General features: G+C 38.0%; 11 protein-coding genes across 11 annotated transcripts; 9 read left to right on the plus strand and 2 right to left on the minus strand.

Annotated features, from left to right (window-relative positions):
* Window positions 1–8,844: 8,844 nt before the first annotated feature.
* Window positions 8,845–9,676, plus strand: EV154DRAFT_571260 (uncharacterized protein; the record flags this gene model as incomplete). The annotated part of the gene is made up of 4 exons (XM_051606246.1): window positions 8,845–9,014; window positions 9,064–9,174; window positions 9,231–9,459; window positions 9,527–9,676. 4 exons carry the CDS (start codon window positions 8,845–8,847, stop codon window positions 9,674–9,676), a joined length of 660 nt encoding a protein of 219 aa, XP_051450857.1.
* Window positions 9,677–13,204: 3,528 nt separating this feature from the next.
* Window positions 13,205–14,314, plus strand: EV154DRAFT_607768 (uncharacterized protein; the record flags this gene model as incomplete). Its single annotated transcript, XM_051607633.1, has 3 exons — window positions 13,205–13,211; window positions 13,320–14,067; window positions 14,150–14,314. The coding sequence occupies 2 exons, from the start codon at window positions 13,205–13,207 to the stop codon at window positions 13,937–13,939; spliced, it is 627 nt and encodes a 208-aa protein (XP_051450858.1). The 3' UTR covers window positions 13,940–14,067; window positions 14,150–14,314.
* Window positions 14,315–14,626: 312 nt separating this feature from the next.
* EV154DRAFT_571264 (uncharacterized protein) lies at window positions 14,627–16,355 on the plus strand (the record flags this gene model as incomplete). Its single annotated transcript, XM_051606247.1, has 7 exons — window positions 14,627–15,011; window positions 15,076–15,284; window positions 15,339–15,470; window positions 15,529–15,705; window positions 15,768–15,913; window positions 15,976–16,090; window positions 16,146–16,355. The coding sequence occupies 7 exons, from the start codon at window positions 14,627–14,629 to the stop codon at window positions 16,353–16,355; spliced, it is 1,374 nt and encodes a 457-aa protein (XP_051450859.1).
* Window positions 16,356–16,755: 400 nt separating this feature from the next.
* On the plus strand, window positions 16,756–17,927 carry EV154DRAFT_582087 (uncharacterized protein; the record flags this gene model as incomplete). The annotated part of the gene is made up of 4 exons (XM_051606663.1): window positions 16,756–17,107; window positions 17,170–17,259; window positions 17,312–17,436; window positions 17,502–17,927. The coding sequence occupies 4 exons, from the start codon at window positions 16,756–16,758 to the stop codon at window positions 17,925–17,927; spliced, it is 993 nt and encodes a 330-aa protein (XP_051450860.1).
* A 2,390-nt stretch (window positions 17,928–20,317) lies between these two features.
* Window positions 20,318–20,944, plus strand: EV154DRAFT_571267 (uncharacterized protein; the record flags this gene model as incomplete). The annotated part of the gene is made up of 1 exon (XM_051606248.1): window positions 20,318–20,944. One exon carries the CDS (start codon window positions 20,318–20,320, stop codon window positions 20,942–20,944), a length of 627 nt encoding a protein of 208 aa, XP_051450861.1.
* A 232-nt stretch (window positions 20,945–21,176) lies between these two features.
* EV154DRAFT_531055 (uncharacterized protein) lies at window positions 21,177–22,402 on the minus strand. The gene is made up of 5 exons (XM_051603795.1): window positions 22,117–22,402; window positions 21,784–22,050; window positions 21,628–21,720; window positions 21,500–21,568; window positions 21,177–21,447 (listed from the first exon to the last, which is right to left on the minus strand). The coding sequence occupies exons 1-5, from the start codon at window positions 22,370–22,372 to the stop codon at window positions 21,215–21,217; spliced, it is 918 nt and encodes a 305-aa protein (XP_051450862.1). The 5' UTR covers window positions 22,373–22,402; the 3' UTR covers window positions 21,177–21,214.
* A 626-nt stretch (window positions 22,403–23,028) lies between these two features.
* Window positions 23,029–25,078, plus strand: EV154DRAFT_571269 (uncharacterized protein; the record flags this gene model as incomplete). The annotated part of the gene is made up of 3 exons (XM_051606249.1): window positions 23,029–23,452; window positions 23,552–24,317; window positions 24,565–25,078. The coding sequence occupies 3 exons, from the start codon at window positions 23,029–23,031 to the stop codon at window positions 25,076–25,078; spliced, it is 1,704 nt and encodes a 567-aa protein (XP_051450863.1).
* Window positions 25,079–25,105: 27 nt separating this feature from the next.
* On the plus strand, window positions 25,106–25,714 carry EV154DRAFT_571270 (uncharacterized protein; the record flags this gene model as incomplete). The annotated part of the gene is made up of 1 exon (XM_051606250.1): window positions 25,106–25,714. The coding sequence occupies one exon, from the start codon at window positions 25,106–25,108 to the stop codon at window positions 25,712–25,714; it is 609 nt and encodes a 202-aa protein (XP_051450864.1).
* A 26,622-nt stretch (window positions 25,715–52,336) lies between these two features.
* On the plus strand, window positions 52,337–53,313 carry EV154DRAFT_571280 (uncharacterized protein; the record flags this gene model as incomplete). Its single annotated transcript, XM_051606251.1, has 5 exons — window positions 52,337–52,387; window positions 52,453–52,647; window positions 52,745–52,950; window positions 53,016–53,094; window positions 53,158–53,313. The coding sequence occupies 5 exons, from the start codon at window positions 52,337–52,339 to the stop codon at window positions 53,311–53,313; spliced, it is 687 nt and encodes a 228-aa protein (XP_051450865.1).
* A 4,872-nt stretch (window positions 53,314–58,185) lies between these two features.
* EV154DRAFT_488059 (uncharacterized protein) lies at window positions 58,186–60,457 on the minus strand (the record flags this gene model as incomplete). Its single annotated transcript, XM_051599055.1, has 5 exons — window positions 58,186–58,235; window positions 58,274–58,438; window positions 58,499–59,363; window positions 59,843–60,155; window positions 60,183–60,457. 5 exons carry the CDS (start codon window positions 60,455–60,457, stop codon window positions 58,186–58,188), a joined length of 1,668 nt encoding a protein of 555 aa, XP_051450866.1.
* A 2,986-nt stretch (window positions 60,458–63,443) lies between these two features.
* On the plus strand, window positions 63,444–65,266 carry EV154DRAFT_571283 (uncharacterized protein; the record flags this gene model as incomplete). The annotated part of the gene is made up of 9 exons (XM_051606252.1): window positions 63,444–63,519; window positions 63,601–63,656; window positions 63,699–63,812; window positions 63,954–64,256; window positions 64,334–64,481; window positions 64,558–64,811; window positions 64,866–64,954; window positions 64,985–65,088; window positions 65,148–65,266. 9 exons carry the CDS (start codon window positions 63,444–63,446, stop codon window positions 65,264–65,266), a joined length of 1,263 nt encoding a protein of 420 aa, XP_051450867.1.
* Between the last annotated feature and the right edge of the window lie 887 nt (window positions 65,267–66,153).

A 66,153-nucleotide genomic window follows, 5' to 3' on the forward strand; every position in this document is an offset into this window, starting at 1 on the left:
CCCACTGTGTACACTCTATTGCTGGAGAGACGATCGATAATCGTGGTTAAAGTTGCTGTGCTAGACGAGTAAGTTCCGTCAAAAACGATGGTGCTGAGAAGGGTGGGGTTCGTGGGGCAGCCAATTAAAGTAGAGCGGTCAACCAAACGATCGAGTATTTGGTCACCTCTATGAATGAGATAGAGGCACGTCGTTTGGAGCATGGAGAGCCGGAGCGTAGAAAGTTCCACTAAATATGTTGCTCGTTCGACACCGTTTTTCGGTCAGATGTTGGAGTCCATGGAGAAACTGGACCAGGTGCAGTCTCGCATTGCTGAGTAGATGCAGGCCAGTCTGAATATCCAGCGCTAGATGCTAATGGTAGTGAAAGAGGATTTCGGCTCAAGCAACAACAACGCCACCAGCTACAATCCGTTTGAAAAAGGTGACTACAATTACACCAACAACACCAGCCCCTACTTCCGCCCAGATGTCAATGGTATTCCTGACGCGAATGACAATCAGTTCAACAGTACTTCTGCTAGCAGCACCAGCGGGTACAACAACACCGACGCGAACAACACCAACACCAGCAACATCGTCGTCAGCAGCACCCTTCCCAACAGCATCCTCCCATACAAAACTGCCTCCACCCCCTTCTGCCAATGACATGTCAATCGATGGGAATGTCACGACGGTTTCTCCTGTTTAGTCAGACTTGCTTGATATCACTTATCCTTCGTCCGATGAATATAAACCTCATAACATCGACTAAAATATAATGGGGTTTTTTCTTCAATAATAAATTTGTTTTATTTTTCAAAAAAATTTGGTACTTAACACATTTAGGGAAAAGCTGCATTAAAAATCCGCAAGCGGGCTCGGTTACCTATAACACATATATCACCCTGCTTTCCAGCTACAAGATCCGCAGGCTCAGGAAACACATCATCGAAACCTAGCTCCCCTCTTGCCGTTCATGGATTGTGTAGAATAGCACACGACCCGATGATATCATTGATATCCAAAGTATTATACACGTAAATATGGAATTCTGTGAATCTCCACTGATGAACGAACTTACCAAAAGTTCTTTCAATGGCCATTCGTCTGGCTGAATGCGAATAGTTGACTAACCTCTTGCGCAGATCCCGGAGACATTCACCTTCAGGGAGTGGTGTAACCAAAATGGCAATGGTCGGATAGGCGGAATCACCGAGAAAATAAAATCCTTTAGGGAAGTAATGCCCAGGATTGTTCATGATCTTCCAGCTGAGATCACTGAAATTATAGGCTGAGGTATCGTGACTTCTGCGTAGTGTATTCAAAGTAAATTAGTTTCAACTCTCATTTTTATATTGGTCATTATTACCAGAGTCTCCTACGCGAATGTAAGTAAACATACATGTATGGTCACAAACAGCGGTAAGTGTAATGGTGTAGTTGTTTTTTCTGTCAAAGAACCCTGCTCCATAAGCGGCTGGGGTTAGCTTATGAATGGTAACGTTTTTGCCATCAATAGCACTAATTGCATCAAGAATACTCACACCGGGGCTTGGTTGAATCCAGCAGATATAGCACTCACCATGGCTGAATTGGTAGGCCAATCCATCAAATAGCTAAGCACATCTCTGATGGTCTTCACCGTACGCCTCGTGAAATTGGTATAGCTGCCATACAAAACACCATACAGGACATACATGAATCTGTATCCAAAAGGACAATTGGCCAGTCTTAAAAGACAGGTAGCTATCTGGATGTAGATAGGATCGTAGTTTGGTGTCTTGAAATCAAATGCGGCATGAGTAGACAGCCAGTTGACAAGCCAATTAAAAGAGTCCGTTCCCATTTGATATGGGGCACGGAAGCAATCTACTAGTTTTTCGTCGTCGTCTTTAAGGTTGGGATGTTGTACCTCCCAAAAAGTGTATCTTTCAGACTCTCTTGTGGCACCCACACCGACATTTCACGTTCTGTTGATAATTTCTCCAGTATTAACAAAGGCATGGAAGTAATAGCCACTCCAAATTCACTCGAGAAATCGGCTTCAATAAAGTCGTACTGCAATTGCTGTTCTCTACGCAAATGCACATTACTGACGGTAAGGTGCAACAAATCTACAATTTCTTGTTTCTTGGCAGCAATGTTTTCACTAAATGCATAAAGAACAGTTTGTTGTTGTCTTAACATTTTGAAGATGAGAAAAATTTGTTCGTGAGTTTGAGAATTCATTGAGAAATTAAATTGAAACAGAGAAAAGGAAACGAGAAAAGGTAAAACAGGAACTAAATAAAAAAAAATCTTGCCGATAGTTTAGTAAAATCGAATTACACTAGTTTCAGGATAATAATTATTTTTATTGTTTATATTTTTTTAAAAAGCAGGTTTTGGAAAAAGATTGACCTTCAATAAAATATTTAAAAAAAACGGCGCTTGTCTATATTAGTACATCTATTTAAGATCTCAATTTATTTTATGCGATGTCAGCAGCCTAAACTTGTCTCTTATAGGAATCGAACCCAGTCGGGAAAAGGAGGTGTGTGTAGATGCTAGTATTTAAACGTACTTTTGACATTGGTTACCAATGTCTAGACCTCAAGACTGGTACCATTCGATAGCTCTCGTTTGTTTACATCTAAATCAAAAAAAATGGTATATGCATCCAAATCAAATTGCTTGTCGCTAATTTGCTTCTATTGTCTCAGTCCCTTTCTTTCTCTCTCTGCTTTCTTCATCTTCTTCTTCTTCTTCTTCTTCCGATAGCATTCTTGCTTTTAACGTTCCCTATTTCGTCCGGTGTTGCTCTGACGCTGCTTCTATGGCTTCCTCTTCTGCTGTTTCTCTTGCGGCTTCTCCTGCTCCTCTGCCAGCAGCACCTCCTGCGGCTTCCTTTGTGGCTGCTTCCCCTGTGGCTTCTCCTGCGGCTACCCTTGCGGCTTCTCCTGCGGCTACCCTTGCGGCTTCTCCTGTGGCTTCTGGTACGGCTCCTCCTGCGGCTACTCCCGCGCCCGTGTCTGCGTCTCCTGCTGCGGCGCCCTTTGTAGCGACTTCCCCTGCGGCTCCCTTTGTCGCAGCCCCTCCCCCTGACTTGTTCGCCCGTCCGTATGAACGCAAGTTTGCCACCATCGTAATGGTTACTCGATAAAGGTAACCTGCATCTAATGTTGTATCTCTCTCTAGTTCGTGACCGTTTTCGACGTTTTCCTGGTTTTATTGTACACGCAATCACCACCACCACCAATGCCATACGATTGCCCTTTGCTCGTGTTGCTAGAGGGCAGTTGGAGTTGAATACGGTCGTAAGGGAGTATATTTTCTTACAAGGAAACATGGCCGCATCACAGGTTCGAAACTTTCTTCTGGCTTTGATCCTTTTTTTAATAAATGATGGGGTGCTCACCGTGCGCCAACATGCTTGTAAGTTGTTCGATAATGTTTTCAAAATCTCCTTAACTTATTTATCTTTATCAAACAAAAATGTAGTGCTTCACTCACCCAACCCAACACGTTCTGAGTTAGAATCAATCAGACTCACGTTGAAACTTGGAGCCTTTATTGCTCCAATTGTAGAGGATGCAGGTGTTACCGCTTTGTTGTTGGAGGACTTGTTCCCTCCATCCAAATTACAAGGGGCAAGAGCAGCAGTCCTTGCGGACTATAAATGTTTTTTGCAGGTTTAAACCTGCGCGAGTTATTCCAAAATCAACGGGTGCCTTCAGTTCTAGCTTTCGGTGTTGAACACTGTGGGATTCTACAATCAGTTTTTTTAAAACAAAAATAAAACATTTTTTTTTGTTGACGACATTCATAGTACAGAGAGTGAGAGATTGAGTGACAATGAGAAAGATCTTGAGCTAGGTACCAGATTCTCTAACCTGAAAACCGATTGTTTTGAACACAGTGTTGTGTTTATAGGTAAGTAAAATTATAAGGCAGTATATAAGTAATATGAGACTGTTTATAAGATTGTCTTTATTATGAAATAAAATAAACAAGTATTTATATAAAAATGACTATCTGCTGTGCCACTATCTTTAGTGTATCTTTGAAGTTGTTATCATTTTCCCAGTGTGTATCCTGTTACCTTTAACTGTATATTTTGTAGATATGTTACACTTGGAATTACTGTCATCTTAGACACATTGTCCTTCCATAACTTTAGTAAGACTTAGTCACTGTGTTCTTGTAACCTTATGATATGATAGTACTAACTATCTATATTGGGTAATTGATTCCTTCATCATTCTTAATGTACTGATGTCATAGATATGGATTTATTTAATGTAGCAACAATATAGCAGATCACGACACACAGAATCTCTGACCTGATAAGGGAATTGTTATTTCCACCCCTTCTTTTCTTATTTTCACCCCCTCAATTTGTTTTGGTCTTTTTTGACCTATGGAACTGCGTATTTGATTTCACTTATATTTTGACATTTCGGCGGGACTGCTCTGTCAAAGCATTAATAAATTGTACCTTTTTACTTTCATCCTACTCCCGTTAGGTTTGTCTTAACTTTTATTGTTTCAATGTTTTTATCAAACGAAAACACCTCTTACCTTTCTGACCATGATTTGCAGGATCCCCTTCCCTTTCGAACCGGAAGAAATTTTGAAAGCGTCTACGAAGTAGATAATCTTAACGATGATCACGACAATGATCTCGACGAAGAACTCGAGGGCGAAACCTTCGTCGTTTTGTCTACTTCTGCCCCTTCTCAACTTGAGTTTAGCTCTTGCGAAACTCTCGAAAAGTATGTGATCGATCCTGCAAGGACAACGGCTACCTTGTTTCTTTGGGCCGTTCTCGTTACTACCCCGATCGTCGCCTTTAGTCTTTGGATTTCAAGTGCGATCGCAATGAAAAAAACCGCAGTAAGTCCACCGGTAAACTACTTTCGAAAACAGGACGCACCAATTGCCCTTTCAAGTGGGTGGTCGGTTCCGGTGGGAGAAAAGATCAGGGTGTTTATAATGCAAAATTCACCCTGCACTTAAACCATACTGGACATATTCATGAGTCTGCTAATTTTTTCGCTGGTCATTTACGGCATGCTCGATTGGAAAGAATCACATGAAGGTAATCAAGGATATGAAGATTGCTAATAGCTCACCTCAAGATATTTTGATTTCCGTTCGCTAAAACTTACCCGGTGATTACTTCCGACCTATTACGCTTTACAATGCCAGACAGAAGATTTGTGAACAGTATTTAGATTGTCGCTCTCCTTTGAAAGCTCTCTTAAATCAGTTCTCTGAAGCCGACTCTGGATTTATTTACGCGTACAACTGGAATGAGGAGGTACCATCAAAAACCTTTTTCTTGCGCACTCTCATTCCTTGGAAATGGTTGAACGTTTTCCTCAAGTGCTTTTCATGAATTGCACTTATAAAACCAACAAATTTGGTATGCCATTCTTGCACGTTGTTGGCATGGATTGCTTCAATAAGACATTTTTTGTCTGCGGTGTTTTTTTAAAACACGAAACCCAAGCCAATTATGAGTGGGCGGTTTCCACATTACGTATGAAGTTGTTTTGGTGCTATTTAGAGGAGTTCGATCCTAGCATTATTGCTATTGACCGTGATTTCGCACTAAAAGGTGCTTTAGAGACAATTTTTGAATTCAGCACGATTCTTATCTGCCGTTGGCATATCAACAAGAACGTGTTGGCCAAATAAAAAAAATATTTTTTAACAGATGATGACTGGAATAAGTTTATGGTCATATGGAATCGCTGTATGAACAGTTTCAATGAAGAAGAACGTGACCGAAACGTGAGTGTCCTGAGAGATAATTACGGGTTGAACGAAAGATACCTCCCACTGTATGCGTATCGTGAGTCAACATGGGTGCCGTTGAAAGAACATTTTGCAAACTCTTGGATCTATAAGCACCCTCACCTTGGCACTATCAACACATCCAGAGTTGACGGTGCTCATAACAAGTTGAAGCGACGACTGATGGTGTCTACCAGTCATTTACACAAGGTTGCTAATTTGGTGAAGAGCACTATTACAAATCAATTACTTCTGATTCGATGAAAGAAATATAAAGTATATAAAAAAAAACAATGGTACTATAGGTACGATTATAAGTCCTTGTTACTTTATTTGACTGAAGTTTTAACTATGAAATAATGTGGTCTATTTATACTATTTTAAAAGCTGACTGTTATTAGAATTGCTAGTCCGTAAATTTATCTTGACTGATTGAATTCTACATGAATTAAAGGGTACGTGGTCGCCGACGGATTGCTTCAATGATTTCTAATAATATTTTCTATCGGCCCTTCCATTGTATTTAATGTGTCAGAATTCCAAATTTGGATAATATATATAAATTTTGATTACCGATGGTTTCATTTTATGTGCGTTTAGCACAGTCGTAATTTCCATGGCTTGCGAACTGTGGGTGTTTTTAATAATGTCACCGCTGGTTTTCATTATTTGTTCACTCTTTTTATATCTTGCTCAAAATTGCCCAAGTAAGTACCACGACCACTCCGGGTATTTTTGCGTCAATTGCATTGGTCCAAATAAGTGTTTTTACTGTGGTAATTGAGAAATAAAAAGGGAAAAGTAATTGGGAAAATAAAGCAAGTAAAGAAATGAGACTCTATAATCCTTTATTATAAGTTGGAGAGTTTGTCATGATAAAAATAGAGGTCCTTTTTATATTCAATTATTACTTCAAGATTTTTCCTTCGCAGATCGAATTGACTATTTACCCGCAAACTGGGAAATGGTAGAATTAGATTTAGAAATCGGTTACATATGAAACATAGCTTATTGTTATATACAAGGAGCTAGTTGACCCATATCCGGTACTTCTAGAGCAATATAGTTTATCCATTCAATGACAGGGTCCTTGATTGGATTTCTAAAATAAATTTATGAGAAACTAGAAGATTCGGCTGCTACTCGACCAATCCAGGAACGATTATGAAATCTGATCTCAGTTTGACATATGAGGGAGCTGGTACTGTGTCGTACCAATAGGAATGTATTCGCAATATGGTACTTATAATACGTAGGTTAAATGTATTATAATTGAGTGACAAGATAAGAGTAATTATATTCGTGGAATTAGGCGTCAAATACGACATTTACGTTCTTTGAAATTGCCGTTTAGCAATTTAAGACTATTATCTCAGCAATGACCCTAAGGTGTTGATATCATATTTCGAAATAATCGAGTTACCGCTAAAACTTTTACAAATACTACTTCTTCAAACGTACACAACCAGTTGAAAATCTCAGCTTTTTTTTTCTCAAATCTTCCGAAAAAGGAGCGAGCAGAAATATACCGTTTTCGTTTTAGCAATTTTTGTGCGACCCACAACAATCACACGAATAAACAAATAAACACTGCTCCAAAATTTTAAAAATGTAAAAATAGAATATTGTTGAGAGCATAAAAATGCCAAAAAAGAAATAGTTTATTAAAATGATGACGAGGGCATAAAACGTTTGTGCTGGCAAAATTTGATGAACGTATTGCGGCGAACGCCAGCAAAGACAAAACAGACTTGCGTTTAAAGGCATTTGATAATCAAGCGCAAACTATACAAAAGACATGTCAGTTTTTTGCCTAATATTTTAGCTGAATGATGCGCTTACCTTTTTAAACGGTCTTAAACAGTTTTATACATTTTATAACTAAATAATGATGATGATGGCAAGTAAAACAGTTTAAAGAAAGCAGCGACAATTCTTACCTTACTAAAGTTAAAAGAGATTATGGGTGTTCTCAAGCAAATTATTTAAAATTTTAAAATTTTGATTTTAATTAAAAATATTTGACCCCACCACTATGGAGGGGTCAAATTTTAAAAAATGTTTTCTGACATTAAAATATCATTTTAACTCGAAAAAGTACTAAAATCACATCACTCATTTTGTGTGGGAATTCTTTTCTTTCATTACGATTCCATTCTGGCTGCTCTCAGGCTGACCATCAATAGGGTAAGAAGCATTATTTTGGTTGTTCATTTTTAAAATAGGTAGAGGCAAATGTAAAGTATGTTTATTTTGATAAGAATACAAGAAAGAAATAAAATAACATTGGCCTCTGTGCCATGTACAAATGACAGTTTAGCTTTTTCCCAAATTGGAGTTGTGTTTTTTGTGACTTTTGATTTTAATTAAAGGATTTATTTTAAAATTTTAAATAATTTGCTTGAGAACACCCTATATCTATTAAAAATACGAAAATCATGTTAATAATCTGCAAATAAGAAGAGGTTGATGGAACTTACATTTCCAAAACATGAAAAAAGGGACTAAAAATAAAATAAATCGCGTGTTAGCATGGAATCATTATTACAAACAAGAATGAAAACGTACCCTTGTATCTGTTTGACATCTCCGATGGAAGTCTAAAGTAAACATCTGTGAGTAAACTGAGTTCTTGTCAATATATCATGATTACCTTTTAGTGTCAAAACACGCGAGTACATCAATGATTGTAACTAAAATAAAAAGACAAGGTCATCAATATGATTTTGTATTTCTATTTCCTATCAGATACCAACCCTTCCAAAGAAAACTACAATAAATCACGCGTTAGAATCAAACAAAGCGTCATGGTCAAAGACAAAAGAAAAAAAAGAGTGGGAAAAGGAAAAGAACGATAGCATGAAAAAATATGCGAGAGTTGCGTGACAAATAGCCGCCAGAGTCGGCTGTACACCAATCAAATTACATGGATGTCTCATTCGGGCTAAGCTCCAAAGCTGTAACAGCTGTCATCATTTATTAGCGCCAAATGCAAACAGCTGTCATATTCAATGGCCAAACTTGAATATAAAGGCATCAATAACGTATTTCTCTACCACTATAACTTTTTTTTATACAATTATGTCAAACCATACAAAAAGATTTCATAACCTTGTGGAACTAAATGCCGAAATTCGAGATCAAGCCTTGAGCTGTAATGTTTGTGAATACAGTACTGATAGACGGAGCAATCATACAAGACATCTCAGCTCTGAATCACACCGGTTAAACGTAGCGAATGCAATCCTCTCGTAAGTAATATATAAGAGGGTTATTGGAAAATTTACTCACAAACATTAGAAATGCAAACAACCCTAACGAGGTTCAAAATGAAGCAATTAATACTGATCCATCTCCTGAGGTTCAAGAGGAGGCAGATAACTCCATGAATATTGATTCACCTTCTGGAAGGTAATTTTTTTATTGAAAACTTAACCAATGTATATACTTACCTTTCAAACTATTAGTCCAATGATGACAGACATTGATGTTGAACCTGAGCCTGAACCAGACATAACTCTCGAGGAAGCTTTCGGAAGCTCCCATGGTTTTGAGGAGGATGACAGTGAAATCGGACGTGACTTTGACCCCTTTGAAAACATTTTAAATGATGAAGTACAGTTGGATGGTGGTCCTGGTGTTAGTGAATCTATCAACCCCAATACCACTGATGATGAACCTCAAGTACCTGATGATGTTAATCGCAACCCTTACTTTCCTTTTCAAAAATGAATATTACATGCATGCTCTTCTCTTTTTCAAGTCTTCAAGTATGAAGTATTCAGAGGAAGAAATTAAAGTGACCCTTGAATTCGGTAGATACTTGATTGAAATAGCAATTCGGCAATACAAAGATCAACTTGCTCTGGATCCCACTAGGGGGTGCCAAACATTAAAAAAATCATTTCCTTAATTTTTAAAAAACATTCCCGGGAATTTTTCCCCAGCCAAATTCCCTAAACTTTGCGAGAACGATTTTTTGTGCCCGAGATTTTGCGGGCAAGAAAAAGTATTCCCGAGAAATCTCGGGAAAGAATACTCATTTTCTATTGGTTGTTGAGAAGGAAATATGACGTGAAAATGTAACATTTTATTTATTTTATGATAATCTAAAAGCATCAAATCGCATCTGCGTTTGCTTTATAAAGTTTTTCTAAGTTTTTAACTTACCTTTTTTCTCCTTAAATTTCTCTAAAACGTACAATCTAAAATGTCTGATCAAATAAACAGAAACACTGGTGGCGGTCCTTCCAACAACGATTCCGCAGATAAAAGCCTTGATAGAACCAAAACTACACCTGGTCAAATTAAGGCTATGATTGGTTTCTTTGAGAGTAATCAAGACCTTTTTAAGATACATCTTGGTGGACAAAAGTCTTCCGCTCTTCAGCTGGTAGTGAGATAAAAAAATGAGAGATCATTGAGAGATTGTTTCAGCAACTTCTGGCAGATAAAGTAATTCCGTCTTCCTGGAATTTCAAATCGGTTGGAAAACGTTTTGAACGCCAACTCGCAAAGTATCGCGATGTAGAAAGAGATATGAACTCTACCGGTTTTGGCTTGACTACAGATGACATTAAACGTGGACTGACCTCCATCGAGATCAAGTGTGAACATTTGTGTGTTGGATTTTCTCGTTTGGCTTCTCTGCATGGTGTTAGACCAAACATAACTCCTTATTGTGTGGCTTTCCATGGTGCCGCTAGTTGTACCGAGTACACATACTCCAACAGAGTAAGGCCATTATTAGCTGCAATTGAGGCACAAACTTTTGCAGTTTTTGGTGGTCAACAAGAGGCGATTGAAGAGGTCAGTCGATTGTTGGTTGGAAGTGATGCAGCTGAATCTTCAACAAGATCATCTGCTTCTCTTTCCTCTGATGCTCCTTTGGCTGCTGGTGCTCCTTTGGCTGCTGGTGCTCCTTTGGCTGCTGGTGCTTCTCTTTGGCTGCTGGTGCTCCTTTGGCTGCTGGTGCTTCTCTTTCCTCTGGTGCTCCTTTGGCTGCTAGGTCTTTGTCTGTTGCACCTGTGTCTACTGAGGGTTCTTCTTCTTTCCGTTTTTCTTCTGTTGGGCCATTCACGAACCTCTCTCTTTCCCTCGTCCTGCTTTTGGTGAAGCTTTGTCTGGCCAGCCGTCATCTGTAGAAGTACCAGCTACCAATGTTGCTTCTTCTCCTCTGTTGGTTCCATCTAATACCCAGCCATCAAGTCGCACACCATTATTTGAATCATCATCAGAGAATAATTTGTTCGATTCCTTTTCTTTTGATGATGGTGGAGATTTTGATGATGCTGGGTCGTATCATGCTGTGGACCATGACAACGATGTCAACAGTGGTAGTGCTGCTCGTGCTGGTGGTGGTGTTGGTGCTGGTGGTGCTCGTGGTGCTCGTGCTGGTGCTGGTGGTGGTCGTGCTGGTGCTGGTGGTGGTCGTGCTGGTGCTGGTGGTGGTGCTGGTGGTGGTGCTGGTGGTGCTCGTGTTGCTGGTGTTCGTGGCGGTGCTGGTGCGGGTGCTGGTGTTGGTGTTAGTGGTCGTGGTCGTGGTCGTGCTCGTGCTCGTGCTCGTGGTCGTGGTCGTGGAGGTGTTAGTCGCGCTGGTACCGTTCAGCCTGAAATGCCAACGGCTGATCGCATCCGTGTTGATCCCGATCACGCCATGAGAAACAAGAGGATCAAAAGAGACTTTTCTTCTGAGTATCGCGAGGCTCAGTTGAGAAGGGACGAAGTATTGAGGGAAAATAGTCAGAGGAAGTTCGATTTGGGTATGTCCCAATTGCTTGTTACTTGTCTGACAACGAACGCCTTCAATACATCGTCATTTATGGAAATTACCAGACATCTGGCTGATTTTCGTAGATCTCTGAGGGATCCTGTCGATGATGATGATGTATATGATGATACAGAGTATCTTTACAATCTTGATAATGATGAAGATGAGCACGACGACGGTAATCCTTCAACAGATGTAGATTAATATTTTTTCTTTTTAAATAAAGTTTTTTTTTCCTCTTACAAATATATTTACATTCATTGTTCAGAAACCTTCACAGCAAGGACGCAATCCAATCCTTTCAACACAAATGCACATTATATCAACTCAGTTGGTTTATTCATTATCATATCCGAAATGTACTGCATAATCTGCTAAAACTACTTCAGCAACGGAATTCCTCCAAGTATTCAATATACGGCTGAAAACACTGTTGACGTTGTCAAATGACTCCAGCAACACCACGTCTAATCTCGACTGCCCGACGTCAACATCCTCATAAAAATCACCGTCAAAATTGTCATTTTCCAAGATCAAATAGTTGTGCAAAAGACCGCATACATGTACCAATGCATGTATTCTCATGATATCCTCCTCACAATTGATCTGAATCGGAATGTTCTTCAAGATTCTCCATTTTCCCTTTAATACACCAATGGTATTTTTAACAGCAACTCGGGCGGAAGAGTGAACCCTGTTGAAGTCTTCGCACTTCACCGAACTTACAACCTGGGGTCTTCTGTAAGGAGTAAGCACAAATGGATGAAGAGCATATCCAGAATCACCGAGAAGGTACTCATGGCTTGCAGCATCGCCACATGTGAAATACTTGGCTTCTCTATTAATCATGAAGCTAGCATGCTCTACACATGTGGCATCACACATCGATCCTGCTTGTCCTGATTGGAAACCCAAAATGATCTTTCGTTCAACACAAACAACCTGACAGTTCACAGAATAGAACCCCTTTCTATTGTAATAGGATTCGGGGCAGTCAGGTAGGCTTTTGAGAAAGGCGAAAATGGGTGCCATCGATGTATCCAATACAATTACGAAAAAAGTGCTGCTTTTTGATGGCCTCAGCTGCTCTTTCTCTTTGTTCCTTGTTAGGCCAGCTCATCAAGTGTTTAAGGTTGTCGGTGATTGCCTTAAAACAGCGGTTGGTGTAGTCAGTGACAGAGCCTTTGCTGATTCCAAACAAAGTTGCAATCTGCTCAATGCTGTTACCAGTTCCATCGTGACTTAATCGTCTCAAGGTTACTGCAAGTTGAACGTGAACATCCCTTTGAGGAATGAAACTCTGGTTGTTGAAGACTGCGTGACCTTCAATCAAGCGAAGGAGCTTTAAGAACGAGTCCTTATTCATTCTACAAATCTTAACAAACTCTTCGTCATTCCACTCGAGGAAATACTCGCGATACTGGTCCAGTTTAGGAATGCCAGGTCCACTGTTGAGAACACGTTTCGTTTCTAATCCACTCAAGAGTTCGTGCATCTCTTCCGCTTCTTCTTCATTTTCAATGATAACATTGTGCTTAAGCAAAGACTTCATCTCGTTCAAAGTTTGTTGTCTAATAGATTGTTTGGGCATTTTAAAAGTTGAAAATAAAAGATAATATTTATGAAAAATGGTTTAAAGTGAAAAGGGGAAGCTAGAGCTGTATTTGGCTTATGACGAGTTTTCCCAGCCTAAAAAGATTCCCGGAACTTTGAAATAAAATTCCCGCGATTTTTGAAAAAATTTAATGTTTGGCACCGCCTACTGACACTGACTATGATTTCAAAGGCTACCCTACTCCCCATGGTATTTCTAGGTTTTACAAATCTACCAAAAGCACTGTTCCAATTCTTCCCCATGCTGAATATTATGTGAAAAGTCGTGAAGGTATTTCTTATACCACACCTATTGATCTTTCTAGTCGTGACGCTGCTGGTAAGCCGTACAAGCCTGATCTGATTATCAACCATGTTTCTGAACACCTGCGACTTCTCATTGCCAATCCAATCATGTCCCCCTATTTATCTGATCTTCCTGATTATACGAGTAACCAACGTATAAAGCTTAGTCAAGGTAAAAAGTGGATTGAGGATAAATTGTTTCAGCCTCCCATGATAATTGTTGGTAATGACAACAACCCTCGGCAATTGTGGGTGTCGGATAGAATCTCTCGTCTGTCTGATATCAATGTTCCTGTTCAACAGCATCCCTACTTCAAGGTATTCAAGTTCTTCCAAGAATCCGACATTGTCAAGGCGTTCCTTTTCCCGCTAATAACCAAGATTAATGATTCCATGTACTATCTCTCCGAAAAGGTTGTCTCATGTGATCACCTCAAGTATCTGAACTGCAATAAAAAATTAATCAAAAGGACTGCTTTTCAGCGTGTAAATTATAAAACCCAATAGAACAACTTACTGCCAGTCCTGAAAAGTCGGTCGAAGTCGACTTATCTTTCACTGAGATTTAAAATTGTCTGCTTAAGCCTGACCACACACACTCTGCGTTTAATAGCTCCAAGGTGCATCAACAATAGGTAAGACATTGCTATACTAATGGTAGTTTATTTCAGAGATATGAAAGCTACAAGAAGTACTAAATTAGTTCCGTATTTCAAGTTTTTTTCATCCTTAAATGACGACTTTGAACATGCGTAATCAACATTTAACAGCTGTAAAGCTGCCTTAACAGGTTGCTTCATTAACAGATAAGACTTTACAAAACGATCTGTTTATTTTGTATGATTTGGATATAAGGTACATTATACAATCGACATATCTCAGTTTTTTTTTTTTTTTTTTTTTTTTTTTTTTTTTTTTTTTTTTTTTTTTTTTTTTTTTTTTTTTTTTAAGGGACGCCATTGATATTTTAAATTGTCCAAATAAAAAAAAGCCACTTCCTTTTCACCTTATTACAAAAACTTTACAATGGGAAAATCGAAAATCGCCTTATGGCGCGAAATGGAACAATTTAAGCGACAAATGCTTTTGAATCCCGGTTACGAACTTACAGAGAGTGAAATCGCTTCATTTCAACCCTCTCCTCCCCCAAGACGCCAACCACGTCAAAAAGCTCAGGCACCGAGTTAGGACCCCATGTCTGAATACCCAGCAGACGATGACAACAATACGACCGTCGTCTTGCATAATTGCACCATGGACCCTACACCGGCTCCAGCACCTCGCAAGCGTCGACGAATCCGTATCCGTTCGTCTGTACCTATCGTTAAGGCTGTACCTGCGAAAGTCAGTCCTGCTGAAGCCAAGAAGGAAAGGGCCATCAGGTACCAGAGAAAACTGGAGGTTTTAGCCAACAAGTGGGGCAAAGTGCTTAACAACATGTGCGTTAACTACCTTGTTTTTGTTGGTCAGCAAGGTGGCTTGCCATCCACCGAGATTGTTTCTCCAGTTGCAATCGATTGCCAATGTGGTAGTGAAAAAGTACTTCTGACAAAGACCGTCAGAATGTACTTTTTCCATGGTAAAGAGCAAAATATTCGACAAAATACTAGTATACTCTAACCCTGAATATAATTTTGACATAGCCATCAAGGATGTATCAGTTAGTTACTGCAGCTGTAAGCCCTTGGCAGAAGCATTAATTTTGATGGGTATGTTTCCTGCTTCGCCCACAGACCCCAAAAATGCCATTCATTTGGGTTTGTTGGGCTATTTTAATGAAGTTCGAAACACCTTGAAGTCTTCTTCTGAGGGTATTACAAAGTTGTATAACAACTTACAAGGAAATCCACTGGTAATTAATATCTTAAAATTAATATTCATATATCTAACCAATATTTTTGGGTAGACATCTTTGTCAGTGAACAATTTCCGTACTGTATTTAATATGTACAACAAGGTCATTTTGTTGACAGACGAAATGGTCAACGAGCGATCTTTGTTGAAAGATCAGGCGATGTGCTGTCCTGCTTGTCCTAGTGTATGTTTCCGTATTAAATTATAGATAAAATGAAACCATAACCATCTTTTATTTTTAGAGGGACTCCATTCACCCTATGGATCGCATTTTCATTACTATGGATGGGTGCTTTAGTATGAAATGTAAGTCGAAAGCAAGTCCTCTTGATCAACTTAATTTGGTCAACACCGTGGAGAACGCTTGGGTGAAGCCTGAATGTGTTGAGCTTTATAAGAAGGAAAAAGCTCCCAAAGACGTAAGGATTGTATATTCGGGCGAATTTATAACTAGAGTTACTGATGGTTTTTTTATTAATAGGCTCTCATGAATGAGAACACATTTAGAGCTGCAGGTAATGGCGCCTCATACAAGTCAAAGTTGTATCCCGTAAAAGGAATTTTTACGGCTTCATGCGCGCGCCATGACCTCACCCTAAAGATGGTGGATATGGATAGTGGTGAAGGGTATGTGATAAACATGCCAAAAACATTATGTACTAATCCTAATTTTTTTTTTTTTTTTGAAGATTCAAATATCCACTATCAGTTCTCCACGAGCTGTTTCAGGAGGACAAGGACAGCCTTGTTACGCCCGTTAATTTGATGTACGACATCATTTGTGTCTTGGAGAAGTCGTTGACGGTAACATCTTATTCAATATTGTTGATGCATAAATGCTAATGTATTCTTATGATAGACTCACTTCCCGTACTTGACTGCTAACGGCACTCTTGCACTCCCCGTTTTTCATGCTTATGCGCATGTTATTAGCTGTCAGTCCAGCTTTAATCCTAAAACATTGAATCGTACGGCAGGACTGACGGCGAGGCATCGGAACGTTTATGGTCTTCACTCAGACCATTCGTCACCATTACACGTCCGATGTCTCAGGCCAACAGAAGGCTGACTCTTACGTTGGCCATCCGCCATCGTAACATGGAAAAAAATGGGGAATCGGTAAGATGTTGTTTTTGTAATGGAAATGGTGCATATCACTAACGACGTTATTTTGGTTTATAGCAAGTGTCTTGTACGGGAAGTACAAAAGTACGAAGAAGATCCTGGCGGCAGGATTAGTGAAGTTGAAGGATGTCAACCAGGAGGAGATTTCGTTGGCTTGGGAGAGGCATCTGGCGTTGACTCGAAGCGGCAAGTCGTGCAGCAAAATCTGGAGTGATTTGCCACCATCATTGGGATCTGTAACAAGATTTTATCTTTTGGAGTCGATCTTGTTCAGATTTAGGTAATAATGAAACGATCACTAAAAATATCTAAATTTAACATGTCTTTTTTATCACAAAGTTAAAATGTATGAAAACTCTACCGGTACCAGTAATGCAGCCATTGACAGATTAGATGGTGTATTAACGGTATCGGCCAGTGATGGTAGTATCAAGGTAGCTGGGGAGACCTTCTTCATGCAACAAATCAAAGACATCGAGAAGAAGCAGGAGAAGGTCCTTGATGAAATTAGGCAAACAATACCTAATTTCGTACCCCACGCCTATGCCGACTTGTCCGCTGAAACAGCCCAGCTCTCCGTTGGATCTTGGGAAGATTTCGTCCAACGAAAAAAGTTGCTTTTCAAGGATGCTATGCGCGCCAACCTGCAAGCTTACAAGTTTACCACCAACTTGATGTTCAAATCTGGACATATTGGTAAGTCCTAATTTTTTGTTTGTTGTTATACTTAAATTCTAAATATTGTAATACGTTATAAGGTACAAAGCTTGCAGGTCAACATGGCAAGGCCCTTGGAAAGCAACGAAAACTCCTGGATGACCTCCTGGACATCTACAACCAGGAATTCCGTAAGTACAAAATTGTTATTCGAAGTTTAGACTACTGAAAAGTTTATCATAGAGGAAGGTGTAACTGCCGCAACTTTCCTGGATGGTAACAGCCAGTTTTGGGGGATCGATCTCCACCCTTTAACGGAAACATGGTTGTGTGTGAGGAACGCTGAAGAAGAAATCAAACTTCTTAAGGTAAGTAAAGCATTATTGTCAGATACATTTGAAATTTAACTTAAGAAAATATCATACCAAAACAGCGTGAAGCACACAACCTGAACTCCAATATTGAGGTGGAGATCAAGAGGCTTACCGAGGCATTGGCTCTCAATGGTGCCGAATTGGAGAGGGCAAATGATGCGGAGGAGAAACGGTTCTTGGAGGGTGTAAAAACCTTTTTGGTAAGACAGCTGGACCAGAGCAATAATTGGAAAACGCACTCGAAGCGACACCTGGTGTTGCTGAGAGTTGCAATTCCTACCATTATTGACTCTGGATTACAGTCTGACACTGCCAGACTCCTTAATCCGACCGCTGATGCCGATGAGGATGAGGAATCCCTGGATATCGCAGCGGAAGGCAATGAGGATGAAGAAGAAGAAGACGATGAAGAAGAAGACGATGAAGAAGAAGAAGAAGAAGAAGAAGAAGAAGAGACTGCAGCTGTTGATAATGAAGAACAATAAAAAAATAAAAAAAATATAATAAATAAAAAAAATGCTCAAGCTTAATATCAATGTCTTAATTCCTTCATGGATCATTAAAAGCGCAGACTTTAGGCTCGTGTACGATCATGATAACGGGTATATTTGTTGAATGCCGCCGGGGAAATTGATCTTTTACCAGAGATTTAATTTTAAGCTCGGGCAAAAAAAAAAAGCGGCAGCCGAGTATGGATTAATAAATCGACATTTTTTAGGCTCATACTTTTTTTTCAGCAAGAATTAATAAAATCTTAATTTTATAAATGTCGAATTTGAATACACTATAAACCAGAATTATTTTAAATTCATATTACAAGAAACCATCGAATTACATTCAATATTAATTAAATACTATACTTAAATCAATATATAAATGTTTCATGGCTTGAGCGATGTATATAGTATACGTATAAGTTTTTTTTAGGATCATTTGTCATTTTGAAGCTCTTTTTTGACATTCATGCTACAACTGGAAAGACAATCACTAAAAGTATTAGCACCATCTGAAAGCTACAAGAAAATAGAGTATAACTGCATTTAAAAATACAAAATTAAACATACTTTGTTTTTTTCAACAGGTATAACCACATATTATGCATAATTTTTCAAAATACATAATTCGTTTTTAAGGATTTTTTATATAAAAACATGTATAGACAATATTTTTTTTTATTTTAAAGCTCATATCATATACTATATGTTTACAGGTTTTAGAAAATACCAAATAAAGAGTACTTTCATCAGAAGGGACTTACTCTGCATGTAAAAAACTAATTTGCAATGTTACAGTGCGAAAAACCAAGAAATCGGAAAATGATCAAAATAGATGCAAAAACAAAAGGTTAAAAAGACAGTTGAAATTCACATGTATATAAAAACTTAATTTCTTTTGACCTGTATGGTTTTTGTTACTTTTATTAAGAAAAATATCGTATAATGGTCAATACAGACACTTCCTGGATATGCAGATCCCTTGGATTTGATTGGCCCTATTTAATTTTGCAAGGAAATGTAAAAAAAAATCACTGAATTGGTTGTATGATCAACCCAATGATATTATATACCTCTAAATTCATATCCACATTTAAATAGTATATTTAGAATATAACTATAAAAAAACTGAGATCTTTCATACTTGAAAACATTTATTATTCTTTGTTTTTGTTGGATATTGAAAAGCAGTAATGATCATGTGTGCTAAAAATAAAGCTAGAGATCGCCCATTTTTTTAAAAAAAAAAGGAAATTCAGAAAAAGTGAGGGGGGTATCCTAAAAAAAATCGGACATACAAGAGTAAAATTTTTTCATCCAATCGATGAATAATTGCGCAATCGAATCATTTGTTCGGTCCAATAGAATTAGATAATTTTTTTTTTATTAGAAAGAATACAGCCCTATACCCTGCGAATGTTTACTTTTTCCTCCCCTACACTTTTTAACTTACATGGCATCTCACCTTTCTAGCATCAGGTAGTTTTAACATAGTATTCAAGTTACTATTGTGTTTGAACAAAACGTATCAAAAGTACCGTGTTTACTTCAATAATGTCTTTATCGTTTCACGTTTAGGCAGCAAGATCCTATCGTTTAAATGAAGTAAGTATAATCTGTTAAATTGACGTCTCATACAGTAGTCGCTCGATTTAAGGGTGACCAAAAATTTCGGAAATCTCACCCTTAAATAGAAAATACCCTTAAATCGAAAAGCGTGACTATTTTAAACAGAAGTCACTACGCCATTTTTAACCGTGAAATATGATAATTACTGCGAAATATTTATTTTTATTCGGACATTCAATAAATTTGATCAAAAAGTTAGAAAAAAGTCAAAAATACACCGTCAAATCGTTCGATTTAAGGGTATGGGGAATTGGAATCTCACCCTTAAATAGAATAGTGGTTTAGTGGTGTTAATGCTGGGGACGGAAGCTGTTTTTCCAAAATCCACCCTTAAATAGAAAATACCCTTAAATCGAACACCCTTAAATCGAGCGACTACTGTAGAAACATAACTAAATTTTAATAATTTACTTTAGACAGTGTATTGCGTTTGCTGATATATAGACGTTCCCTGCATGTCGTTGATCTCTGGTTAGAATGTCTCGTTCTGTTTGAGACATTGGAATTTCCCAGACGGAGGAACATGTACATGGGGAAGGTCTGTTTGCATGTTGTACTTTGCAATAGCTATTAGTCAACACCATTTTGCTCAAATAAAATTCTGACCCTTATGTTCATCTGTACACATGTTTATAAAAGAAATACTACTTTTTTCTCTTTTCGCCTTTTCGCCTTTTACCTTTTACCTCTAACCTAACCTTTTAACCTCTTTATTATTGTACTAACCAAATCGATAGCTACGCATAATCCAAATGGCTATTCCCAGAGATTCCAAACCCGGATGCGACATAGATAGAACTCGTTGCCATGTCTGTTCAAGGGAATTTTCATCGCCATCTAACAGAAACAAGCATGCACTTCGGCTCCACAATACACCCACCCCTGCGAATGTTGGAAGACCCTCACTAGGTGGAAGGAAACAAGCTAACCATAGGTACTACAAGAAAAGTACAACAGAACAAGTCAGACCCAAGTGTGCATTGCTTTTGACATCAGCAAGAGAAGAATTCACGGCTTTGGACAAAGGGTTCTCGTTAGCGCTGTATCGTACTTACCTTAAACAATGGCATTTACAACTCGAAAAGTCCATACAGATTATGACTCTCCCATCACTCAACCATTGGCAAAGCGACTCAAGCTACTGGGAATTTTTGACATTCGAACTCGTGATCCGTTACGTACGGAATTATGAATTGTTCTTTGAGCATGAAGTCTTCTTTAATTCGACGTCTCCCCTGAGTGTTATATATTCTAGCAATAGCTACTCTCGCGAGCATATGGTTGTTTGTCAAAAGTTTTGGACTACCCCTATGTCCAAATTTAATTGTTTACTTAGAGCTTACTGTAAAGCTTTTATGGGATATTATCATGCTCAATAATAAATGGACTTACATATTTTAAATCAAATAAAACATATTGTCTTTGCATTATTTTACGAAAGATTAATAAAGTCTTAAATTTACTTCCAGCCTTACACAATTAAAGAGAGTAGTATACATTTTTGTGTTTATTTTAAAGACTCATACATTTTTGTACTTATTTCAAAGACTCATGGCATTCGATGCGCAAACAAATATAACATGCCATTTTTAAAAAGTAAATTTATTTTTAAAAAACAAAAAAAAAACAAAACAAAAAAACATTTACCTTTAATGGTCGGCATCAGGGTTTGGAGGTTCTTCCATTTTCTCCTCCGGAAGAACAAATGAAATTTTGTTTCCATTTACGGCCCTCAGGACAGCCTTCATGTTGCTAATTGTTTGCTCTGAAGCGTGCTTTATAGGGATGCCCCGGGGCCAACCATGCATGAACAAGTCAGCAGTTCCATCACAAAGCTTTTTGTAGGGAAAGGCTTTTGCATTTTCCGTACCAGGATGTTGTTCTATTAAGTAATAGTTAGTGTTATGGCAATTCAAAGTGAGTAAATGACTTACGGTACATCTGCAAAAGTCTTTCCCTGTATTCTTTTCTTAAAAGATTGGCGCTCTGGTCGTGGACTCTCGCTATTAATGTAATAGTCATGTAAGTAACATATCCATAAATAGTTCAAAGTGATACGTACCCTTTTTACTGGCCCTTTGGGCAACTCCCAGACGTTGCATCACATTGTCCTGGATTTGTTGGCCCAAATCTTGTTTCAGGCCATTACAGTACGCTATAGATAATATTAAAAAATTAATAATTACTTTCAACACTCTTTTTGGGCGGCCCAACTTACCTCCAACGGAAAACAAGTTCAACACGGGAGTTGGGAAGCCATCTTCCGAGGTAGTGGGCTTCAATCGGACAGAGAGCAGCAAGAAGTTTGAACCACAAATGGTATTGTAAGCGGTCAAGTGATCTCGGAAGGGCCTGAGTGCCCGGGAGTGACGCAAATGCATCTCGTCCTCACTCAAATTGGAGATCCGAGCACTCTTCACAAGTTCAGCCTTGTCTTCCGGTCCAAGTGCCTGGTACAATTGGGAGGCCTCTCTCTGGAAACTACCTTTTTAATATGTAAACAATCATGGTTAGTATTTAAGTGAGCATTTGATATAGTAAGAAAAGCTACCTTGAGGTTGGTCGCCAGAGGAAGAATCGGCTTTCTTTTCGGCAGCCAGTCTTTCAGTAAAAATATTGTAAGGACTTTTACGTTTGACTAAAATCAAAGAGGTTGCCGTATAATGAAAGCCAATCGAGGCCTCAGCCTCTGCCTTGGTGACATTTTCTTCTTTGACCAAGATTTCTGTTGTTTCTTGAATCATTTCTCTAATCTTAGCGTTAAGATCAATGATGCGTTGCTTGTTGATTTCTGAATAACATTCCATTTTAAATTTTTTTTTGGTAAATAGGAAACGGTGAAGGGCAGCGAGTAAGCCCCCCTTGTAAAAAAAGAAGAAAAAAAAAAAAAAAAACCACAGTCCCCTGCGGTGCTGGGTGCTGTCCGGGCAGATCAAATGGGTGTGGCATAGTGACCGACTGATTTGAACTGATTAGTCTATTGTTCATTGTGATCCGAAAACTCGACATCGTTTAATACTAATCTAGTTGTAGATATACTACATGTACAGTCGTTTTTATATTTTTAGAATAAAATTCTTATATCTTTAAGGCTTATCCGTTAACTTAGCACCGTTTAGTGCAGTTATATAGCTGTATAGCATGTTTGCAGCGTCATATTCTTCATATAAGTAGAAACAAAGGCGAGGAATCTGTTGAACTTTACGACCACTATGTTTTCTGTAACTATAAGGGCATCCTCAATGACTTAAGAAAGTGTTGAATATCAATGTAGTAATATCTTACAGCTACTAAACGCACAGTGTGAGCCTTCAGGCTTGAGCAGACAGTTTTGAATCTCAGAAAATAAATGAAGTAGACTTCGACCGACTTTTGTGGACTCACCGTAAATTAATGTGTTAGAGTAGATTAATTTCGCTGCTAAAAGCAGTCTTATTGATTAATTTTTTATTGCAGTTCAGATATGTGTGGTGCATGTGATGTATCACAGCTCAATCTTGATGATGTTTGCCGTTTAGAAGTGGAAGATTACCATGCCTATACCAGTGTCATGCAAAATTTGACTCCTGAACGTTTAATCATCTGTAACCCGAGCTATACTATTGATGACACTAATATTATTCGTGATCATTATAACATGATTAAAGCTGCCAACGACCACAAGCACCCATTGCCTGTTAACTCCAACTTTGTCAACAACGTCCTTAACCCGTCTATTCCCAAGAACGTTCAGGTTGTTAGAGTTGTTCCTTATAACTTGTTTTCTGATGACACTAGTGGTAATTCTACATCAAAATGGAATTGCTTCGATACTTGGTTAATGAATCCTGCTGCTTTGCCCCTAAGTATTGCCAATTATTACTTGAACCAATTGCTTTTATGTGGGTGTAACAAACTCAGTGCCATGGAGTAGTTGCCTTCCCTTGTTGGTAATCTAAAACAGCTGGAAACTGGTATGCCGATGTTTTATGCTGTCCTTAAAGAAGACGTATTTGTTGTCGCTCCTCTTTTGTTCATCAAGGCTGACAATCCTCGTCATGCCGAGATAACTTGCTTAAAACATTCAACGGCTACATTTGCTTGTAGAAAGTGCTTCTGGTGCCGCCATGCCAATAATTACAATCAAAATATAAGGACCACTCCTGAAGAATATGTGTCAGCTCCAAGGGAAAAAGGGCATTGGGAAAGTTTATTTATTACAAGCAACTTACCTATTCCTGATTTTTCGATCCGGGTTCGTGATAGACAGGGTCACTTTATTTTTGTTGATGATCTGATGACTCTTGGTTTCAAAGATTCTAATGGTAAGGGCTTGCTGGGTCTGTCCTCTTGGGATCGAAGTAAAGATACGCCAGTTGAAATATTGCATGGATTATGTCTGGGCTTGATCAAGTACACCTTCAACAAGGCTGCCGATTGTTGTTTTAACAAAACCCAAGTCGATGTTATCAGTTCTCTATGTTGTACTTACGGATCAAAGGCTTTCACTGACTTGTCCACGCATCTGAAGGGTTACAAAAGCTACCTTGGAAGAGATTTCAAGCTTATGGTCCAGATGATTCGAATTGTACTGAGACTTGCTAAGGATGACCGGGCATTCTTGACTTTTCGTAACGATCCCCACCACAGGATGAATAACATCATCGATACTTTCGATAAGCTTGGTGAGCTTTGTTCTCTATTGTATATGTCGAAAATTTATACCAACTGTCATGATCCTGTTACATTTTATGCCCCAAATATGCAATATGAGTAACCAGCTTTTAGACTCAATATTCATCATTGATCTGTCAGCTCTTTAAATCCTTTGTCATGATCCACATAAGCTATGACTAACTTTTGTTATTGCTTATTCTTTTATTTAATTTCTTGTTTTCCTTTCTCTATAAATATAGCTGATACATTTCACTTCTCCCAGTTTTCTTTATCAGATATATTTCATAATCATCTTCTCTTTTCTTTCCCCCCTTTTATTCTTAACTAAATAACCTGCTTCAAGAAGCCATTCATTCTCTGTCCTGTCCTGCCTGTCTTCTTCCTCCCTCGTTCCTGACACCAACTTTGACGAATTTGTTGAGATGCTTCGAAAGGCTGCCAATGATTCAATCGTTGCTTTGGATAACCTTGATCATACGGCAATTCCAAGTAACAGGCGTTCTCGTCGGGGTCGTAGAGCCAATCAAGCTTCTACAACTGAAAATGTAGATGAGCCATCGGTGATGTTTCGTGATGTTGTGCCTCCTGAAGAAGGTGAAGATTCTGACGATGAAGACGTAACTTCTGCTGCTGCTACTGGTGCGCATGCTACTGGTGCGCATGCTGGTGCGCGTGCTGGTGTTCGTTCTCGTGCTGGTGCTAGTTCTGGTGAACAGCTTAATGGTGCTTCCATTCCATACGCCAAGACAGGTGGCCCTCTGTGCAATCGTTTGAAAACACACTTGATCATTCACTTGGTGGAGGATTGTATTCGTTTTGCTTCTCCTGTGCTTTTGGCTACTGAAAAGAATGAATAGTTTAACAAGTACATTCGGGCAATAATCATGAAAACGTACAAGCAAAACCCCTCTCGTAACTTGGCCCTGATCAATGGTCGTGAGCTGTCTTTGAGGAATGTCGCGATGGGTTGTTACTTGGACAATGATGCGAAGACTTGTGGTTCCAAGGTGAGGGAATGGTTTAGTCGTTTTGGTCAAAAAATGTACTTTAACGCCAACCGTGAGTATGGTAGTGCTGCATACATCGCCGGTAAGAGAGTCGCTTTTAACATGGTGGCTGTCTTTGATCTCGATCTTGGCGAAGGTGGGAAGCGTCGTTTACTTGGAAAGGTTGTGCTGAAACGCGGTGATCTCGTCGAACTGGAGGTTTATACACTTGTTCAAAAACCAGTGCAAGTGCTTTCTGACAACGCAAGCATCTTCACAAACTACCAGGTGGACGATGGTGGCAATCTTGTCGCGGTCAAATCGGACGAAACTCTAAGTACGCTGGTGTTCAAGCTGGTTGCTGTTGATCTATTGGACATGTCGCATTCAACTGTGATAAATGATGTTCAATACTCAATAATTAACAGGTGTAAGTTTGGTACTCTTTGGTGGTTCCATAATACGGACAGAAATTTCGAAATGTTGAAAAACGATTCTCAAGATTAACCTTAAGAATAATTTCGAGATTTTTACATGTCATTTTTTTTAAAAAATGAAGTTCACTTCATTTTGTTATCTAATAAAAACGGTCAAATCCATGACCTTCTATCCTCACCCCTCAAGGACACCCATTTAAAGGTTTTGTGCATCCTCAATATTTTTTTAGCGTCTTTTTTTTGATGCATCTGGTGTTTAATAACGTATTTTGGTTTTTCATCCAATCGGCAGCTTCTATTTTTTTAAAAAATTAAAGTTTGCTCACGGATTTACGTTTTGGGACCGAATTTCAGTAAAATTTAAGATTTTCAACTGGTTGTGTATGCTATAAATAAGACTTATTCTTCAACTTGGGCATTTTTTTGCTAAATCCTATGGTTATCTGGTCAGTTCTAGATATGGGTCCATATCATTTCGTAGATGGCTACTTGATATGATTCTAAAACTGTTAAAATGTGGTCTAGTACTGTTGCTGTCGGACGTTTTCTTTGTTGACACCATTAACTTTTAAGTTCATGCGTCAGATCTGCTTTGTGGGATATACTTTTTTTTAACTACTCAAATTGTCAGAAAAGACAATTCTTAATCAATTAAAACTATTTCCATATTTTTATAAATTGTTTTCGACTTTTACGAAATATTTTCTAGTCTTTGTCTTGTATATCCTTTTTTTTTATTGGTTTCTGCTTGAGACGAAATCAAGTTATTTTGTTGTACTACTTTGCATAGCGGCGCAGGCAACGGTATTTTAGGTATCCGTACAATGTAGGTTGTTTAAAAATATGTCAAAAAATAGTATTTGCTGATATAGTTATTTTCTTGGTTTTTAGTGAGGAATTATCCTGTATACCGCATCTATTCATCTTCGGATTGCTGGATCTATTCAAAATGTATTTCAATTCTTTCCCTGTCCAGAAATTTACGATTGACGGCTTGTTGTTGTTTATCGTTTTATCACTACTTTGTCAGTTCCTGATTACCCTTTCGAATATTTCGAATAAATACTTGGTATACACAGTTTCAATTATGTATCGTAATTCTTAGTAACTAAAAATTTAATGAAATAGAAGGCCGATTAGTTTGTATTTGTTGTCTATCAATGTAACAAATATTTCAACGCAAAATGATCAATCTATCGTAGGAATTTCATTTGAAAAAACAAACTCTCAGTTCAATGTTGTTCTATGTCTCCATTTACTTTATGCTATGCAAAATTTCGGCTTCAGTATGGCCGTTTTTGGACTTGTAGCATTGTATATATTGTTGTGTTTTAAGGTAAAGTAAAATTATAAAATGACTATAGGAGTAGTTTCAGACTGTTCATAAAATGTCTCTTATTAATAAATGAAATGTACCAGTATCTATATAAAAGACTGTCTGCTGTGTTGATATCTCTAGTGCCATCTTGAAGTTATCATTGATTAACCAAAAATGTATACGATTATTAGATAGTCACTAATTAGTCTTCTTCTGATTTGAAGTAACGTGATTTTGTCTCATTTGTTACTTCATCTTTTTTTTTCTTCCATGTTCCTGCCTTCGAATATAAAATGTTGTATGCGAAAGCATCATCGTCTTCCCTTCTCTTTTTTTTTCTTCTTCTTTAGTTTATCTTTTCTCCATTTAACTTTTGACACACTGGTAAGTTTTAACTTAAGCATTGACATCTAGCAGTCGTTCATTGTATGCTGTGAAGTGTAGTTGTGTGACATTTTGCTGTAGTTGTAGTTTCTTTTGTTGTCTTTCCATTCAATTCATTCATACCTACTTGGTGGTAAGATTTTCTCCCTCCTATTTACGTTTAACTTTTGCTCACATAATTGCATTTTTTTTGGTTGGTTCTTTTATTTCAATAAATAATCCATCATAAATAGCAGTCAAAAATTATCGTCATAAATTACTTCTAATAAATGTTAAGTCTTCTTAAATCTCTTTGCTTTAAACTAAATTTTAAGTATTTCTCAGACGTACTAAATTAGACTTGTCATGTAATATCCTTATAGTTCTTACTATGACATTTATTGTAAAGCTTATATCACAAATGGTATCAGCATGGATAAACCTTTGTTAGCTCTAATACGGCTATGTCCTTGCTAGGTCACCACACACTCCTCTGGTACTGTAGTCATGTTTATTTGTTGATATTTCTGTATTCAAGATCTGATCTATTTTTTTTCTTTGAATTAAACGTTTTCTACTCTCATCCATTTTATATGTATTAATACTAATAAATATATAATGTCTGTTTCTTTTGTCCTCACCATAATAATTATTGTGTTCTGCTCTTGCCCCGATCCACTCCTCACAGTCCCACTAATTGAGCGAGTTATCATGATTAATTTTGTGTATAGCTCTGTTAAAGACACCAATACTAGAACCAGTCTCCAAAGGAATGATACCATTAGAGCAGCATTGGACTAAACAAAAATGTGGTCGACTCAAAATGGGTTACATGTTTTGAATAAAAATGTTTCAGTAAAGGTTGAGAAATTCGAGAGATAAAGCTACGAATTAAGAATAAAAATAAAGAAATTTGACGAAGTAAAATTATCAAACTGCAAAAACTAAACTAAAGTCTTTATTATACAATAAATTGGGTTCTTTATATACATATTCAGGGCTGGCTGAATATCAATCATTAAAGTGAAACCTGTCAAATATACAATAGGCGTATTGTCAATTAAAGATCGAGCATCTCATGGTACCTTCGAGAATCTTGTTATTGACGAGCGATCATATCATTGGATTGTATTATCTGGAATAAATGTATGACTATTGTTTTCTATATGATGATGAGTAATCAATGCGTAGTAAATAGAGTGTAATAGCATGTATTTGATTTGAAGAGTAATGCAATAATGATTTATAGAAAGGTTATCAAATAAGAAAGAAAGAATTGATGATAGAGTTATATCTGTATATAAGCTCGATCACAACAAAGGTTATGAAAAAAAAGGGTTTAACATCTTATAAGAGTGATAATAGCTTATATATTTCCTATGAAGCGCTGTTAACTGGATCCATAACTTAATAATAACAAAAAACAGAAAAAAAAATGTTTGAAAAGTCTCCCTATGAATCAGTATGTGATGTCATTTTACAAAATAGGAAAACCTTAAACGGTTACGATACTTTGGAGGGCGTTGTATATACGTTTTTGAAATTCAACGCACGTTTATGAATGTTCTGATATGTTTTGCGACTTATCTTATACGTGAAATTAGCTCAGATAATTCCCATAGAAGTTTAGAGTACTTGAACCATTTCGGAACCGTTTCTAATTTCTTATAATCTATTTTGGTCATTAGTTTCATGTAATCAGGGAACCCTTAAGTATCGGATCTGTAGGGATAACGAACCGGAGTACCCTGAAGTCAACGGATTTTCAGGGATAACGGACCGGAGTACCCTGAAATCAGCGGATTTTCAGGGATAACGGACCAGAGTACGCAAACGTATTGGATCTCGACGGATAACGGACGAGAATTCTTAGATTTTTATGATTTAGGCTGCTGACATGAAACAAATATATTGAGATCTTAAATAGGAGACGTACTAATATAGACAAGCGCCGTTTTTTTTTTTTTTTTTTAAAAAATTTTTTTTTATAAATTTTTTTTTCCTAAATTGAATTCTGTGAAAAATAATGTTGCCCATATTTCTTTATTATTAATTTACTGCTTAAAAATGAAAAATATTTGGTCATCGAATGTGAAGCCTCCAGATATAAACGGTCCTAAAATGGACTAGTAAAATGCCAAAAAACAAAATAAATTTCTTGTTACTGTTTCCTTACCTTAATTTTTTCTAAAATGAACAACCAGAACAACAACAACAACCCTATCAATTTCCAATTTATTGAAGTGACAGGTAATGGTGTAGCCTCTGGTAGCAACCGCTCGCATGCTACTACTGTCTCAGAAGAAGAAGAGGTTCCTGTCGTCGTTCCTGCTGCTGCCCCTGTTGCCCCTGCTGTACCTGCTGCACCTGCTACTGCCACTGCCACTGCTACTGCCACTGTTAATGTCACTGCTGATGCCACTGATGATGTTTCAGATCTGAGCTACACTCGTTCCAACTGGAATACTGCGAGAACCTTTGCTCTGATTGAGTTGTATGCTAGTAACAACAACCGGTTTGAGTCCACTCGTACCTTAGCCGAACGAAATGAGTTGTACCGTGTCATGTTGCACTCATTTAACACCAACACCAGCACCAAGTGGAAGAAGACCTTTGAGTGCTTTAAAGTCTAAGTGGTCTGCTCTCTGTGCTGCCTTCAGACATCGAAATGACTGGTTACATGCGACTGGTACGGCACCAATTGAAAACAGGCTTACCATGATACGATGGAGAACGCCACCAGTGAGATGCCCACCTTGATCCCACTCACTCTGTATACCTCTCTTGCTGGAGAGACGATCGATAATCGTGGTGATGCTGTCGATGCTAGACCAGGAAGAGCCGTCGAAGACGATGGTGCTGAGGAGGGTGTGACTCGTGGGGCTGCCAGTAGAAGTAGAGCGGTCAACTGAATGATCATGCATCTGGTGACCTCGATGAATGAGATTGAGGCACGTCGTTTTGACCTTGGAGAGCCTGAGCGTAGAACGTTCAATAATTACCTTGATCGTTCGACAACGTTTTTTGGTCAGACGTTGGACTCCATGGAGAGACGGGACCAGGTGCAGTCTCGCATCGCTAATCCAATGCAGGCCAGTCTGGATATCCAGCGTCAGGTTGCTGATGGTAATGAGAGGGGATTTCGGCCTAAGCAACAACAACAACAACAACAGCGGTGCCAACAACAACAACAGCGGTGCCAACAACAACAACAAAGGCGCCTACAACAACGTCAACGGTGCCAACAACAACAATGGTAGCAGCAGCAGCCGTACCACCTACCACAACATCGACGGTGCCAACAACAACAATGGTAGCAGCAGCAGCCGTAGCACCAACAACAACAACGCCGCCAGCAACAATCCGTTTGAAAACAATGGCTACCATTACACCAACAACACCAGCCACTACTTCCGCCCTGATGTCAATGGTATTCCTGCAGCCTATGACTATCAGCTCAACAGTCCTTCTGCCAGCAGCACCAGCGCCTACAACATCACCGACGCCAACAACACCGACGCCAACAACACCAACACCAGGAACATCGTCGTCACCAACACCCTCCCCAACAACACTGCCTACACCCCCTCTGCCAATGACATGACGATCGATGGCAATGTCACGACGGTTTCTCCTGTTCCGTCAGACTTGCTTGAAATCACTTACCCTTCGTCCGATGAATATAAACCTCACAACATCGACTAACATATAATTGGTTTTTTTTTTCAATAATAAATTTGGTTTTTTTTTTAAAAATAAATTAATATTTAACATATTTAAGGAAAAGCTGCATTAAAGATGCGCATGCGGGCACTATTACCTATAACACTTGTATCACCCTGCTCTCCAACTACAAGTCCAGCAGGCTCAAGAACCACACCATCGAAACCTAGCTCCCCTCTTGCCTTACATGCATTGTGTAGAATAGCACACGACCCGATGATATCATTGATATCCAATTGATCATACACGTAAATATGGAATTGTGTAAATCTCCACCGATGAACGAACTGACCAAAAGTTCTTTCAATGGCCATTCTTCTGGCTGAATGCGAATAGTTGAATAATCTCTTGTGAGGATCCCGGAGACATTCACTTTAAGGAAATGGTGTAATCAAATTGGCACTGGACAAATAGGCCGAATCACCGAGAAGATAAGACCATTAGGGAAGTAATGCCCAGGATTGTTTATACTCTTCCAGCTGAGTTCACTGGAATTATAGGCTGAGGCGTCATGACTTCTACCAGTGTATTAAAAGTAAATTAGCTTCCAACTTTCAAATTTATATTGGTCATTATTACCAGAGTCTCCTACACGAATGTAAGTAAACCTATATGTATCGTCACAAACAGCGGTAAGTTTAATGGTGTAGTTGTTTTTTCTGTCCCGGAACCCAGCTACATAAGCGGCTGGAGTTGGCTTATGAATGGTAAAGTTTTTGCCATCAATAGCACCAATTGCATCAGGAATACTCACACGAGGACCTTCGTTGAATCCAGCAGATATAGCACCCACCATAGCTGAATTCGTAGGCCAATCAATCATATAGCCAAGAACATCCTTAATGGCCTTCACCGTACGCTTTGTAAAATTGGTATAGCTGCCATACGAAACACCATACAGGCCATACATGTTTCTATATCCAAGATGACAATTGGCCAGTCTCAAATAACAGGTACCTATCTGGATGTAGATAGGAACGTGGTTTGGTGTCTTGAAATCAAATTCGGGATGGTTAGACAACCTGTTGACAAGCCAATTGAAAGAGTCCCTTCCCATTCGATATGTGACGCGGAAGCTATCTACTTGGTTTTCGTCGTCGTCATCGAGGTTGGGATTTTGAACCTCCCAAAAAGTGTATCTTTCAGACACTCTTGTGGCACCCACACCGACAGTTCGCTTTCTGGTGATAATTGCCCCGGTCATAAACAAAGGCAAGGAAGTAATAGCTTTTCCAAACTCACTCGAGAAATCGGCACCAAAAAAGTCGTACTGCAATTGCTGTTCTCTAAGCAAATGCACATTACTGACAGTAAGGTGCAACAAATCTACAATTTCTTGGTTCTTGGCAGCAATGTTTTCACTAAATGCATAAAGAACAGTTTGTTGTTGTCTTAACATTTTGAAGATGAGAAAACTTTGTTGGTGAGTTTGAGAATTCATTGAGAAATTAAATTGAAAGAGAGAAAAGGAAAAAAGAAAAGGTAAAACAGGAACTAAATAAAAAAAAATCATGCTGATAGTTTAGTAAAATCGAATAGCACTAGTTCCAGGATAATATTTATTTTTATTGTTTATATTTTTTTAAAAAGCAGGTTTTGGAAAAACATTGACCTTCAAAAAAAATATTTAAAAAAAACCGCGCTTGTCTATATTAGTACATCTATTTAAGATCTCAATTTATTTTATTCGATGTCAGCCGCCTAAACTTGTCTCTTATAGGAACCGAACCCAGTCGGGAAAACGAGGTGTGTGTAGATGCTAGTATTTAAACGTACTTTTTACAATGGTTACCGATGTCTAGATCTCCAGACTAGTACCATTCGATAGCTCTCGTTTTTTTACGTCTAAATCAAAAAAATGGTATATGCATCCGAATCAAATTGCTTGTCGCCAATTTGCTTCTATTGTCTCAGTCCCTTTCTTTCTCTCTCTGCTTTCTTCTTCTTCTTCTTCTTCTTCTTCTTCTTCTGATAGCGTTTTTGCTTTTATCGTTCCCTATTTTGTCCGGTTTTGCTCTGCCGCTGCTTTTATGGCTTCTTCTTCTGCGGCTTCTCTTGCGGCTCCTCCTGCTCCTCTGCCAGCAGCTCCTCCTGCGGCTCCTCCTGCGGCTTCTTTTGTGGCGGCTTCTCCTGTGGCTTCTCCTGCGGCTTCTCCTGCGGCTTCTCCTGTGGCTTCTCCTGTGGCTCCTGGTACGGTTCCTCCTGCGGCTACTCCCGCGCCCGTGTCTGCGTCTCCTTCTGCGGCGCCCTTTGTGGCGACTTCCCCTGCGGCCCCCTTTGTGGCGGCCACTCCCCCTGACTATTTCGCCCGTCAGTATGAACGTACGTTTGTGACCATGGTAATGGTTACTCGATAAAAGTAACCTGCATCTAATGTTGTATCTCTCTCTAGTTGGTGACAGTTTTCGACGTTTTCCTGGTGTTATTGTACACGCAATCACCACCACCACAAATGCCATTAGATTGCCCTTTGATCGTTGTTGCTAGAGGGCAGTTGGAGTTGAATACGTTCGTAAGGGAGTATATTTTCTTACAAGGAAACATTGCCGCGTCACAGGTTCGAAAGCTTCTTCTGGCTTTGATCCTTTTTTTAATGAATGATGGGGTGCTCACCGTGCGCAAACAAGCTTCTAAGTTGTCCAATGATGTTTTCAAAATCCCCTTAACTTATTTATTTTATTCAAACAAAAATGTAGTGCTTCACTTGCCCAACCCAACACGTTCTGAGTTAGAATCGATCCGACTCACGTTGAAACTTGGAACCTTGATTGCTCCGATTGTAGAGGACGCAGGTCTTACCGCTTTGTTGTTGGTGGACTTGTTCCCTCCATCCAAATTACAACGGGCAAGAGCAGCAGTCCTTGCGGACTATAAAATTGTTTTGCAGGTTTAAACCTGCGTGAGTTATTCCAAAATCAACGGGTGCCTTCAGTTCTAGCTTTCGGTGTCGAAACACTGTGGGACTTCGACAATCAATTTTTTTAAAACAAAAGTAAAACATTTCTGTTTGTTGACGACATTCATAGTACAGAGAGTGAGAGAGTGAGTGACAATGAGAAAGATCTTGAACTAGGTACCAGATTCTCTAACCTGAAAACCGATTGTTTTGAAGACAGTGTTGTGTTTATAGGTAAGTAAAATTATAAGGCAATATATAAGTAATATGAGGCTGTTTATAAGATTGTGTTTATTATGAAATAAAATGAACAAGTACTTATATAAAAGTGACTATCTGCTGCGCCAATATCTTTAGTGTATCTTTGAAGTTGTTATCATTTTCCCAGTGTGTATCCTGTTACCTTTAACTGCTTATTTTGTAGATATGTTACACTTGTAATTACAGTCATCTAAGACACATTGTCCTTCCATAACGTTAGTAAGCCTTAGTCACTGTGTTCTTGTTACCTTGTGATATGACAGTACTAACTATCTATATTGGTTAATTGATTCCTTCATCATTCTTAATGTATTGATGTCATAGATATGGAATTATATAATGTCGAAACAATATAGCAGATCACCATACACAGAATATCTGACCTTATAAGGGAATTGTTATTTTCACCCCTTCTTTTCTCATTTTCACCCCCTCGATTTGTTTTGGTCTTTTTTGACCAATGGAACTGCGTATTCCATTTCGCTTATATTTTGGCATTTCGGCGGGACTGCTCTGTCAAAGCATTAATAAATTGTACCTTTTTACTTTCATCCCACTCTCGTTACGTTTGCCTTAACTTTTATTGTTTCAATGTCTTTGTCAAACGAAAACACCTCTTACCTTTCTGACGATGATTTGCAGGAGCCCCTTCCCTTTCGAACTAGAAGAAATTTTGAAAGCGTCTACAAAGTAGATGATCTTAACGATGATCACGACAATGATCTCGACGAAGAACTCGAGGGCGAAACCTCCGTCGTTTTGTCTACTTCTGCCCCTTCTCAACTTGGGTTTAGCTCTTGCGAAACTCTGGAAAGGTATGTGATCGATCACTGCAAGGACAACGGCTACCTTGATTCTTTGGGCCGTTCTCGTTCCTACCCAGATCGTCGCCTTTAGTCTTTGGATTTCAAGGGCTAATTATACGCGCACCATACTTTTTGCTTGAAAAAAAAATCTCGCGCACCATACTTTTCTGTGCCGGTCAAATAATAAATTCCGGGTCGGACCAAAAATAATTTTTGCACATAGAATGTTTTTCTAGCGCACCATGTTTTTTCGCTGGCGCACCTTACATTTTTTGGCTGGTGGACCATACATTTTCCCTAGCGCACCATACTTTTTTTCGCTGGCGCACCATACTTTTGTTCGCTGGCGCACCATACTTTTTTTCGCTGGCGCACCATACTTTTTTTTGCGCACCACACTTTTTCGCGTACCATACTTTTTTTCGCGCACCACACTTTTTTTTGCTTTATTCTTTTTCTTTTAAACTTTTATTTTAAAATGAATTCAAACGATTCACACCAATCTTTGAGTGAAAGCAAATTGTTAATCAACAGCCTTTTGTCTGTAATTAACCCCGCTGAAGAAGTTAAAGATAGTTTCGAGGAGATCTTCGACAAACAAAACGATCAACAAACCGGTGCTGGAGAGAAACTGGCAGATGAGTATGACTGGGAATGTCTTACTGACCCGGAAGATGAGGATATCAGCGTCAAAGCTACACGAGATGTTCCTTCATTTGCTGAGACTGTCCAGCCGAATGAACGTGTCATTGAGGTAAAGGCTGCTTTTGAAGCCGAATTTCCAGTTGGAAAAACATTCTTGGACAAGGAAGCTGCAAGACTTCAAATACAGTCTTCTGGTATGACCAAGAATATCCCTTTTGAGACTCTCAAAAGCGACAAATCTTACATCAAGTTGATTTGTAAGCATTTTGGTGACTATCGTTCTGCCAGAAAGGGTAAAGGTAATTGTAACCATAATATGGCATAGAGTGGAATATTAATTCTGTAAATTGTTTTCGAAAATAGATGCAGTAGATGCAGGAAATGATGAAGGATTAGAGAGTGGGGTTTAACGACCTAACAGAACCACTGGACGAACAGGATGTTCCGCATTTGTTTATGTCCGTAAGGATGCGGGAGCTATCGGTCAGCCATGGACAATTTGATCCAGCTGTTTCGATCATAATCACCCTTTGAGTGAGGATAAAAGGGTGTATGATAACAACAAAAAGCTCGAGGCCGAAGATCAAGAACTCGCAATTAGTCTCATGCGTGCAGGAACAACACCAAGTGAAACTTTAAAGGTAAGGTTGAAAGTTGATATTGAGAAATTAATCGTTAGTAGAGCTGTAATCATAATAAAAGTTATTGTTTTGCCTATAATCTTTATAATGTCTTTATATGCCCCCTTTTTATGCCTTTTAATAACACTAACACGCTGGTAAATAGATTCTTGAGACAAGAGGTATCAATAACTTAATTGTCACGGATTTGACTAATATCCAACAACAATTTTGTCGGGATAACCACACTAACATGTGGAACTTTATTAAAAACCTCGAGTCCAGTGGCCATCAGGTTCGTTACATGACAGTTAACGATGAAAGAATTTGTTGTGTGTTTTTTATACACCAACATGGCATTGACGAGGCCAGCAAGCTTTCGGAGTGTATTGTGATCGATGCAACATACAAGACCAACTCCCACAAAATGGTCTTATTAAATTTCGTTGTAGCTGGTACTTTGCGTTCGAAAGAAAAGCCCAAGCCATTGACAACGGTACCTATTGCAGGATGCTGGATGGATCGTGAAACAGGTGATCGATACCGATGGGCTTTAAAATGCTTTCGTGAGATTGTTTGGCCCGTTGGTGGAAGCACGGAGGACTTACCAAAGTGCTTTGTAACTGATAATGACGAAGCCTTATTAGGAGCAATCAAGTCTGCATTCCCTGACAGCAAACAAATTTTATGCTGGATCCATGTGCAGAGAAATTTTATTTTGAGATTTAAAAAAAATCTGTTAAAGGAGAAGAGACAGGACAGTATGTAGAAATAATAGAAAGAAGTAAATATGTCCCTATCAATTTTCATCTAAGCATAATAACATAGGAAACGTTCTGGAAATGGAAGTTAAGTCATTCATGGCCATCGTAAAGAAAATGGCTTTGACATGTGCAACAAAAGCCGAATTCTTAAATGCCAAACATGAATACGAGGCTTTGTGTCCACGAAGGGTATGTGTATTCATGATGGTGCCCAGACATTAATTAAATACCTTCACTAGTAAGCATTTATTTTTCCTATAACATGGGTGTTCTCAAGCAAATTATTTAAAATTTTTAAATTTTGATTTTAATTAAAAATATTTGACCACACCACTATGGAGGGGTCAAATTTTAAAAATGTTTTTTGACATTAAAATATCATTTTAACTCGAAAAAGTACTAAAATCACATCACTCATTTTGTGTGGGAATTCTTTTCTTTCATAACAATACTAAAAATGTCTTACAACGATAAATTATATTACTACTACCAACTTATTTGCAACCATCGCAACTTAGTTCTCGCTGAATACCAGCAGCTCATTGAGAGTCAAATAGCATTGAACGAACAGGTGTTTCTTTATTACAAGACCACGTTTTTAGATTCGCCCTCTCTATTTGAGTTGACGCCTTTTCTCATTCAAGCTCATTTAACATACCCAACTGAGCCGGCCAACAATCGCCATTCATTCGCCAACTACCATTACTTCCGCATCTCTCACCCTTTTTGACTGATGACGACGATCCACGAACCAGCTATCGCGCCATGTACCGTATGAACCGCACTACGTTCGAAAGGGTTGTAAACGAACTATGCAGAGATCCGGCTTTTCAGTCTAGAGCTGTAAACTTTATCCCTCCATACGTCCAGATTTCATGTGCAATTTGGCGCTTAGCTAACTGTCACGTTGGCTATCGCTGCGCCCACTTGACTATAGGAGTCTCTCACGGTAGTTACAGAAACTTTACGCAACGTTTTGTAAAAGCCGTTGTTAACAAATTCAAGCATCTTATCGAATGGCCCAAGGACGAGCAGCGTGTCGCTGCAATCAAACATGGTTTCCAGTATGGTATAGGCCGCACTGTTCGGGGTCTACCAGCTGTTGGAGCTTTGGACGGCAAGAACTTTGTGATTGAATCAAGAACGGAACATGCCGAGGATTGGAGGGATCGTAAGGGAGACTTTGCCATGAAACTTACGGCAGTATGTGATGATAAGAATAAGTTTACTTACATTTCGGTTGGTGATTCAGGTAATAATTTATTTGTCCGATTGTATGCAATGATGTTGATCGTTTTGACATAGGTCGTTCACACGATGCTGCTGCTTTCAACCTCAGCGAGATAGCAACAGTTGCCTTGGAAAACCCCCAAGAGTACTTTCCTTTGAATGGGTATATCCTTGCAGGTAAAATATATAAGCGTGAATAAAATCTTCGAAAAAAACTAAATATGTTTTAGACTCGGCATACCCACTATCGCACCATATAATTGTGCCTTATCCTGCTTCGGAAGTCCTTGGAAGATCTGATGATGCTTTGGCCAAAAAAAAGTTCAACAAGATCCATTCGTCAACTCGAATGGCCATTGAAAGAGCTTTTGGTATATTGGTTTCTCGCTGGAGATTCCTCAGCAAACATATATACATCAAGGATACCGGCGATATTGTGGGTATTATCACAGCTTGTTGTATTTTACACAATCTGTGTATTGAGATGAATGACCCTGTTCTGGAATTAGTAGAAGATGAGCCGAACGATGTGACGAGCGATGAGCCTGCTGCTAGGCCGGATAGTTTTAGTCAGTCAGTCAACAGCACCGCCTATCGGAATGGTCAAACTAGAAGGGACAACATCAACCCCTATATGCCTCCTCAACAATAAACCAGTAATGTTTGTAACAAAATTATATATTTTTATTGATCAGTATTATTATTATTATTTTGACCCTGTTGGTTTCGATTGGCCATATCCTGAAGGATCGCATCAAAAAGTCTTGTTGTTTCCCTGTTACTTTGAGCAAACAGTTCTGCCAATCCATCACTACGTGCAAGTAATGCAGCATTGGCCTCCCGACTATACTGAAGAAAGGACTGAAAGTGGTTGTCCCTTTCCAAAGCTTGAGTTTGTTGCACCCAGTCCAAGACACGCAACATGCTGTTCTCGATGCGTTGTTCAGACGCCGATGGTAAAGGCAACATCGAAGCTACTCTTACCTGGGTAGGTTGAAAGGGCTCCGATGCGCGTGCTGGTGGGGATGTGGCGGCTGTTGACACACGGGGTGTCTCTAATCTGCGTCTTGCAGTCGGAGGTTGATCTTGTTCACCGACAGCAAAGATCCCCTCGGAACGTACATTACCTGCTGTTGTAGGTTGGGTATCCACAGTACGTAACACATCGTCTGCAGTGTTTGTATGGGCAGTATTCTGGCTAGGACCACCAACAACCTCAGGCTCCAAATTGTCATCATCCTCAGGAGCATCTTCAATTCTTGTTCTGAACTCCCCTGAAATTGAGGAAAAAGTGACAGGTGGAAAATATGAAGGTAAGTCTTTCAGAATGCTATATAATTTGTCATAAATGATAGAACGAGCGGGTGTTGCTTGTCCAGTAGAATTACGGGTGGCGTAATTTCTTTTGAAATCCTGCAAAAGATTTGCCCACTTGCTTTTCAACTGTTCGTCCGTCCGAGGAGCACGTTCAACATTTGCTGCATGAAATTCACTCGCAAGAAGGTCAAAAATTTCATTTTTTTCCGCCAAGCTTCTAGCCGAATCCATAGCATGGAAGTGCTCATTATACCTTTCAATAAGCAACAAGGTCTCCGCTAGTCCCCATCCAGATCCTCTGAAGCGTTGTGAGCCTTCGAAATCATCTTCATTTTGGCTTCCACTTCCACGTCCACGTCCATTCACGTCCACGTCCACTTCCACGTCCACGTCCACTTCCACGTCTACGTCAACGTCCAACGATTCCATTCTGGCTGCTCTCAGGCTGACCATCAATAGGGTAAGAAGCATTATTTTGGTTGTTCATTTTTAAAATAGGTAGAGGCAAAGGTAAAGTATGTTTATTTTGATAAGAATACAAGAAAGATATAAAATAACATTTGCCTCTGTGCCATGTACAAATGACAGTTTAGCATTTTCCCAAATTGGAGTTGTGTTTTTTGTGACTTTTGATTTTAATTAAAGGATTTATTTTAAAATTTTAAATAATTTGCTTGAGAACACCCCGTATCTGTCTAAATTAAATTACGTATTTCGTTTATTAACTCGAACATATAGCATGATGCTCAAAAAGCAATATTGGGTTGGATATTATGTCAACAATTTTATGCAAATGGGTAATCGAACGTCAAATAGAGTCGAGTCTACACATGCAAACATCAAAAGAAGTAACAACACTTCGTCTGGTAGCATGGCTGTCGTTACAGAAAAAATTGATCTGTGGATTAAAAAAAGAGTACGTAATAGCTGAACCACAGTTTATATTTTGTTTACAATTCTAAAATAAATCTGTTTTCTAGGAAGACTACCGCAACTTACAGTCAATTAAAGAATCCGTCTCTCAACGACCAGTTTTTTTAGAACATGATATCATGGATAAACTTTCCTTGATAAACTTGAATGTTTCCAGCTTTGCTTTCGAAAACATCAAGAATGAGTTGATGGAAATGAAAGCTTCCGAGGAAAACCCTGTCCACGTAAGCCATGTCTTATCTGGTGGGAGCTGCCTCTGTAAGCTTAGAAGAAATTTTAGGCTTCCATGCAGACACACCCTTGCTGTCTCGTTTATCGAAAGAAACAATTCCATTAAACGTGATTCACCAAAGATGGAGAATCTCATATTTTGAGGGCAACGGTAAAAATTCAATGTCTTACAAATTTTATTATCCTTCTTAAAACTAAACTAATAATAATGTACTTCATAGTTGCTACCGTTGCCGAAGTTTCTGCCGAATTGGCTAAAGGTTCTCCGGACGAATTGGATATCAATACAACAGAAATCCAATTAAGACTGGAAAAATTGATGTCTTTATGCAAGGTTTTGGGGAGCCAACAAGAATCCGTTGATCACATATAGGACATGGATGCTTTGATCAGTAAGTATTCAAACGATCGTTTAGAAAACACTCTCGCACCAAACATTGTCGAAATACAGAAGGGTCGTCCTAAAGGCACCAAAAGAAACAAGCTTGGTGTGGAGCACGAAGACGAAAAAATATCTGGCGAGCAAAAAAATGCGAAAAAAATTAAGCAAGAACAAAAAAAAGTAGAAAACAACAAAACCCAAAAAAATAAACCAAGTCTTCGTAAGCCATCGACAACAGCCATCAATAAGCTCAGATCAAAGTAAATTTATACCCTGCTTAATATTTTACGGTATTAATATCTGTATTTTTTTAGATACAAACCATCTGAAGTAGTAACACGCGACTCTGACAATAGCAATCTATTCAAGATGCTAGATAGTCAATATGCCAACGATGTTCTCGGGTTTGTTAATCCCACTCCCGATGGCAATTGTGGATTTCGCGCTGTCAGTGCTGCTGTTTTTGGACACGAAGAAGCCTGGATCCAGGTCAAAAAAATGATGTTAGCTACTTTTTTAAAGTATGCTAACTCCATGTATGACAGCTACGGTTTAAACGAAGCCTACATAACAAAACAACTTCATCCAACAAAAGCGCCATGTCTTGACAATTTGAATCTTTGCTTTGATTGTTATGGCTGCCCTCAAATAGTTGCTGATACGTTTAGACGACCCGTAATCTTGCTGGCAACAACGCCAAAAACGGACAAATACGATAATCTGTGGAGGGATGATGATGGAAACGTCATTTATACCAAGGATGCAATAACTCTTGTGCCATTTCTTGGTTTAGATTTGGAGAAAATGAATGAACCTATTGTTCTTTTTTTTATTAACAGTCATTTCTATATGATTGAGCCCATTGTTGACTCCTAAAACCAAGAAAGCCATTATCCCAAAAAAATGGCCAACCATCAATTTCTCTCGTCAAAAAATATTCAATGCGCACCGGGACATCTGTGTTAACGACGTATCTGAATATTATCAAAATAACTAAATCTTTTTTTTTTTACCTATCACTTATCCTTATTATACTTATTCTTATCACATTTATCCTTAAAATTATAAAAAAATAAAATAAAAAACTTAGACAAATAAACATGAGATTGAACTCAAAAGCACAATAGGAACAGTGATCGAATTGTTTAAACTATTTAACATCATGTTTGCATCCATTATGTGTGAGAAAAAGTATGGTGCGCGAAAAAGTGTGGTGCGCCAGTAAAAAAAGTATGGTGCGCCAGCGAAAAAAGTATGGTGCGCCAGCGAAAAAAGTATGGTCTGCCAGCGAAAAAAGTATGGTGTGCCAGCGAAAAAAAGTATGGTCTGCCAGCGCTAGAAAAAAATTCATGTGCAAAAATTATTTTTGGTCCGACCCGGAATTTATAATTTGACCGACACAGAAAAGTATGGTGCGCGAGATTTTTTTTTCAAGCAAAAAGTATGGTGCGCGTATAATTAGCCATTTCAAGTGCGATCGCAATGAAAAAAACAGCAGTAAGTCCACCGGTAAACTACTTTCGAAAACAGGACGCACCAATAGCCCTTTCAAGTGGGTGGTCGGTTGCAGTGGGAGCAAAGATCAGGGTGTTTATACTGCAAAATTCACCCTGCACTTAAACCATACTGACATAATCATGAGTCTGCTAATTTTTTTGCTGGTCATTCCACTGCATGCTCGATTGGAGAGAATCACATGAAGGTAATCAAGGATATGACGATTGCTAATAGCTCACCTCAAGATATTTTGATTTACGCTTCGCTAAAACTTCCCTGGTGATTACTTCAGACCTATTACGCTTTACAATGCCAGACAGAAGATTTGTGAAGAGTATTTATATTGTCGCTCTCCTTTGAAAGCTCGCTTGAATCAGTTCTCTGAAGCCGACTCTGGATTTATTTACGCGTACAACTCGAATGAGGAGATACCATCAAAATCCTTTTTTTTGCGCACTCTCATTCCTTGGAAATGGCTGAACGGTTTTCCTCAAGTGCTTTTGATGGATTGCACTTTTAAAACCAACAAATTTGGTATGCCATTATTGCACGTTGTTGGTATGGATTGCTTCAATAAGACATTTTTTGTGTGCGGTGTTTTTTTAAAACACGAAACCCAAGCCAATTATGAGTGGGCGGTTTCCACATTACGTATGAAGCTGTTTTGGTGCTATTTAGAGGAGTTCGATCCTAGCATAATTGCTATTGACCGTGATTTCGCATTAAAAGGTGCTTTAGAGACAATTTTTGAATCCAGCACAATTTTTATCTGCCGTTCGGATGCCAAATGCAAAAAATATTTTTAACAGATGATGACTAGAATAAGTTTATGGTCAGATGGAATCGCCGTAGGAACAGTTTCAATGAAGAAGAACGAGAACGAAACGTGAGTGTCCTGAGAGATAATTACGGGTTGAACGCAAGATATCTCCACTGTTTGCGTATCGTGAGTCAACATGGGTGCCGTTGAAAGAACATTTTGCCAACTCTTGGATCAATAAGCACCTTCACCTTGGCACTATCAACACATCCAGAGTTGACGGTGCTCATAACAAGTTGAAGCGAAGACTGATAGTGTCTACCAGTCATTTACACAAGGTTGCTAATTTGGTGAAGAGCACTATTACAAATCAATTACTTCTGATTCGATGAAAGAAATATAAAGTATATAAAAAAAACAATGCTACTATAGGTACGATTATAAGTCCTTGTTACTTTATTTGACTGAAGTTTTAACTATGAAATAATGTGGTCTATTTATACTATTTTAAAAGCTGACTGTTATTAGAATTGCTAGTCCGTAAAATTATCTTGACTGTTGAATTCTACATGAATTAAAGGGTACGTGGTCGCCGACGGATTGCTTCAATGATTTCTAATAATACTTTCTATCGGCTCTTCCATTGTATTTAATGTGTCAGAATTCCAAATTTGGAAAATATATATAAATTTGGATTGACGATGGTTCTATTTTATGTACGTTTAGCACAGTCGTAATTTCCATGGCTTGCGAACTGTGGGTGTTTTTAATAATGTCACTGCTGGTTTTCATTATTTGTTCACTCTTTTTATATGTTGCTCAAAATTGCCCAAGAAAGTACCACGACCACTCCGGGTATTTTTGCATCAATTGCATTGGTCCAAAAAAGTATTTTTACGTTCTTTGAAACTGCCGTTTTGCAATTTCAAGGCTATTATCTCAGCAATGACCCTAAGGTGTTGATATCATATTTCGAAATGATCTAGTTACCGTTAAAACTTTTACAAATATTACTTCTTCAAACTTATGCTATAAATAAGACTTATTCTTCAACTTGGGCATTTTTTTGCGAAATCCTACGGTTATCTGGTCCGTTCTAGATATGGGTCCGTATTATTTCGTAGATGGCTAATTGATATGGTTCTAAAACTGTTAAAACGTAGTCTAGTACTGTGGCTGTCGGACGTTTTGTTTGTTGACACCATTAACTTTTAAGTTCATGCATCAGATCTGCTTTATGGGATATACTTTTTTTTAACTACTCAAATTGTCAGAAAAGACAATTCTTAATCGATTAAAACTATTTCCATATTTTTATAAATTGTTTTCGACTTTTACGAAATATTTTCTAGTCTTTGTCTTGTATATCCTTTTTTTTTTATTGGTTTCTGCTTGAGACGAAATCAAGTTATTTTGTTGTAATACTTTGCATAGCGGCGCAGGCAACGGTATTTTAGGTATCCGTACAATGTAGGCTGTTTAAAAATATGTCAAAAAATATTATTTGCTGATATAGTTATTTTCTTGGTTTTTAGTGAGGAATTATCCTGTATACCGCATCTATTCATCTTCGCTTTGCTGGATTTATTCAAAATGTATTTCAATTCTTTCCCTGTCCAGAAGGTTTACGATTGACGGCTTGTTGTTGTTTATCGTTTTATCACTACTTTGTCAGTTCCTGATTACCCTTTCGAATATTTCGAATAAATACTTGGTATACACAGTTTCAATTATGTATCGTAATTCTTAGTAACTAAAAATTTAATGAAATAGAAGGCCGATTAGTTTGTATTTGTTGTCTATCAAAGTAACAAATATTTGAACGCCAAAACGATCAATCTATCGTAGGAATTTCATTTGAAAAAACAAACTCTCAGTCAATGTTGTTCTATGTCTCCATTTACGTTATGCTATGCAAAATTTCTGCTTCAGTATAGCCGTTTTTGGGACTTGTAGCATTGTATATATTGTTGTGTTTTAAGGTAAAGTAAAATTATAAAATGACTATAGGAGTAGTTTCAGACTGTTCATAAAATGTCTTTTATTAATAAATGAAATGTACCAGTATCTATATAAAAGACTGTCTGCTGTGGTGATATCTCTAGTGCCATCATGAAGTTATCATTGATTAACCAAAAATGTATACGATTATTACATAGCCACTAATTTAGTCTTCTTCTGATTTGAAGTAACGTGATTTTGTCTCTTTTGTAACTCCACCTTTTTTTTTCTTCATGTTCCTGCCTTCAAATATAAAACGTTGTATGCGAAAGCATCATCGTCTTCCCTTCCCTTTTTTTTCTTCTTCTTTACTTTATCTTTTCTCCAGTTTAAATTTTGACACACTGGTAAGTTTTAACTTAAGCATTGACATCTAGCAGTCGTTAATTGTATGCTGTGAAGTGTAGTTGTGTGTCATTTTGTTGTAGTTGTAGTCTCTTTTGTTGTCTTTCCATTCAATTCATCCATACCAACTTGGTGGTAAGATTTTCTCCCTCCTATTTACGTTTAACTTTTGCTCACATAATTGCATTTCTCTTAGTTGGTTCTTTAATTTCAATAAATAATCCATCATAAATAGCAGTCAAAAACTATCATCATAAATTAATTGTAATAAATGTTAAGTCTTCTTAAATCTCTTTGCTTTAAACTAAATTTTAAGAATTTCTCAGACGTACTAAGTTAGACTTGTGATGTAATATCCTTCTAGTTTTTACTATGACATTTATTGTAAAGCCTATATCACAAATGGTATCAGCATGGATAAACCTTTGTTAGCTCTAATATGGCTATATCCTTGCTAGGTCACCACACACTCCTCTGGTACTGTAGTCATGTTTATTTGTTGATATTTCTGTATTCAAGATCTTATCAATTTTTTTCCTTGAATTAAACGTTTTCTACTCTCATCCATTTTATATGTATTAATACTAATAGATATATAATGTCTGTATCTTTTGTCCTCACCATAATAATTATTGTGTTCTGCTCTTGCCCCGATCCACTCCTCACAGTCCCACTAATTGAGCGAGTTATCATGATTAATTTTGTGTATAGCTCTGTTAAAGACACCAATACTAGAACCAGTCTCCAAAGGAATGATACCATTAGAGCAGCATTGGACTAAACAAAAATGTGGTCGACTCAAAATGGGTTACATGTTTTGAATAAAAATGTTTCAGTAAAGGTTATGAAAAAAAAGGGTTTAACATTTTATAAGAGTGATAATAGCTTATATATTTCCTATGAAGCGCTGTTAACTGGATCCATAACTTAATAATAACAAAAAACAGAAAAAAAAATGTTTGGAAAGTCTCCCTATGAATCAGTATGTGATGTCATTTTACAAAATAGGAAAACCTTAAACGGTTACGATACTTTGGAGGGCGCTGTATATACGTTTTTGAAATTCAACGCACGTTTATGAATGTTCTGATATGTTTTGCGACTTATCTTATATGTGAAATTAGCTCAGATAATTCCCATAGAAGTTTAGAGTACTTGAACCATTTCGGAACCGTTTCTAATTTCTTATAATCTATTTTGGTCATTAGTTTCATGTAATCAGGGAACCCTTAAGTATCGGATCTGTAGGGATAACGGACCAGAATTCTCTGAATTATCGCATAACAACGGATAAAGAACCGGAGTACCCTGAAGTCAACGGATTTTCAGGGATAACGGACCGGAGTACCGTGAAATCAACGGATTTTGAGGGATAACGGACCAGAGTACGCAAACCTATTGGATCTTGACGGATAACGGACCAGAATTCTCAGATTTGTAGGATTTAGGCTGCTGAGATGAAACAAAATATATTGAGCTCTTAAATAGGAGATGTACTAATATGGACAAGCTCCGGTTTTTTTTTCTTTTTTTTTTGGGTAAATCTTGATACACGGTCGATTTACACGGTTGATTTGAAGTACCGACCCAAAAATATTAAAAAGCATGACGTAGACATTAAAAAGTTCAAAAAGCGTGACGTAGACATTCAAAAGTTCAAAAAGAGTGACGTTTCATATTTGAGAGATCGTGTACTGAGCGTGTATTTGAAAAGTGCGGGAAAGGGAAAAAAGATACAAATTTGGGAAAAAGGTTTTTGCATATAAGCAGTATCAACAAGAGCCACTCTTTGGTTGTGTGCTCCAGTATTTGCTTAAACAATAAAGTTTTGGCATTAAAATAGTTTTCTGAATTCTGCAAACAAACAAAGTGTTTCGTATGGATTAGTTAAGAAGGTACCCAAATTAAATAAATTATGAACAATTTGTAATTGAATTTGGCATAGTTTTCTAATGCAACGAATTGAAGATAATAAGGTAAAAAAAACATAGTGTGTGTGAAGTGATTAAAGCTAAAAAACATTAACTGTTAAAGTAAAGAATCTTTAAAATACGATACGAAATTAAGAAAAAATATAAACAAGACATATAAGTAATACGAATTTTTATTGAGAGTAAATTTTTTTTTTTTTTTTTGAAGAACTAAGAAAAATTGTTTAAGGAAGTATTTAATAAAGGATTGCATAATCTTGTTCGCTGCAGATATCAGGGTATGATCGTCTTAAACGATCATGATCCATATCTACAACAGGTTTTCAAATTTTTTTATACGTCCTGTTGGTGTACGATGGAACTCGACGACGTAGAAATGTGATGACGAGTAAAGAAGCGTAATTGGTTTTTCAACATTTTGAAGCGGCATGTTGATCAACGGAAAAAAAACTTGTGCCTCACGATTTTCTCTAAATTCTCCAGTTTCTTTCAATGGATATTTGACATACGAAAAGAGGATTACCGGACGTTCGAATGCATCGGCTACAACCTGTGGACAGCTGAACGTACTAAACCACAATATCTGATCCTCTTGGTTGAGACATGGTGATTTAGTAGAGTTCAACCGTTTGACCATCTTGATTCTTTCCAATTCGACTACCTTTTCATCAACTGGCTTATACAAGGTATCATGGTATTTGAGGTAGGTTTCAAGCATTTGATGTTTAACCTTTATCCATTTACTTTGGTCGTTAAATACCTCTAATGCTACAGCTCTAAAGCCACAATTTCCATCAGCCCCGAGGTCATGAATTGCAGCAATAACATTTTTAGGTTGGATATGAATCCAATTAAATGCTACATCCTTTTTAGCATTACGGTAAGAAGTGACTCTAACAATCGTTTACATGTAAGTTTATATATAACGTTTTTATCTGCATTTCTCGTACCGATCATAATGCGATGTTTCTTTTTCAATTTTCACATCACTTTTGGTATAGTTGGGGTCTTGAGAAACAAAAAGGGTCAACTTTCTTTTCTTTTGTTCAAGAGCTACCTCTCTTTTTTCGAAAAACAATTTTTTTCTTTTTCTTTCAAATTCTTCCTCTTCCTTTTCTTTTTTCTCCTTTTTTTTTATCTCCTTCAGCTGGTGTTCGTCGAATAGCTCCTTCGCAATCTTCAGTCTCTCGGTGCTACTTTTGATACCACGCTTCGACTTGCGTCCCTTTCTGTTTGTATTTACAGATGGGGGTTGCAGCTCGTCCATTTTCATTACTGGCTCTTTGATATCCAAATCGGCCTTTTCTAATACTTTAATAGCATCACTTACTTCTTGTTGCGTTCCCAAAGAGTTTATTTTGGTAAACATACCATGCAAAAGCTTCTCAACACGGAGAATCATCCTTTCTCTGTTGTTCTCTGGTCCCTCTTCTGTACGTTCTATAACAATAAAATATTGAGCGTTCCTATTTTTTTACTTGTGGAATAATTTATTTAAAATTACCTTTGGACGGCAAAGGTGTGTCATTTTTAGCTGGCATACTTTTTCCATCCTCATTGCAGCACTCTTCTTCACTTTTTTCATCCTCATCAACTTTTGTTTTATAAAAAATATGAATTTGTGAACAAATTACCTTCCTGAACCCGAATAGTGGTATCTACAATTTCGTCGTCTATTTTTGTTTTTGTTTTATCTATTTAATTTTAATGCAGCAATACTGTTTCTGTTTAACTCACCTTCTCTATCAAGATCATACCTTGCTTTTGCTGCATTTGTACTCGTAACTTTGGCCTTGACTTCGTTTTCCACATTCACTTCGTCTATTATTAAATAATTGGGATTATAACTTTATTAGTTTTCTATTTTCTTAAATTACTCACAATATTATAGGATATAATTTCATAAAACTTTTAAAAACACATATCGAACAATAATGATCATCACATACATTTAAGCAACACAACAAAAAGTGTAGTGTACCATTTATAATATATCACAATTGATGAACGATTTCGTTTTATTTAAATATATTTACCGAAATAGCAATACAACCATATACAGGTATATCATACCCCCCCCCTCATTTTACTTCCCATAACTGCAAGATAAAAAAAGAACTTACCGTTTTTCTTCTCGCTAACATTCTCTGCCATGGCTTTACCTTCATCTTTGTTTTCGTTAGCCTCTTCGTAATCTAAAAGGCAGACATCATTAAAACCATCTATATTTGCAAACATGTGTCTTTCTTTTCTTCTTCTATACAATACCTTCATCACGCTCAAATCTCCAACGTTTATCTACAATCGACAACGGAAGCACTCCGGGATTGTTACTGATAATACAAGGGCATGGTAGATTATATCTAACACGATCCCAGCAGTTACAGTCCTTGCCTTTGGACAGAAACGAATCTTGCAGCGAAACAACAAGGTTTGTTCTTATCTTATCCATCGCGAAACGGACAACTTTAAAGGCGAGATCTTTAAAGCGATACTCACGACTTTCATCAAAAATAACAGAGCTGATACTTATTCTTTCTATTGCCAACCTTCTGTACCTATCTTCTCTCTAAAAATTAAAAGTTGGATTATGTTATTTTAACACGTTTCCGAAGACAAATAATTGTAAATCGATCATACCTTTTTTTCGTAATACGCATGCATACGCTTGGTTGTCAAGCTCATCCTCGAAGCAGATTGGCTTCCCAAAGCTTTCTTCAATCCAGAATGGAAACTTTCGGCTCTACCAGAAGTTCTATTTCCCATATGAACATGTTGGTTGGCATAAAATCCAGCCCATCGTTTCATTTCGTCCTCCTTCATCAAACTAAAATAGCAAAATTAATTTTGATATATAAATTAAGAGCATGTATAATTACAAATACTTACACGTCTCTCAAATAAGACAACGCTATCTGTCCATCTTCCTTAAAATATCCAACAGTTGTGATGATCTGCTGAAAATGATCACTTGCTTTTTGCAACGAAGTTAAATCCGAGCTATTCATCATAGCCTTAAATTCACTTTCGGCTTCAGCGACACGCAAATTATATTCTACCGAAGTGACCTTGCCAATAGCCAGCTTTGTTGACATCGTATTCCAAAGATGCCATGAGCAAAGCAGATGCTGGCTTTCTGGAAAAACTGTCTCAATTGCATTGCGTAAAGCTTGTTCGTTCTCAGTGACAATAACGGAGGGCAACTTGAAACTGGTTTCAGTCGGCCAAACAGCTTCCCTTAATTCTTCCAAAATCCATTGGTAAGTATCCTCAGTTTCGCTGTTCACAAAGGCGGCTGCAACGGAAAAGGTTTGTAAACGGTTTCCTCCTTTGACTGAGGAGGCGTTGCTGGTTCCAACAATGTTGACGAGGGACATTTTGTGGGCATTTGTCTTGTAGGTGGCGTCAATTGTTATAGCCTCGGGCCAGCGTCTAGCTTCAGAAATTGCTTTTTCGTGAATAAAAAACATTCCCTTTACTTCTTGGTTTTCTTTGACCTGGATACGAATAACGTACCCAAGATTTTCCAGCTCGGTGATAAGTGAATACATCTCTTTTCCTCCATTGTCGTTCAAATAGAAAGATTGGATGTTCTGGATATCTTTTTTGATTATATTGTTCACATTCAAAGCTTTTAAGGTCTGATAACGTATATATAATGAACACATGAGATATTTTGTGTTATTAATAAGAATACTTACATCCATGACACTGGTGACAGGGTCTTTATGTCCACTGGCCAAAAGAGAATAAATTCTGGCCATAATTTCGGGGCTTTGCTTGCGATGAATGGCATATGTGGTAACGTCTTGTGAAATTGGATGATTGTGGATCATATTATTCTTGGTTACAGTTAATCCAAACAAAGTAATCGAAGCAGGGCAAAGAAACTTTTGGGTACTTTTTTGATAGACTGTTTTTGTTTCAGGCACGGAAGAAACGTTTTGTGAAAGGTCAATAATTTCTTCGGTAACCTCATCAACAAGTGTCGTATTTTTCTTTCCAAGATCACGCTTAAAGCCACCGTGCTTACAGATGTAAGCATATTGACCTTTACCAGGATGAGAGTCTTTAATGGAAAAGACTACGTTGTATTTTTTTCCAAAAGTACTGATCGCATTCTTCAGTTCTTCCCTTGTCTCAAAGTGTTTATCTACAGCAAATGTACGATTGAATTCAGCATGCATGCTGTCACGCACATTTCTAGTTTGAGAGAACATTAAAATTATAGCAAAGAGAAAGCAGTAGTGCCAAATTTGTTCATTACCCCACATTTTTCAAATACACGATCTCTAAAATATGAAACGTCACTCTTTTTGAACTTTTGAATGTCTACGTCACGCTTTTTGAACTTTTTAATGTCTACGTCATGCTTTTTAATATTTTTGGGTCGGTACTTCAAATCAACCGTGTAAATCGACCGTGTATCAAGATTTACCCTTTTTTTTTGTTAAAAAAAATGTTTTTTTATCAATATTTTCTTCCTAAATTGAATTCTGTCAAAAATAATGTTGCAATATTTTTTTATTATTAATCTACTGCTTAAAAATGAAAATCTGTTGGCATTGAATGTGAAGCCTCCAGTAATAAACGGTCCTAAAATGAACTACTAAAATTCAGAAATACAAAATAACTTTTATAACTGCTTCCTTACCTTATTTTTTTTAAAATGAACAATCAAAACAACAACAACAACCCAATCAATCACCAATTTATTGAAGTGACATCGAATCGTGTAACCAATGGTAGCAACCGTCCCATGCTACTACTGTTTCAGAAGAACAGGAGGTTCCTGTCGTCGTTCCTACTGCTGCTGCCGTTTCCCCTGCTGCACCTGCTACTGCCACTACTGATGCCACGGATGCTGCTGCCACTATTAAGTTTCGGATACCAGATACACGCGCTCAAAATGGAATTCAGCTAGCACCTTTGCTCTTATTGAATTGTATGCTGAGTACAACCAGCGGTTGGAGTCCAATCGTACTCTAGCTGAACGAAATGAATTGTACCGTGCATGTTGCACTCATTCAAGACCAAAAACATCACCAATGGAAGCTGACCTTTGAGTCCATTGAAGTCTAAGTGGTATGCTCTCTGTGCTGCCTTCAGAGATCGCTATGATAGGTTAAATCCAACTGGTACGGCACGAATTGAAAACTGGGTTTACCATGATGCGATGGAGAACCCCACCAGTGAGGTGCCCACCGTGACGCCAACTACTGTGTATGCCTCTCTTGCTGGAGAAACAATAGATAATCGTGGTAAAGTTGCGGTGCTAGACAAGTAATAGCCGTCAACAACGATGGTGCTGAGAAAGGTGTGGCTCGTTGGGCTGCCAGTTAAAGTAGAGCGGTCGACCAAACGATCGAGCATCTGGTCACCTCTATGAATGAGATTGAGGCACGTTGTTTTGATCATGTAGAGCCCGTGCGTTGAACGTTCAATAGATATCTTGCTTGTTCGACAACGGTTTTTGGTCCGATGTTGGAGTCAATAGAGAAACGGGACCAGGTGCAGTCTCGCATCGCTGAGCAGATGCAGGGCAGTTTGGATATTCAGCGCCAGATGCTGATGGTATTGAGAAGGGGTTTCGGCTCAAGAAACAAGAACGCTACCAGCTACAATGCGTTTGAAAACGGTGGCTAGGACTACACCAACAAAACCAGCCACTAGTTCCGCCCTGATGTCAATGGTATTCCTGAAGCCTATGACTATCAGTTCAACAGTTCATCTGCCAGAATCAACAGCGTCTACAACAACATCGACGTCAACAACACCCACACCAGCAACATCGTCGTCAACAGCACCCTCCCCAACAACACCTTCCCCGACAACACTGCCTCGACCCCCTCTACGAATGATATTACGATCAACGGCAGTGTCACGACGGTTTCTCCTGTTCTGTCAGATTTGCTTGAAATCACTTAGAGTGCATCTGCTTTTCAGTAGTTCCTAACGTGTTTTGTGACATTTTTGAGCGTTCATCTCCGACTAGTACAAGTAATATAAAAGGAAATTTATTCATAGCCAGATTTTTTTTATGTGGGGGAGATTTTTTTTTTTTTTTTTTGAAGAAAATTTTTCAGTGGAAGTAATATTGGGCCTCCGGCTGCGATTTCTTAGGCCGGCTCTAAACAGCTTCAGATCAATATTTCAAGCCTTTCAATAAATATACTAATTTTAAAAAGGGTCACGTATCTTAAGAATATACTTTATAATATATATTCTAAATTAAAAGTGGTTCTACTTAGTACATAAAAAATGTTTAAACTTTTTTACCCTTTTTCAGGGTTGGTGATATTGAGCCTCCGGCTGTGATTTCATAGGCCGTCTCTTAACAACTTCAGATCAATATTTCAAGCCTTTCAATTGATACATTAATTTTAAAAAGGGTCACGCATCTTAAGAATATACTTTATAATATATATTTGAAATTACAAGTGGTTCTACTTAGTACATAAAAAAGTTTAAACTTTTTTATCCTTTTTCAGGGTTTGTGATATTAAGCCTCCGTCTGCGATTTCATAGGCTGTCTCTAAACAATTTCAAATCAATATTTCCAGCCTTTCAATAGATAAATTATTTTTAAAATGGGTCACGCATCTTAAGAATATTTGTTCTAATGTATATTTTAAAATTCAAGTAGTTCTACCAAGTACACAAAAAAGGTTGAAGTTATTTCAAGCCATTGCTAACGATTATATAGTCTGTGCGCGGTTTTGTAAATCGTGAGCACAAACAGTGGGTTATTTCAAAATCCGAACACGGCTAATGATATTAGCGGTAGGTTATTATTGGCTCTAAAACCTTTTTGTACAGGTTGTGACATTTTTCCCCCGCCCCCACCTAAAAAAAAATGTGGAATCCAGAATCTGTTATGTTTTTTAATTTAATATATGTAGATTCTCATTTTATTCAACATAAAAAACAATCCTAACCTTTCAGATGGGATATTAATTATAAAGAAAATGTGTTTTACCCATCTAAATATTTGTCTCTGCTTAAATTTTTTTTAGGTACCACCTAAAAGCAGATGCACTCTATCCTTCGTCCGATGAATATAAACCTCATCACATCGACAAAATTATAACTGGCTTTTTTTTCAATAATAAATTTTTTTTTTTTAAAAAAAAATTTAGTCCTTAACAAATTTAAGGAAAACCTGTATTAAAGATGTGCAGGCGGGCACTGTGACCTATAACACATGAATCACCCTGCTGTAAGAGTAAAGGGAAGAGATGTAATTTGAATTGAGCTCCATTTATTATAATTATCAGATATATAAATCTGAGTGCTCCAGTATCGCAACTCTTACACTATTCCCCCCACAAAGGGTATTCTTTATACTAACTCACTAACTAATAAATGATACTTTATAATAATAATTCTAATACTCGTAGCTAATATCTAAGCTCTGTAAATATCCTTGATATTCGCTGTTGTTCTTTTGGGCCGATGGTTTCTCTTGCTATTTTTATTGTTGATCTTGAAACGCATATTTGTTTTTGCTTGTAAACTTGAAGATTTTCCACGGACCAGTGAACTTTGGTTCGGCAAACTTCTAATTTTCTTTCATCTTGATTTTCCAAACATGATCGCCAATCTCGAACTTCTCGTTCTTGTTCCGATTACGATTGTAGTATTTAGCTGGTTCAATTGACTTTTTTGAATATTACTTCGGATATCCTCCTGCAATAATGGTATGTAGTGATTAAGATAGTGCATCCATGTTTGCGTGTTATAATTCTGAGCCTATATTTGTGGTAGATTTGAAAGAGCTGGAATTTTGGCTTTTCTAACAAACATGGCTTCAAAGGGAGTGAAACCAGTTGACGCTTGTTTTGACGTGTTGATTCCAAAAGTAACAAAAGGTAGATAATCGTCCCATGTACGTTTATCCTCTTCCCAATAGATAGAGAGTGAAGCTTTAATTGTTGTATTCATTCTTTCCACTAGACCATCACTTTGCGGGTGCTCAACTCTGGTTTGGATTTTTTTTATGTTGAGACGTTGACAGATAGCCATCATTGCTTTAGAGACAAAATTTGACCCATTGTCTGTTATAAACCGGAGTGGTGTAACAGATACCGGTATTAACAAATATAACATGCCATTTGCGATAGAATCGGTATCAAAAATATTAAGGCTGCGGTGATTGTTCATTTCGTGAAGTAATCCATGAAAACCAGGAGATATTTGTTGCCACGATGTGTTTCTGGGAGAAACGCCACATCTGCTGCCAAATATTGAGCTGGATATCCAATTGGTTCCATGCTCGTCAATTTCTTGAATTTGTGTGTAGGACTTGTATCACTTTACATCCTTGACACTTTTTTACATACTGAATAACATCCTCATGCATCGTCCACCACCAGCCATTCGCTTGTGCTTTTTCAAGTGTCTTGTCCCGACGACTGTGACCGCTAGTTGGATGATCATGAACCGCTTGTAAAAAATCAGTCTTCATTGGATCCGGGATAACCAATAGAACATCGCCTTTTTTGTTAATACGACATCATATATGATCTTTTACCACAAATGGATGTGTTATAACAGGTTGTGACAGAACTTCTTGAATTTTAATATCCTCTTTCTGACCGTTCCGCAACTTATCTGCTGGAGTATTGCTGTCAGCTCCCTGGGCCATTATGTGTAGAGTCTTTTCATTTTCTATATCTTCTTTAGATCGTTCAATTCGACTCAACGCATCCGAATCCAAGTTATCCTGTCCTTTCCGGTGTAAGAGTGTAAAGTCATATGACCAAATATCCACAATCCATTGTGCAATACGGCCTTTGGGGTCTTTTGTGGCAAGTAACGACTTCAACGCGGCATGATCAGTGTAAATAACAAATGATACGCCATAAACATAACAATGAAAATAACCTAACGACAAAGCCACCGCAAGACATTCTCTTTCCGTTGTAGAATAATTTTGTTGTGCTCTATTCAGTGTTGGACTGGCAAACGCGATAGGACCACCATCTTCTACTAAACAAGCACCTAGAGCGTAATTACTGCTATCACAATGTAATTCGTATGGTAAATGACGTTGCGGATATGCTAATTCTGGGAGGTCACATAATCTTTTTTTCAATATTCCAAAAACTTGGGAGCATTCCTTTGACCACGTCCATTCAGTACCTTTCTTCAACAACGCATATAATGGACTAGCTAGCATCGATAAATTAGCGATAAATTTATGGTAAAAAATACAGATTCCCAAGAATTGCTGTAACTGTTTTACGTTAGTTGGTTCAGGCCATGTTCGAATGGGCCATGTTTTGACGGGGTTACTCTTTACTCCAGTTCCAGACACGATAAACCCTAGAAACTTCACTTCATCTTTTAAAAAAGAGGATTTCTTTAGGTTGATTTTGATATTCCAATGATTTAATATGCGCAATACTTCGCGAACTTGAATGATGTTTTCTTCTCTAGTTTTTGCGTGACAAAGAATATCATCTAGGTAAATGACTGTTTAACTAGATACACTCGCTAGTAGTGTATTTAAGAATCGACAAAAGGTAGGAGGACTATTACATAGGCCAAATGCCAGTACATTAAATCGAATAAACCAGATCTTGTACGGAATGCCGTCTTACATTTATCCTCTTCTCGTATTGGAATTTGCCAGTATGCCGCTTTTAAGTCAATACCTGAGAACACCGTCGATCCAGATAGTTTATCAATTAAGGTGTCCATTCGTTCAACGGGGTACTTGTCTTTTTTGTTACCTTGTTGAGTTGGCGAAAATTTACACAAAATCGTAAGGATCCATCTGGTTTAGGAACGACGACTAGGTTCGCGCACCAAGGAGAATTGCTTGGTCTAATCACGTTTCTTTTTAGCATGTCTCGATTCGTTTCCTCTACGACCTCCTCCTCTTTTGGCGATAGTCTGCGACCTCTAGTTACGATAGGAGGGCTGTCCCCCATGTTAATGACATGACAAACCGGAGCGTTAGTAATTGTTTGTACTTCTGTTTCATCATATAACTGTCTGTTCAAAAGTAAGATATCGATAATTTCCGGGGGGATACCTTCCATTAGCCCTAGTTCTCTGTCATCTTCCAATGCTACTGCAGAGTTGATATGTCCAGTTAGTAATAATGATCGACGAAGTAGTTGTTTATATAATGGATCAATTAGCAACTTCATTTCCAAAAACCAATCCATACCAAAAATGGTAGTAACATTCTGAGTTCGCACCACTCATAGTACGAACTTTTTGAATAACATATTTTGTATTGTACATGGTATCCATACAGCTTCATTGGATATTCCGCTTGATGAGTTACCATATGTTATCTTGATAGGCGGTACCTTGACAAAAGTAAGACCATGTCGATGTGCTTCCTCTTCCGAAATAGTAGAAATATTTGCTCCGGTATCCATCAACACTTTGGTGGTCATAATTCTATCGTCGATCCCGTTTTTTACCTCTGCATTTAAAACAAATGATGTTGGGTCGCCACTACTGCCACATAAAGTAGGCATTAGATTCTCATTCTTGTTATCAAAGAGTTGACTGTGGTTGAAAGCCGGACTGTCCGAAGGAAACATCATCTTGTAAAACAAATGGTTAGTAATATCCTTCTCCATACTCGCACTCTCAGTCCCTGAACGTCCCCCATTATCAATCGGTTCCGCGGTTTGTGCGTTGTTACTTCTGTTGCCAGAAGATTTTGGATGACCTTCATTCTTCTTAGACTTCTTCTCCTTGCTCTCCGAGTCGTTTAATGCCTTGGCTTTTTTCAACAAAATGCAATCTTTTGCGACATGATTCGTTCTTTCACATATGAAACATTGTCGAGATTTATTTGAATTACCTTTGGTTTGAAAACTCTTCCCGCCTCGATATTGTTGAGCATTAATATCACATTCCATTGGATCATCTCCACGGCTTTCGGTACCCATTGGAGGCCAGATTTTTGCCGCTGAAGGAATCTTCGCAGTGCTGTTAGACGAATGGAATGAGCTGTACCGTATGTTTTGTTCTACTTCGATTGCAACTCCAATTGCTTCCAAAATATTCTTTGGCCGAGTAGGCAAAACCGCTTCACTCACGGACGTATTTACTGCACCATAAACATAATTGAGTTGTAGTTGACTATTATCTTTGGCAATTGTGGTTACTTCTAACAATAGTCTTGTGCCAAACGAAGTCATCGCTTCATCACTTTGTTTCATGGTACGCATGGCTGCAATAGCTTTAGCCATCGCCTCATCCTCTCCGCCATAGAAAGCCTGGAAAGCCGTTACGATGGCTTGGAAATCCGTTCTTGTAGCTTCATCTACTGTTGCCCACCACTTATTGGCATAGCTTTGCATTGCCATCATAAACTCATCAATGCATTCGTCATCAGTATATTTATGATATACAATGAGTTTACGAAAGTTAGCTAAGCATTCTTGAGCTATGGGGCGCCCGACGCCATTGAAAGGTGGTGTAGGGTGCTTACGACGATTCTGTTTATTTGGATTAGCAGCTGTTGCCTGTCCTGAATTAACATGGTGTGACGAAGAAAATTGCTGGGCTCGAAAATTCTGAGATGGTGTTGCTGAACCTACCGAGAAGTTGTCCCAATTTACTGCATTACTGTACGTCGAATGCGCATCAGAGTGAAAAGAGTTTTCTTCTTGTTGCTTTTCAGTATGATGTAAACTGAGGGGAATAGGAGATGCGGTTCTTTGCTAATCTAATAATCTTGTGTCCATCTAAATTATGACGATAGTTTTTGACTGCTATTTATGATGGATTATTTATTGAAATAAAAGAACCAACTAAAAGAAATGCAATTATGTGAACAGAAGTTAAAAGTAAACAGGAGGGAGAAAATCTTACCACCAAGTTGGTATGGGTGAATTGAATGGGAAGACAACAAAAGAAACTACAACTACAACAAAATGACACACAACTACACTTCACAGCATACAATTAACGACTGCTAGATGCCAATGCTTAAGCTAAAACTTACCAGTGTGTCGAAAATTAAAAGGAGAAAAGATAAAGTAAAGAAGAGAAAAAAAAAAGAGAAGGGAAGACGATGATGCTTTCGCATACAACGTTTTATATTTGAAGGCAGGAGCATGGAATAAACAAAAAAAAGGGTGGAGTTACAAAAGAGGCAAAATCACGTTACTTCAAATCACATCTTGTTAAATGCTGTGACCATTAAAGGTTGTTCCTGTGTCTCCAACGTCGTTTGTTGCTCGTACAAAGGTGTCGATTTGGAATTTTCTTCCAATTTAGTTAATAATCTGCGATTTTCTACTCGACGTCTATCATAGGTTATTTGGGATTTTGCCAAATCATCCATCAATTGATTATTTTTCTCGTGGTATTCCGAACAATGACTCGAAAGGTCATCGATTTGAATTTCATAATTTTCAATTTTATGATTTTTCACCTTAAGTTGTTCTATTGACTCTCCAAGATCACGACGGAGTTGGTTGACTTCTGCTCTTAGTAGTTCGACCGAATTACTTGTAGTTTATAATTGTTGGTTGAACAAAGCTTTCATTTCATTCATACGTTTTTCGTCCTGTTCTGTCCAACGAATTCTCTCCTCTGTTACTTCTTGTTCCATACGTTTAATTTGTTGACTATGTAACTCGTTCTGTTGACTGATCCACATAGCATGTTGTTCTCTAATTGCAGCGACCTCTGTCTCATATTTCTTATTGAGAAAAAACATAGCTTGACTAGGAATCCATTCCTCGGGTTGTTGACTAGGTTGTAAATCCAAACTCCAGTTGGAAGAACCATTATCGATATTCCCGCTCATTTCAGAATGAGTAAACACAACTTAAATATATGTTTTAAAAGCGATATAGGGTTGTAATAACAAAATGCACTAATATACGCTTTAAGCTACTCCACCAATGTTAGAGTAAAGGGAAGAGAAGTAATTTGAACTGAGTTTCATTTATTATAATTATCAGATATATAAATCTGAGTGGTCGAGTATCACAACTCTTACACCTGCTCTCCAAATACAAGATCAGCAGGATCAAGAACTACATCATCGTAACCTAGCTCCCCGCTTGCCTTACATGCATTGTGTAGAATAGCACACGACCCGATGATGTCCTTGATATCCAAAATATCATACACGTAAATATGGAATTGTGTGAATCTCCACCGATGAACGAACTTTCCAAAAGTTCTTTCAAGGGCCATTCTTCTGGCTGAATGCGACTAGTTGAATAACCTCTTGCGGTGATCCCAGAGACATTCACTTTTAGGGATTGGCGTAACCAAATTGGCACTGGTCGGATAGGCCGAATCACCGAGAAAATAAGATCCTTTAGGGAAGTCATGCCAAAGATTGTTCATGATCTTCCAGCTGAGATCACTGAAATTATAAGCTGAGTGGTCTCGACCTCTGCCTAGTGTATTCAAAGTAAATTAGTTTTCAACTCTCATATTTATATTGGTCATTATTACCAAAGTCTCCTACACGAATGTAAGTAAACATACATGAAGCCTCACAAATAGCAGTAAGTTTAACGGTTTAATTGTTTTTACGTCACCGGAACCCTGCTACATAAGCGACTGGATTTGGCTTATGAATGGTAAAGTGTTTGCCATCAATAGCGCCAATTGCATCAGGAATACTCATATCAGGACCTTTGTTAAATCCAGCAGATATAGCACTCACCATGACTGAATTGGTAGGCCAATCAATCATATAGCCAAGCCCATCGTTGACAGCCTTCACCATACGCCTCGTGAATTTGGTATAACTGCCATATAAAAGACCATACAGGACATAGGTGCTTCTATATCCAAGATTACAATTGGACAGTCTCAAAAGACAGGTAGCTATCTGAATGTAGATAGGAGCGTGGTTTGGTGTCTTGAAATCTAATTCGGGATGAGTAGACAACCTGTTGACAAGCCAATTAAAGGAGGCCCTTCCCATTCGATATGTGGCACGGAAACGATCTACTTGGTTTTCGTCGTCTTCGTTGAGGTTAAGACGTTGTACCTCCCAAAAAGTGTATCTTTCAGACAATCTTGTGGCACCTACACCGTCATTTCGCATTCTGGTGATAATTTCTCCGGTAAAAGACGAAGGCATGGAAGTAAAAGCCATTCCAAATTCAATCGGAAAATCGGCAGCAAAAAAGTCGTACTGCTATTGCTGTTCTCTAAGCAAATGCCCATTACTGACAGTAACGTGCAGCAAATTTACAATTTCTTGGTTCTCGGTAGCAATTCTTTCTCTAAATCCCAGTGGCGGACTGTGTGGTAAAAACCCGAAACATGTGGTAAAAACCCGCAAAATTTGGTGGTAAAAACGTCCATTTTATACCACCTGTGATATGGTAGTACGAGTCACGTAGAGAGGTTAAGGAACAAGTAAGAACTAACAATCGATCAAATGTTTTGGAACCAATTTGAGATTATATCCCCTTTACGTCACCTTTCTCATGCCTATCCCTATACCCACCCACATCGTCAATATAAAGTCGTAAAACTTGAAACCTAATAAAATTAAGTCCTTTTACAACCCCAATTCGCGCGATATCTAATACTTTCCAGTCGACGTGGGAAGTTAGATTATAGTCAAGGAAGAGTAACAAAAGAACGATTTATTAAGCCTTCAGGTAATTGAAATCCCTATACAACACACCTTATGTTGCGGAATTGTAGTACACTTACCACCACAGGTGGTAAAACCCCAAAATTATACCACCTAATGTTGCGGGTTTTTGCTTCATGTTGCGTGTTTTTACCACCTAGTGTTACGGGTTTCTTCCGCATGCTGCGTATTTATACCACTTCTAGTACCTACTAAATTCCAGTTGAGGCGTCTTTTTACCATAATATAGAGTCCTTTCCTTCAGAACGTAGTACGCACGTTATTACATCACTTTAACTATATTATTATTGATGCTGATGAACCTTTATACTGTTGTGCAATCAAGAAATACATTATATAATAAAAAAGCAGGGTTTAAATGAAAACGTTTTGTTTTATTCAATTTCTATTTTGTATTTTATTTTATTTATTATAATTTTTGTACTATCATCTCCAAATTGATAAGGTACACTTACCTCCGTAATACTTCTTGCACTTACCTCCATAATACTTCTTGCACTTACTATTAACGGGCCCAATTAACACCATACTAGCCAAACAGCCGCCTATAGATACAGGTAACATTCGAGAGTCCCGCGAGATGTAGCAGTATATAGACCAAATCATTTTATCAGCCTAAAAAAAATGCAGCCTAAAAGAAAAATTGCAGCCTAAAAGAAACATTTACAGCCTACAGTGCAGCTATTTTACAATGAACAATTTTTGGCTCCGATTTTTCAAAAAAAACCAAAAACTCTATCTCCTCCATGAATTCAACAGGTATCCAAAATCCGGCTCTATTACATTTTTTATTAGAGAGTTCTCCACAAACTAATAGAGCTGGAATTTGTTTTTTCCCACAAAATGTTTTACAGATGGCAAAACAAAATTGGCCATTTACAGTGGTGAGACCCAAAGATGTCCGGGAGGTGCTTAACTGTGAAAAATTCATAAAAATCTATCAGATATATCCCGGTTAATCGTTTGCCCGTGATAAATTAGATTCCTCTGTCAAACAATATGAAAATCAACAATGTAAAAATGGCACTTTTAAGTTCTGAAAATGTCCTTTTCAGCCAAAATTGTTCATTATAAAATAGATGCACTCTAGCACTGAAAGTATTCAATGTTGTTATTAACAAGTACTATTTCAATCGTCCATTTGGGGCCGATTCGGCCCCAAATGGACGGTGGTGTTTTAATCAATTTCTCCGTGACTTTTGATCTTTTGTCCAATAAAAACATATTGAATCAAACCGGTAAACCTTGAGCATTATTACTGTACCTTTTTTTAAAATAATTTACTTGCTTCCATCTCGACCATTTCACCATTGGAATAGTCCCCATCTTGAAAAAATCAAATCCCAAAATGTCTGAAAAAGATAAACGTACTGCTGTTAATTCACTTATTTGAGTCTCTTCTCACTATTTGAGAAAGACTGAGGCCCGTGAACTTTTAAAAAGAAGGTTCGACTTTAACGCACCTGGACTCCGTTTTTACGGAACAGTCATTTCGACTAAACCAGGTGCTAATGACAAGGTCATTTGTAAGGTAAAACTAGACGAATGTCCTGACCATACCTTCACTTTGTTTGGGAGTCCTCTTAAGTATGAGGGGCTTAGAGTTGTACCAACGGTTGTTACTACTACTGCTGCCGTTGAAGAGGAGGAGGAGGAGTAGGAGGATGTTCAGGTCAGCGAAGAGGAAGAGGAGATTAGGCCTGTAAATCAAGATGACTGGATTATGGGTGAGGTTACAATGGATACACGTCTGACCTCTGGAAAGGACTATCATTCCAATAAGGCCACATTTAATCTTTCGAACAAGTTAACTGTTAGTCCTGCCGAGTACTTTCTTTATTTTTTGCCTGTGGAGTTTATCAGTGATGTTGTGATTCATAACATCAACCAGCATGCTTTGAGTATCATGAATACTTGGATCAGTGTTACGTTTGTCGAGTATTTAACATGGATAGCTCTGTTAATGAACAAGACTGTAAGCACCATGTTGATAAAAGGGCGTATTGACACATGGGTTAAAGTCATCTCATGCCTAATATTAACTTCACCGAGTATATGGAATACGACAGGTTTTTTGCTATTTTGATATTCCATGTATTTGAAGTACCCAGCGAAGCCCAACAACTTTTGGATCCACGGTATCAAATTCGCCGATTCTTGGATGCTTTCAATAAGACATTAGCCAAAGCTCTGACTCCTGGTAGGTATCTCTGTGTGGACGAAAGTATGAACCAATGGCTCGGTAGTGGTATGCCCAATTTGAAGAAGGTTCCTAGAAAACCTCACCCCATCGGCCAAGAATTCAAGACGCTCGCTGATCATGACACTTACTGCATTGTCGATACTTGATACAGTAAGGGATCCTGTGAAGAAGAAGTATGACGATGTAGATAGAAACTTGATTGCAACGTTGAAGCGTTTATGTGAGCCTTGGTTCTTCAACGGTAGACCAATTATTGGAGATTCCTGGTTTGGCTCCCCCGAAATGACTTGTGTTTTGCTAGACCATGGATTGCATTCAATTATGCAGGTAGCCAAGAGAATGTACTAGCCTCGAGGTATGCCTCGCAATGATATCATCCAGTGTCTCCGTACTGAACGTGGTAGCTATGTTGCCATGTCAAAGTCGGATCACCATGGTCACCACATCTTCGCATATGCCTTCAAGAATAAGTAAGCTAAGGTCTTGTTATCATCTTGTAGCACTTCAATGACATCCAACGTACCACGTACGTATAAAGGAATCAATGGACAGATTGTTACAATCACCCGTCGCCTAGTGTTTCATGATTATGAAAGTCATAAGAGTAATATAAAGCCGTATAATATAAATAATAGTTTACTTCATACATTTTTTTTACTATAGGCAGTATCGATGCGAACAACAATAGCAGAGACAACATGATCTCTTTTTATGATATTATGAAAACCCTACCGTTGGGAAGTTCGTTTCTTGTCGTTCGTCTTTGGTATTGCGGAAGCTAATGCCTTCAGTTGCTTCACGATCTGGGGGTGCAATCGGGATGTACTCGTTCATTCCGACTTTAAAAGCAGGCTTGCTCACTCTTTACTTGTTAAAGTAAAGAGTATAAAACATACTGTACAAGTAACTGAGGCAGAACCAATGCATACCCGAAGCAGTTATGCCGAGGGATCACATGCCTAAGTTGCTCTTGGTAGCATATTAAAGCGCCAAAGACAGACTTGCAAGTTCTCTGAAAAGCGGGGATTTAAGCCCAAAAGGGTATCCAAACGTTGTGCGTGTAACGATAAGGGCCAAGTGTTCTAAATGCCATATCTACCATTTTGTTGAAGATTTGAATAAATAAAGACACGTCTAAATAATTTGGGGGATATCTTAAATATATTTCAAAAAACCTTACTTTAAAACAATTTTTTTTGACTTGGTTTTTTTGTGAAACCGATGGTTTTGAGTAAAGAATATTTATGACAAAGTATTAATATTATCTTACAAAATTAAGTAGGATAATAGATGATATGTTAAACAACTTGAATGTAAAAAGATTTCTAAAAAAAAACAGATTTTTACAGTAAAAAAAATATTTTTTATGACCGTCTATTTGGGGCCGATTTTTTAATATAGTACTTGTTAATCGTCCATATATATTATAGAAATTATAGAGCATTCTATTAGGAAAAACTTTAACCTTTCACAAAAAAAAAGTCAGTGTCCTTAATCGAGATCTTTAAAAAATAGTTTGATGTGCTTGCGAGGGCCCTAAATTACACATATTATAAATCCGATGAACAGAAACATTTTAATTACAGAAACGCCCGCTTAAAACTCCGCCATTTCCTCCCTTTCAAACTCCGCTCCTGACTCTGGCGGTCATTTTATGCTTGTATGATGT

Source organism: Mucor mucedo (assembly GCF_025094135.1).
Source record: "Mucor mucedo strain NRRL 3635 chromosome Unknown EV154scaffold_220, whole genome shotgun sequence".
In the NCBI taxonomy this organism is placed as follows: domain Eukaryota; kingdom Fungi; phylum Mucoromycota; class Mucoromycetes; order Mucorales; family Mucoraceae; genus Mucor; species Mucor mucedo.

Bases quoted from the DNA above. Each gene is read 5' to 3' on its own strand.
- EV154DRAFT_531055 (XM_051603795.1), bottom strand. From the start codon at position 22,372: ATGGAATGTTATTCAGAAATCAACAAGCAACGCATCATTGATCTTAAC. The intron at 21,721-21,783 runs GTAAGTTGGGCC...TATTATCTATAG, and splicing joins GAACTTGTTTTCCGTTGGAG to CGTACTGTAATGGCCTGAAA. The intron at 21,569-21,627 runs GTACGTATCACT...TTACATTAATAG, and splicing joins CCAAAGGGCCAGTAAAAAGG to CGAGAGTCCACGACCAGAGC.